Genomic DNA, 72,089 nt, shown 5'->3' with positions numbered 1-72,089 from the left:
TTGCTTTTACTTCTCTTAAAATAAGTAATTTAAGTTATATTTTTAAAATCACCTCTAGACATTTTTTTTATATAAAAAGTTGATTTTCTAGGCACAACATCGCTTGTGATCTTTGAATTTTTTGGCAGTCACATTAAATCATTTGTGGCAGATATAGCATTTCCTTAGGTTTGGTTCACCATATCAGTAATTACTCATTCTTGAATAATATAATTAAAATAGAAAAATTAGGCAAAATCAATATAAATGCTGAAGATTGAATTTAATGTGCTCACATAAATTCTCGCAATAAACAACCCCATTACCCCATGCTTGCATTTTTGGAATTATTAAAAACAAAACAGGGATTATAATCAACATTAATTCAGATTATCAGTAATTAGAGTTCAAAGTTGAACAACCACATTTTCCCATTATGCCAATTAGAGGTACAACTCATGATTAAACAACCCCATGAACCTCATTTAAGCTAATTAGCACATGATTAAATAGCCACATAACTAATATCCCATTTTATTTCACATCGTTTTTTTTTAACTTTCACATCATTTTTTTCATTCCATGAAATCTAAAAGATTATGTTTAATTTGACACTATCAATGTCGATGTGTAAGACGGCTATAAAGTACAGGGGGTTAGATATAAGCGCAAAAATGAAGGATTTTTTTTCAAAATTACACCTTACCTGAAAGGGTGGTTGTAATTTACCATATTCTTATTTTATCTTAAGAATCAAATCTCTGTCGGTCAAAGAAAATTATTAGTATCGGTTTATATAGTCAGACACGGGAACATGAACACGAACACGAACACCAAAGTACAGGAATATTACTAAACTCCGACCAGCACAAGTCATTACTTAATTTTTCACAATTGAAACCCTCTGGTAATTAATAATTACACACCTAATTAAACACAGCGTATAATTAATAATTAACTAAAGTTGCTGAGTCAGCACTGTAGTGGTCGCCCGAGTCAGCTCAGGTAATGGTGGTAGGTTTCGGGGTTCGGGTTTCGAGTTATAATACACATTAATTCAGATTATGAGTAATTAGAGTTCAAAGTTGAACAACCACATTTTCCAATAATGCAAATTAAGGGTACAACTCATGATTAAACAATCCCATGAACCCCATTTAAGCTAATTAGCACATGATTAAACAGCCATATCACTAATATCCCATTTTATTTCACATCGTTTTTTTTTACTTTCACATCATTTTTTTCATTCCATGAAATCTAAAAGATTATGTTTAATTTGACACTGTAAATGTCGATGTGTAAGACGGCTATAAAGTATAGGGGGTTAGATATAAACGCAAAAATGAATGATTTTTTTTTTTTCAAAATTACACCTTACCTGAAAGGGCGGTTGTAATTTACCATATTTTTATTTTATCTTAAGAATCAAATCCCTGTCGGTGAAAGAAAATTATTAGTATCGGTTTATATAGTCAGACACGGGAACATGAACACGAACACGAACACCGAAGCACATGAATATTACTAAACTCCGACCAGCACAAGTCATTACTTAATTTTTCACAATTGAAACCCTCTCGTAATTAATAATTACAGACCTAATTAAACACAAATTACACACCTAATTAAACACTGTATATAATTAATAATTACATATAGATCGAAGCACGCACCTGATATTTCGAGAAATGTAAAGTTGCTGAGTCAGCACTGTAGTGGTCGTCCGAGTCAGCTCAGGTAATGGTGGTAGGTTTCGGGGTTCGGGGTTCGAGTTATAATCAACATTAATACAGATTATGGGTAATTAGAGTTCAAAGTTGAACAACCATATTTTCCCATTATGCAAATTAGGGGTACAACTAATGACTAAACAACCCCATGAACCCCATTTAAGCTAATTAGCACATGATTATACAGCCATATCACTAATATCCCATTTTATTTCACATCGTTTTTTTTTACTTTCACATCATTTTTTTCATTCCATGAAATCTAAAAGATTATGTTCAATTTGACACTGTAAATTTCGATGTGTAAGACGGCTATAAATTATAGGGGGTTAGATATAAACGCAAAAATGAAGGATTTTGTTTCAAAATTACACCTTACCTGAAAGGGCGGTTGTAATTTACCATATTTTTATTTTATCTTAAGAATCAAATCCCTGTCGGTCAAAGAAAATTATTAGTATCGGTTTATATAGTCAGACACGGGAACATGAACACGAGCACGAACACCGAAGCACAAGAATATTACTAAACTCCGACCAGCACAAGTCATTACTTAATTTTTCACAATTGAAATAATTAATAATTACAAACCTAATTAAACACAAATTACACACCTAATTAAACACAGCGTATAATTAATAATTACATATAGATCGAAGCACGCACCTGATTTTTCGAGAAATGTAAAGTTGCTGAGTCAGCACTGTAGTGGTCGCCCGAGTCAGGTAATGGTGGTAGGTTTCGGGGTTCGGGTTTCGAGTTATAATCAACATTTATTCAGATTATGAGTAATTAGAGTTCAAAGTTGAACAACCACATTTTACCAATATGCAAATTAGGGGTACAACTCATTATTAAACAATCCCATGAACCCCATTCAAGCTAATTAGCACATGATTAAACAGCCACATCACTAATATCCCATTTTATTTCACATCGTTTTTTTTTTACTTTCACATCATTTTTTTCATTCCATGAAATCTAAAAGATTATGTTTAACTTGACACTGCAATTGTCGATGTGTAAGACGGCTATAAAGTATAGGGGTTAGTTATAAACGCAAAAATGAAGGATTTTTTTTTTCAAAATTACACCTTACTTGAAAGGGCGGTTGTAATTTACCATATTTTTATTTTATCTTAAGAATCAAATCCCTGTCGGTCAAAGAAAATTATTAGTATCGGTTTTTATAGTCAGACACGAGAACATGAACACGAACACGAACACCGAAGCACGGGAATATTACTAAATTTCGACCAGCACAAGTCATTACTTAATTTTTCACAATTGAAACCTTCTGGTAATTAATAATTACACACCTAATTAAACACAAATGACACACCTAATTAAACACAGCGTATAATTAATAATTACATATAGATCGAATCACGCACCTGATTTTTCGATAAATGTAAAGTTGGTGAGTCAGCACGGTAGTGGTCGCCCGAGTCAGCTCAGGTAATGGTGGTAGGTTTCGGGTTTCGGGTTTCGGGATAATCAACATTAATTCAGATTATGAGTAATTAGAGTTCAAAGTTGAACAACCACATTTCCCATTATGCAAATTAGGGGTACAACTCATGATTAAACAATCCCATGAACCCCATTTAAGCTAATTAGCACATGATTAAACAGCCACATCACTAATATCCCATTTTATTTCACATCGTTTTTGTTTACTTTCACATCATTTTTTTCATTCCATGAAATCTAAAAGATTATGTTTAATTTGACACTGTAAATGGCGATGTGTAAGACGGCTGTAAAGTACTGGGGGTTAGATATAAACGCAAAAATGAAGGATTTTTTTTCAAAATTACACCTTACCTGAAAGGGCGGTTGTAATTTACCATATTTTTATTTTATCTTAAGAATCAAATCCATGTCGGTCAAAGAAAATTATTAGTATCGGTTTATATAGTCAGACACGGGAACATGAACACGAACACGAACACCGAAGCACATGAATATTACTAAACTCCGACCAGCACAAGTCATTACTTAATTTTTCACAATTGAAACCCTCTGGTAATTAATAATTACACACCTAATTAAACACAAATTACACACCTAATTAAACACAGCGTATAATTAATAATTACATATAGATCGAAGCACACACCTGATTTTTTGAGAAATATAAAGTTGCTGAGTCAGCACGATAGTGGTCGCCCGAGTCAGCTCAGGTAATGGTGGTAGGTTTCGGGTTTCGGGTTTTCGGGTTTCGGGTTTTCGGGTTTCAGGTTTCAAGTTTTCGGGTTTCGGGTTTGCATTTTTTTTCGAAGTAAAAATTTAGTTCCAATTTCAAAAGTCTGGTCACGAGCTACCCGAGCACGTTCCCTCACTAGGGGACACGGCCTCGTTTGTGATCTTTGAATCATTTGACAGTCACATTGAACCACTAGTGGCCGATTTTGCATTTCGTTAGGCGTGGTTCACCATGCCATTAATTACTCCTTCCTTAATAATATGATTAACATGGAAAAAATAGGCAAAATCCATATAAAAATGCTGAATATTGAATTTAATGTGCCCACATAAATTCTCAAAATAAACAGCCCCATTTCTCTATGTTTGCATTTTTAGAATTATTAAAAAAAACAGGGATTATAATCAGTATTAATTCAGATTATGAGTAATTATAACTCATGGTTAAACAACCCCATTTCCCCATTATTCAAATTAGGGGTATCGCTTAAAACTAAATACAATGTTTTCAAAGTTTAGTATACAACAAATAAACATCAAAACAAATATAACACACATAATAATAAATTATAGCATACAACCACAAATAAAGAAAAACATACGGTGAACACATTAATCATTTAACGACTACTCATACATTCATTGTACATATCTATAGCAACATCATCTCTCAATTATTCATTGCTTCACAAAGAGCCACACCATAATTTAAGTCTTTATCTGATGAGTTTATCTCATCATCGTCATCCGATGCATTTGTTCGGATACGTTGTTCCTTCTTCACCTTTTCTTCAACCCACCCTTACTCGAAAAGCGAATTTGCATCTTCCTAGAAATGAATTGAGCGGCAACGAGGAGGTCCGGTTCCATAGTGATTTCGTCTGTTTTCGGACCTTCACTTCCTGGTGCAATGAATCTCCTTCAATCTCAAAATCATCATCCGGGGCTTTAGTCATGCAACCTATTACAACTGATTGGGGCTTGATTAATAATCATATCACTCCTTTTCAGCCCAAATCAAAAGAGGCCTCTAGGTTTTGTATTAACTTTTGTACTTATCTGGACAAGGTTATTAGAATCATGTCTCTCAGAGAGACTTAGATTTTCTGACTATTTACACACTATTTATGACTTTTTTTTATAGTTATTTATTTATTCATTTTTCATAATTATTTATGTTCCTTTTATTTTTGTCGATTGTTCTGATTAAAACAATTAGTCAATTACAACATGTTTTACAGGATTTTTTTAACAGTTTGGACTTAGAATTTAACTTTTTTTCAAATTAATAAATTGTATTTTTATTTTATAATGTAATTTAAGACTCCAATAGGAGTTTTACAACAACAACTCAAAATAGTGTAATTTGAAACGATCTTGGTTTGAGAGATATATAAATCAAATAATAATAATGTTTGTGTTCATATGAAATCTGTGTAATTAATTAAAGAGATATGTACCGTAATAATAATAACGATAATATATAAAAGGAATATTTTTTGACTTATAATCCTATATATCTAAATTTAAGTGCAATTTTGTCAATTCCTATTTTAGTAATTTTAAATTTCTTTTTCTGTCAATTTTTTTTAATTCATCTATTTTCGTTTGGTAGTTATAAATTTCTTATTTTTCATTTCATATTTTTTTTTTGTATAAACTAGCAATTCTCCTACTGCGATGCACATAGTAGCATTGCAATTGTTTTTCAAAATATATGATAATTTCGTTGGCTTAAAAAATTATACAATTTTAAAATGATTAGTTGAGAAATTTAAATCACGAAATAACATCATAAATTTTAAAATGATTAGTTGAGAATACATCGTAATAAAAGTACATAATAAAGCACGAATAGTTGAGCACAATCATTGAAACATTGAAGAACGTTTCGAAACGACTTTTCAATATCATTTTAACCATCACTGCCTTGTCTTCGTCATTCTCACTGAAGAAATAATCGACATCTTTTGTCTTTTCACATATAACCGTTGCAATATTAAATTCCTGCTCGGATGATAAAAAAATCACCTTGCCAAGAGCATCAAACATCATTTTTCGAGCCGATGATTGGTCGGACTTGAACCCCATCTTTCTTATAAGCTCACTAAAGTTCGCATCGGTTTTTTCGAAAAAGTCCGACATTGATTCGACCACCGTTGATTCTGCATCAATGTCCGACTTTTTTTTTTTTCTTTTATCCTTTTTCGCTTTCTTGTATGATGTCGTCCCCGACTCACCGTTAAATGTTGACATACCGTCCGTTTCATAATCATTAGTTCCAAAGTTCACAAAGTCGTCTTGATTTTCACCGGTAGATGCACGATTACCATATTTATCGTTGTTTAGAAGGTCTTGCACAACATCGGCAAATGCCACCGCATTTTCTCCCGTCGCCCGATCCTTACTGAATATCTCGGTACAGTCTTTGTAGGATGACCACGATTTGTTGAACATCGCACATGCATTACTATCGGCCAGGATAATTAAACAAGACTAAACATTTAGTAAAATGCATTGAATTAAAAGAAAATATTGAATAATCAAATTACCTTCACAAAATCATTCCATATTTGGTTAGAGTCAACGTCTATAGTATTCGCCAAATCATTCCAATGGAATTCCGATCGGCTAAGCATTGTGCTTAAGGACCCATAGTTTTTTTTCCACAAGTGAATTTTTTAATGCTTTAGTGTGGTGCCGGGAAATGCCTGGATCATTGTCTGTTCAAATATACCCAAAAACCGTGTCTTAAATCCCTTATCACACTTCCATCCGCGTCGAACAACATCTTTCAATGACACAATTAAACAGTGTTCCTCTGTCAATGTCCACGACTTATGGGTGGAGACCGATTTCTTTCCAGTTTGTGATTTTTGCAAAGTAGACATATCTAATTATCACATATTCACATGTGTTATGGTCAAGTTCGAAAACAATAATCAGAAGAGAAAAAAAAAATATTTTATAACATTAGTCTTACAACTAAATACGATGTTTTCAAAGTTTAGTACACAACAAATAAACATCAAAACAAATATCACACACATATTAATAAATTCTAGCATACAACCACAAAAAAAGAAAGACATACGATAAACACATAATCATTTAACGACTACTCATACATTCATTATACATATCTATAGCAACAACATCTCTCCAATTATTAGTCCACGCTTCACTAAGAGCCACACCATCAATTAAGTCTTCATCTGATGAGTTTATCTCATCATCATCATCCAATGAATCATCATCAAAGCTCAGAATCATTATCAAACTCAGGAACATTTGCGTCTTCAGGATCAATGTCAGCGTTTGTAACATATGAAATTGTAAAGGAGACAATGTGCCATTATTATTCGATTTTGGGCCTTAATTGGATTAAACGATGGACTCCTTAGTATTCCCCATCTCGACTTGAGAATGCCAAATTCTCTCTCTATAGCATTATGAGCCTTTGCAATGTTTCATGTTGAAAAATTCTTCGTAATTTTGTGGAGTAAGACGACAATGGCCATATTGTTGAAGGTGGTATCTAACCTTTCGGTAAGGGCCTAAAAATTCATTTTCATTAGTATAGCCGCCATCTACCAAGTAATATTGGTCTGCTATATGCAAGTTCCATATTTTTTTGTTAATGTATCTACATTTCTAGAATATAGACATTATAAATATTATTCTTTTGATGTAATTTGTGACCGTTGTACCGCTTGAAACTTTAAAAGCATTTGGTCTTGCAAGCGCATCATGCAATATTGTGCTATCGGCAGCAGAATCCTCCCAACCGCTCAAAACATATACAAAATTCATGTTATTGTCACATACAGCTAATACATTCACGGAGACATCGTCTTTCCAGTTTCTATACATAGGCTTATCAGTTAGGGCAACCCGAACCTCAATGTAAGTTCCATCTAGTGCTCCTAGACATCCCTATGAATTATTAATGCACACAAAATTCACTTAGAAATCGATTACATCATAAATATATTGAAACAAAATTTGTTCAACATTACCTTGAATGGCTTCCACCGCTCATGGATGCAATCTTATTCTACCGGTTGCGGTGTTACTAATAGAATTGCATGCAACACTGCTTCTAATACAATATTAAAGTATTTGTTAACTGTAACTGAACCTATTAACATCGGTTCGTTGAACAACCAATTTCTTGTGGTGGCCCAATATAGTGCAAAAAATGGCAACTTGTTCAGAGATCTGGACATTTCTAGTAGGTCGCGTAGACCCCCAACCGTTTCCAAAAAAGGTAACACAATCGGGCAAATGTGTCCATATTCTTTCTAAGATTGTCATGGCACTTGCTGTCACTTATTCCAATCAATATGCGCATTTTTTTTTTAATTTGATAGGGAACCCTAGCTTTTAAGCTATACTTAGCATGCCTATTATAATGAGTTGTTGGACGCGTACGTCTACGTTTCATTGAAAAATACAAACGTGTAAATAACAGCAGAAATAGACGTATGTTAGTTATCATCCGATATACAACCACGACACACTCTTCTTGTTCCATGGTTAGGACCATCACATTAACACTGCCACAATATGGATTTAGTTTCAACGGAATGAAAACCAAAATTATGCCAGAAAAATATCGAAAATATGTCATCGCATTAACACAATCACATTAAACAAATTTTCACATTAACATTAATATGATAAATAAAAAAAATATGCCATCACGTTAACACACACAAATATTAAGTTATCAACATAAATAAAGTAACTATATTGTACACACACAAATTACCACAGAACCACCAAACATATTATATGTTTTCAGAAACAAAAAACATGAATAAAAAACTTTTAGCAATTGAGATTGAGTTTGTCTTTACCTCGATAATTTTCTTTGATCCGTACTTTGGGTTCACACTTCATTGATATTCGTTGATTCGTAATCTGAAACGGTGTCCTTTCTTTGATACGTGCTTTACAATCACACTTCTCCATAAATCTTCTTTTATTTCGATTTTTTTTTTCCAGTAAAAATGAGCCAGAGTTCAAACTTGAGAAGAAATGATTTTGATTCAGAATTTTAGTATTTCTACGAAGGCTTTTGGTAAATACCATGATGGATTGAGGATAAATTTGACATTTCCTTTATACACTTTTCTGACCAAAAAGTAGGATTAAACAATCATGTGAGAGAGGGCAGATTGATAATCAATTGAATGGTGGATTTGTGCCTAGGGCCCATTATCCATCCAGATGTTTATTCATGCAAACCTTACATCTCATTGGCGCTTGATTAATAATCATATCACTCCTTTTCATCCAAACCAAAAGAGGTCTCTAGATATTTTATATACTTTTGTACTTATTTGGACAAGGTTGTGAGAATCACGTCTCTTAGAGAGAGACTTGGATTTTCTGACTCATTACACGCAATTTATGGCTTTTTTTTAACTATTTATTTATTTATTTTCATAATTATTTATATTCCTTTTATTTTTTTCGGTTGTTCTAAGTAAAACAATTAGCCAATTACTACATGTTTTACCAAAATTTCCTTTTAAAAGTTAAAACTCTGAATTTATTTTTTGTTCAAATATCTAAATAATATTTTTATCATTCTATTATATAATTTCAAACTCCATTAGGTGTTTTACACCAACAACTCAAAAATGTGTAATTTGAAACCATCTTGGTTTGAAAGATATAAATCAAAGGTCAAATCTCATTGTTAATCTCTTAACTATATATTTTATCCCACTTTCATCCCTATTTTCTACAATATATCGTAATAGTTCTTTATGTATCAAAAGTATATCAAATTAGCCCTTCTCTAACAATCCCGTTAACCCTTTTGACGGGAAAAAATAAAAACAATAATACTATAATTAAGGGTATTATGGTAAAAACAGAAAAATAAAATAAAATTATATATATATATATATATATATATATATATATATATATATATATATATATATATATATATATATATATATATATATATGTATATATGGATTATTTTACATACACCCCTAGCTACCAAATAAACTAGGATGTACCCAAGCCCAAATCATCATTTGACATACCCCTGGAGAAGCAAAAATACTATACTACCCTTATATGTAATTTTCGACCAAACTGCATTCAACATTTCTGGTCCTGCATTTATCGATTTCGCTGATTTATTTATTATTATTCTTATTATTATTAATTTTTCTTTTTGTTTTTTTTATAAACCTGTTTGTTTAATTTATATATTTTTCTATTTTTTTTTTATTTTTATTTATTTATTTTTTTAATTTTTTTTAAATCAATAGGATCAAAAGATGTTGTTCTAGAAAAAAAAAAGGAAAATCAATGAACCCTCGAACCAAGTGGTTCCTAGTGAGAATGCTTCAAATGAATCTGTTGAGCCTGATATCGGAAATGTGATATCAGATCCCGGAAGTACCGAGAATTACATAAGTTATTTCAAAGAAATACAGGATATAAATGAGATTATCATCAATAATATTTTAATTTTTAACATTCTCAATTGATCAATAGATTGTTTACGATGATTATAACATTGGATAATGTTTTGTAATGTTGCAGGTACATCTTGTTGATCTACCAAAATGATGCTGATTATATAGCAAGAGAGGCTGATAAATAAAAGGCAATCATAACAAGCATATATCACAAAATTTCATCCATACACCCTTGCCGACATAAATTGGTATACGACATTAAATGAGAAAAATCGATATGGAGCAAGATTGATAGCTCACCCGAGAAGTTTACACTGCTCATTTAAGTGGGAGCAATGGTGCGCTACACTTTTTTTTTTTTCCATTATAACTTGTTTTGTCCCATTGAATTTTCCGGCAAATGTTTTTAACAAGACAGCTTATGCACACAACTTGGATTCGACTTATGCACTATTTTTCCCTTTTGATCGATTTTGTCTCACTGAGTTTTTCGGCTCAAGGTTTTTAACGAGGCATATCTTGTACTCATCCAATTTACAACCGAGACAAAAATACTTAGTCCAAGAACGAGTATTGTAATATATATATATATATATATATATGAACTAAGTTTTGCATGCTACATGTCTCTCTCTATTGTAAGACTAGCATGACAATGATTTTTATAAATCTTGTATAAATAGCCCCATAAACTAAATGTAAATCATGTACTTTTGTTTTGCAGAAGCTTTCGACCTTCAACATTTTCCCAGAGCTCTCATTCAAATACTTAATTCTCATCTTTCAGCAAGACATATATTATAATTATATATTTTAGGGTAAATTACAATCACACCCCTGAGGTATGGTCAAATTACAAAACCCCCCTCTTGTTTGGGTAATTACAACCACCCCTTCAACTATAAATCTTCTTATACGTCCACCCTTACGGTTTCAAATTTAGTGGAATCTTCGAGATTATATGGAATATTATCACTTTTATACCCATTTTATCCCATTCGAACTCCACATTTTGAATCAAGATAATCATAATATGTGTTCTTTGGCTTGTACATATCAGATTGTGGTGCATCAAAAACTGTATTTTTACACAAAACGAGTATAAACTAGAACATACTTGAGGGGTAGATGTAAGAAAAAAATCACACTTGAGGGGTAGATGTAATTATCCAAACAAGAGCGGTCTTTTCGCAAATTAATCATATCTCAAGGGGTGGTTGTAATTTACCCTATATTTTATCCTATGAGCAGGTGAAAGTCGGATGGATCGGATCGGAATTAGCCTTTTCGGAAAATTTCCAAAAAAAATCGGAAGTACAAAATCAATTCCAATTCCAATTCCAAAAATTTCGGAATCTAAAAATTCATTCCAATTCCAAAAGGCCCGGAAATTTCGGAATTTCGGAAAAAAATCGGAAATCACATAAGCTTTAAAATTTCAAAACGTAGCCGAAATTTTCTAAAATGTTCATAATTTTTCGAAAATAAGAACATCCACGCCGATAAAAGTAAAACTAATAACTACTAAATTTTAGTTTTAAAAATAAATAAAAATAAACTCCAATAAAACTTCTAACAACAATTCATTATGTCAAAATCCTATAACAAGACTTACAGGTGTATTTTTTAGAAAATAAGTATTATATAATATATACTATTTATAGGTGTATTTTTCGGAAAAAAATCGGAATTTTTCGGAATTAATTTCGGAATTAAATCGGATCGGAAATCGGAAATTCCAAATTTATTTTATATAATTCCAATTCCAATCCAAAAAAATCGGAAAATTTCGGAAATCGGAATTTTGGAAGTCGGAATGAAAAAAGTTGTTCCAAAATCGGAACTTTTCGGATCGGAACCGGCGGAAATTGGAAAATCCGTTCCAACTTGCACCCCTATATGAGCTAATAGGATTTATTCTATAACATTTATGTATTTTTTTTTAATTACATTATTATGAAAATTCCGGTAAGGGTAGTTTTTTCATTACAATTAAATCATAACCCAAATCCCACGAAAGGATTGGTGGGCTAAATAAAACATAACATACGGAGGTCGTTGCTATTTTTTTTTAACACGAGGGCTTTTACAGCAATTAGAGATTACAGGAGGTGGTTTGTACTAATAGCTCCCGATAATTGAGTTGTTGGTTAAATCCGCATAGGGAAATAGTTTGGGCGAGAAACAAAATCGCTTATACGATACAACAACGATTTTATCCTCCCCGCCCCGCCCCGCCCCCGTACATGGCGTACTTGTCGCAGAACCACCGTCGTCGTTATTGTGGAGTTGTAGCGTTACCATGGCGGTGCCCCTTTTCAATCTCGCACCTGACATCACCGTCTCACGACTCTGCTTAGGTTTTCGATCTTCATATTCTCTCTCTCTCTCTCTCTCTAAAATTAATTGATTTCCAGTTGTTTATTGTTGATGATGTGTGAATAATTGAATCAGGCACCATGACTTTCGGCGAGCAGAACTCCTTGCCTCAGTCGTTCGAGCTCCTCGACAAAGCCTTCGACTCAGGAATCAATTTCTTCGACTCTGCCGAAATGTAACCCTTCTTTCAACCAACCTTTCTGCTTCTATTCTCTCTCTCTCTATATCTATTTATTTGCTTTTGGGTTTTTGGTGTAGGTATCCTGTTCCACAGCGTTCAGAAACACATGGGAGGAGTGAGGAGTATCTTGGACGTTGGATTCGATCCCGCAATATCCCACGCGATCGCGTTGTACTCGCTACAAAGGTTTCACCAACTTCTTTGTAATTTAATTTATACTTCAGTATACTTTTTAGGGGACATTTTACATAATTAAGTTTCACATGTTGATTTCAACTGATTTTAATGGAGGGTTTTACACTTTAGAATTCTTTTGGTTGTCATGCTATTAATTATCTGCATCAAGTAGAAGCAGTTTCGAACTTAATTTTTTAGTAATCTGTTTTCCTAGAAACTATTTGTCCAGAAATTGATGCCTAACCCTTATTTGAAGATTGAGTTTACCTTAATCTGCAATGGATCATGAATTGGGATTGCCTTAGTTTTTGTGAGTGCGATGATTGTAGCTTGAGGTATTACCGATGAAGCCTTTTCTATCCAAGATAAAGATTGACCCTGTGATTAGTTTAGGTGGGTTTGGTCTGCAATATTCTAGAATTGAACTCAAAACTATGCCCTAAAAGATTACTGTGGTATACTGGGCTCAAGTTTTACTCTTGCTTTTGAAAGCTGCAGGTTCAAAAAACTGTGTTGACTCATTCTGCTATCCCTAAGTACGTTAAAATTCTTGATTTTATTGCTATGAGAAGTGGAAATACAGCTGTTATTTATCCTAATTGGTATACCAATATCAAATTAAACAGAGTCATTGAATAAGGCCCAGACACCCATTAGAACGGGGCCTTGCACAATGATGAGAATGATTACTTGTTCACTAGTTTCTTGGATGAATAGTTCTTTGTTATAGGGTATTATTTCATGATCTATCACTGATTTCTGCTGAAAACCACATTTAATTTGTTGGATATAGGTCAGCGGACCATCAGGGCAAATGACTTGGATCCGGAACGGACCAGAAAGTCTTGATTCCAGGAATATAGCTGAGGCAATTGATAATAGGTCGAGCTGAATATTGCCATTCGTTATATTTAAAGTTCCTTTATCTCTTTGTTCCTGCAACTGATAATATACCCATTGTTATTTGACTCTTGACTGACTTAACTGTAGTCATTGGTTGTGGTTTTCTACCCGATTATCTTATTATGAAAACTAACAGGAGAAGTTCTTTTTTCAGTTTACGGCGCCTACAAAGTGACTACATCGACCTGTATCAAGTTCATTGGCCTGACCGGTATGTATATCATCTCTTTCTTGTAAACCTCCACTCAGTAACAACCAAAATATATATCACTATAAAACTGAGTACTGGATCGCTTTACAACTTGGCAAGGATTCTTTTGCAGCTATGTCCCTATGTTTGGAGAAACAGAGTACGATCAGACGAGGATATATTCTTCCGTCAGTTTTGAGGAACAACTTGCTGCTCTAGACAGAGCTATTGGTGCTGGAAAGGTCTGTGGTCCTGCAAGGTAAGTTTACCTTGATATTTACCAAATTTGATCCTTCTTGTTAATGGGTAAAATATTATCTACAGATAAGATACATCGGCCTAAGTAACGAAACACCATATGGTCTGATGAAGTTCCTACACGTTGCTGAAGGTGACTTTGGGAATGCTAGAACAATCTCTGTGCAGGTGTTGTATGGTCGGACTTTGTTTTAAAAATAGTGAGGCTTCTTTTCCACTCTCTCTCTATCTCTTTGTATAGTTTAATGATAATAAAATGTACATCTATTTCTTTGTTTTCAGAATTGTTACAACCTTCTTTGCCGAAATTTTGATTCCGGGATGGCCGAGTGTTGTCATCATGAGAGGTATCAATTCAGATTTTTGTTTTGCTGATTTAACATAGCATGTGCTTTATTATGCATTACAAGCATGCGAAGTGCAAATACTACTGAATCATGTTGAACTTAACTAAAATAGGCCTTAGAGTTGGCAATAGTCTTCATTTTTTAATGTTGTTTGACTTTCTATGTTCTAGTAAAAAGTAACTGTGTATTTGTGTTGCACCTAAAACAATATAATATACAATAAATCAATTTTAAAGTGAAAATTAGAATAAAAAATATTACTTGACTTTCTAACTTGATGCTTGCTATCATACTTTAGTTTGAAATTCAAATATATTTTCATTTGTTCCAAATAAACATCCTTCATGTGTTGAAGAGTAACTGAAAGCTTTCATTTACTCCAGATAAATATCCTTAAGATATTGATGATTTATTTACAAAAGATATAAGTAAAAAAATGACCTTCCAAAAATTATGCTTATGAAGAAATAAGTAGCCCGTGAAGTTGGTCACAGGAAAGAAAAATGAACATATCACGTGAATAATGTAGATCACTTAGACTGACGGTGTAAAGGTTAAACGTATAGTGAAGAAAGATCTTACAAAATCCACTATACGTTTAGTCTAATACACTTTGGCCTTATTCGGTTGCTGCTATTAAATTCAACTATTGACTAAATAGTAGGAGTTAAATAACATGTTCGGGTGGCAAAATTTAATCTAACTCAGGCAATAACTAGTGAAGCCTACAACTAAATGCTACTATCCAATAAATTAGTAGCTAACATGCCCCTACAATTAATTTTGTAGGTAGTGACCAAAAAGGAGAAAGATGATTATATTTCTACAACACTACAAATTATGATATGATTATTGTTAAATTAGGAATGTTATAGAAAAATCACATGTAATAAGGTTTTAACATTTTTAGTCGTAGATCTGTACAAGGAACCATACATGTTAGTAACTAAAGAAATAATTACCCAATATAAAATTATTTCAATCCAATCTAATCCTATCTAATACGATACATGTCACAGAACGAGGCTGAAGAACTGTTAGAAAATTTACTATACATTTAGTCTATGACACTTGAACTATTAGAAAATTTAACCTACATTTAGTCTAAGACACTTGAACTATTAGAAAATTTATCGTACATTTAGTCTAATACACTTCTCAAATATATATCACTATGTACGTCGTACTTCAATTATCTTACGCACTACCTCACATGCCAATAATTGGTAGCTGCTATTCTCTCTGTTTCAAATAAACTTTTCAAATCAAGTGTCGTTTAGTTCTTGGTCTCTGTCATTAGTTCAAGGTCTCTGTTGTTTAAGGCCTGAGACATTTATTAATAAAGCTAACATGTCTCAGTAAAGCTAATAAATATGAATGATTTTAGGAAAACCCATATAATTTGACTAACATATCCTTTCCACCAACTCTCTCCACTAATTGTTTTCTTTGGTTATGAAGATTAATGTTTGAGAGAATTCTAAAATCACTAGAATAATATAGACCAAATTTCTCCAAAGCGACGAGTAATTGAAACATAAGTATTTTTCAACTATATGTAATGGTGTAACATCATTAGTTAATCAAGAGAAAGTTGAACACAAACGATAAAGATCACATCTAATGAGAGACCTTCATGTAACTAAATTATTTGTTAAACATATCATGAGATTATTTGTCTACTTGAAAATATTTGAAGGATAATTTTGTATGTGCTTAATTATATCTGTTGCTCATTTCCTTCTGTCTCACTCACTCCTCCCCAACAAAGAAATAATTAGAAAATATAATAATATTGAGAATCTATAAATTTCCTTATAACCTTTTCATTTTCTTGATAATCCCGTGAATGTTGTTATTCTAACACTTCAATGTATGATGCATAACTAACTAGGAATCGTAATTTTTAAGAGTGAATCATTTCGGTACATGATTTCTTTTATGAATGTCATATTGTACCTGATTTTCCACAAACTTATGACTGCCGTTTAGTTTTGGTTGTAAATGTTACATACTCAATGACCTTAAATTAGCTTTTCAACATACATGCAGTGTATCGATATAACTATGCCCTTATCTGATATGGTTCCAATTTTTATATAATTTTTTGTTTAGTAAAATTAAATTCGTTAGGTTTTTAATGTAGATTTAGATGCCCTAATTGTGTAGCTCCATATTTTCTTAACATTGTTTTTGGCAACTGAGCATAATTTTAAGGTTTGTTTACTAATTGAGATGAATATCTGATTTAAGTTTCAAATGGAGCGTTGTAATTAGTTATGATTTAAAGGGTTTTATCCATCACTGTAAGAAAATTCGGACAGAATTAAATTGGATCATTTCATTATGTACCAACATTGTAAAAACTCATGTATCACTTTGAGAGTTGTAGATAAACTCGAGTACCAATTTTGTTATAGTTTTAATAACATCTTATTTTTCATTTTAAACATGTCATTTTTGTTTTTTTTTGTTTTTTTGCTGTCAAATCATCTCTGTTTCCTTTTCATCTAGAATTATGATATGAATATGGTAGTCGGTGGAGATATGGAATATAATTCTCTGTTACAAATCCTCTATATGCCTATAAAATATGACTGGAGACCTCTCAAGATCTAGTTTCATGTATAACTCATTGCATTTGAAATTAAGGTACTCAAAGAGTCACGACAAAAAGGCAAAGAAATCACTTTAAACTTTAAAGAAGAGAAAAGGACGCGTCGTTTTATATGTCAACTTCACTATTAAAAACAAAAACTGATGAAGTCCAAATATTCCTCTTTTGTGACAACGTGGTACTTATTAACTAGGATAAAGTATTACAAAAGTTCTGAGAAACTTTTTGAGTTATTCATACTTTCAGAATATTATAGACATAGACAACTACAGAGTGGTGTGAGTATATATATATACACACATATATATGTATATTTCTCTGTAGGTTGAGCTATATGATGTATTAATGTATAGTAACAGAAACAGGCCAAGGGTCGAGATCACGTTAACCAAAACTTCAGAAAGAAAAAAGATCTAGTTAACCAATATTTTGTAAAGATAAGATTTTTAAAGGACTTGGATATAGAAATAACTATGGATTGATTAGGTAGGAAATTCTGTCGGAGTTAAGTGGAACTTCAATTTACTTAAACGCCATTAAGAGCTATCCTTTCATATTTTGAAATTTAGTCCATAATCCAAAGAAAATTCTTGAGCCATTTAGAAGTACAGAATATAGAAATAGATGTACATATAATCTTAGATTTTTATATTCTTACTATATACCATTTCACTAATTATAATGTAAACATGTATTATAAAATCTGAATCAGAGTCCATGCAGTCCCTTAGTTTGTCAGTCCTTATTCGAGTCAACTACTTTGCGCCTTTTGTATACGGTTATACGAGTATGATGCTTACTTTGTCACCAATATTTTTTAGGTTGTATATGTTTCTTGGACTTGTGTGTGAGACATACTCCCTTGATGTTTTACTTCTTGCTGGTCTTGGATCTGATTATCTTTACGCATGAAAATAATTGATTCGGTCATTGTGGCCAGACTCGGAATTTATCACCGACTCTCCATAGAGCCCTCTTATCTTTTTCATGACATTTCTACCCCCCTCGTTCAATTATTTTAACTTCATTGAATTCTTTTTGTGTTCGACAATCCCCTCCTCCTTACACTTTGTTTCAAAAAGTAACTATAAGAGGACAAATTTAGTCCTGTTGAATCAAATGACTTCTAGTGAATTTTAAATTTCTTAGTTGGAGTGTGTGTAATTATTTGCTTTGCCAACCCCGCATAGCCATATTCTTATTCCTCAACTTACGAGGCTTATCTTTTTTTCCTTTTTTTTTTAGTTAAAGGTGAAGTAATCTCTGTTATTTTTAATTTTATAATTTTAAAATAGTTGATCAGTAGTTTAGCCATCAATGGTGACGTTTTTTTGATTTTTGTCCAGGGTTAGCTTATTGGCTTACAGCCCTTTGGCGATGGGCATCCTTACTGGGAAGTATCTGTCAGTTGGTAGAGGTCCAGATAATGCTCGGTTGAATCTCTTCAAAGGTCTTTTATCCATCTTTTTTCTTGGAAATAACAACCGCCACTTGAAAATTCACGGGACTGTTTGGTTGTTTGTCTTTCAGGGAGGTATGCTGAAGGGGAGTCAAGATACAACCTATCAAATGGTATCATTAGAAAAGCCACTGAAGTAAGAATAATCTAATTATTCTTTTCAACATTTTACTTGATTGTACTGCAGAGTGCATCCGGCAATTAAGCTGGATGCCAAAAAAAACATTATAATTAGTAACTGTAAATGGTTCCCTTTTATCGACCGTGTAAAAATGCCACTTGGAATTCACACACACTCAGATTTTGGTCATCTTACTTCATAGATGAACATTAGTGCCACATTGGTAAAGTTTTCTTCAATGGAACTTCTGTTGTATTTTTCTGTAATAATATAACCATTTCGCAATTGTTCTGGAAAAAGTCCAAATGAAATATTAGAGATACTGCATGATTCTATACAGGAGCAATATACTAATCCTCATTCTTGGATGTGCTGCTGAACTGCACGTGACAAGAGTTTAATACATATTCGCTAATTGGTACTTCTAATTATGTGTTGCAGTTATACGTCTCCATCGCAGAAAAACATGGTGTTCATCCTGTATCTCTCGCAATCGGTAAGCAAGTTGTTTAGCTTATTTACATTGTGACAAGGAGTTATCATGCATGTTATATGGTACTTGTATGAGTATTTCTATTGCATGACATCCACTTTAAATATCTGGGCATCAATTATCATTGTAGTCATTTATTGTGTTCCTTAGTGAAACTTGCGTTTTCCCCTTTTTCCTCGATGGAGAATTGACCTTTACCAATTCTGGAGATCATTGAGATTTAATTTGCAACCGACTGAGTTACTTCTTAATTTGATTTCTTGCAATAATTTAGATAGATAAGAAAAACAGTTACATGAACATCACGGTAAACAAGGCAATGGAATGCCCAAGTTTCAACTGGTTCAATACTTATTTAGGTAAACGCAACAGATTATTCAACCCGATAAAATAAAATAAAATCCTAGATTCACTGTGACCCAGAGCCAATCTCTTCCTCCTTTTTTGCGCTGCTTTCTGGCAACAGATTTCGATGACGGTTAGGCATAACCCCCCCACCAGCAATCGTGACACCCTTGAAGAGCTTGTTCAATTCCTCATCCTTTGTCACTGCAGCCGTTATTGCCTTCGGTGTAATTCGAGTCTTGTTCGTCTCCTTTACTTCATTCCCTGCAACCTCTAAAACCTAAACCAAGAAATCAGGAACTTACTAAAAAAAAGAAAAAACCAAATCACAAAATTAGAGCAAAAATTTATGAACTGGACCAAATTTGGAAAAACAGTAATTGTAAATAAAAAAGAATACCTCGGCTGCGAGGTACTCGAGAACCGCTGCTAGGTAAGCAGGGGCTCCAGCACCGATACGGCTAGCATATCTTCCGGCCTTGAGTAACCGGCAAATTCTCCCAACAGGGAATTCAAGGCCAGCCTTTGCAGAGTGAGAAACCTTTGACTTCTTGCCTCTACCATTGTTTGTGTTGGTCTTGGTTGAGGCTGCGGTGTTGGAACTCATTTTTCGATTTGTGTTTAGGGTTTCAAAAATTCAATAAATGTGAGTGCATTGATTTTTAGAGATGAAACGGCTGATTGTGGGGATGGGGTTTATATAGAAACTATTAGTGGGGATTGGTGAATTCTGATTGGTTGACTCGACGTGGCCGAGGGAGGAGTCACCTTTTACCCCTGAGTGGACTCCAGCTCATTCTCGATTTACTTTTTAGTTTTTACACTGTGTGTGTGTGTGTATATATATGTGTGTGTATTTTTTAGTTTGATAGCCCAATTTATATCATTTAATCCACTCAATCATATAGAATTTTCACAAAATGAGAATGTGAAAGGGACAATTATAGTTTACATGGTAAATTGTGAGTAATTTGCAAGTAGTATAAATAATCATATTTTGGATATAACTTTAAAGAATTCAATTTAGGCTATTTTAGTTAAATGTTATAAATATGTATTTATTTTATGTTCTTTTCTGCTAAAAATCCTTTTAAAAAAAATCGGGGGCGCCGACCCCACCCTAATTGGAAATCCTGGCTCTGCTACTGGACGAGTCCTAGACTGCGTGTGAGGCCAATTAATTAAAGGAGGAAAAAGAAAACATTTTGATTCTTAAATTTGGGGAACCATTTCAGTCATTGAGGAATAGAAGGCTGAAAATACTTGCCTGGTCATTTTCCCCCAATTTATTTTTACTCTCTAGAGATGGAAACTTGTCTGTCACTTGCACTTTTGGGATATGGTATTTTTTTCTATCTATCACACTGTTTGAACGATGGATAAATCGCACAGCGCACCTGCCTCTCCTGAATTTAGGTTTAATAACACTTTGATTAGACCTCCTCGAGTTTGTGTAATCATACCTATCTTCCTTGGTGATAAATTTTTACCTTTACGAAAATATTTCTTTTATTTTGCTGTGTGAATTACACCATCCCTCCCTCTAAACTAGATATAATTCAGATCTTTTAAGGACATTGAGAGTCGTTGTATTATATGTTTGATTGCTCTTTGATTAATTTATAGAGACCGATGATTTACTGTTGGCCCTGCTATATAGTCATCAATTTGTTTGATAAGGAATCAGTCCAAGGGGGTTTGATGTGGTATCGACTGTATTGATGCTTCTTATAAATGGAATGATATTTTATTGCATTCATAGAGTGCATCTAGAAATGTGAAAAAAAGAAAAGAAAATAATAACAATTTCCGAGACATGCTAGTGTGCTACTAAATGTATACAAGCATATGCACACATGCAATGCAACCCTATCACATATAATCGCATCCTTCCGAACAAACGGGCCTATATTGATGAGTATGTTTTTATTCTTGTATATGCATTTTGTAGAATAAAGTACGAATTAGTTTGCATTCCAAACTTGTATTTTTCTTTAACTATCACTTTTAAGTTACTTTTTACTAGATGTGCTAACAACTGAAAGATTCTGCGGTAATAAGCTTGAGTTTGGGATGTCTGATATATCGGCACAGTGCTCTTGGCCGTAATTTTATGTTCTATGTACAATCGGAGTTAACATGCTGTTCCAATATGTTGAATTGTAATGATGTTCTGAATAAGGTTGCCAATTAGCAGAAAATTAGCTATTGTACGTATTTTATTATCATGTACTGATTCATTGTGCTGGATGGAACATTCGTCTTGGCGTATATTACTGCACAGCATGCCAATATTTTCTTGCCGACAATTTTGTTGTAGGGTTGTCAAATGATATGCATATCCTTGTTTCTCTATAATCCCGCACTAATTTTTTCAAAGTATTTGGGCAGCTTTTGTTTTGAGGCACCCTCTTGTGGCGAGTGCTGTTTTTGGAGCAACGAAACTATGGCAGCTCGAAGAGGTACTCAATGGTTGCAAGGTCCACCTATCTCCAGAAATAGTTGCAGAAATCGATGAGGTTCATTCTGCATTTCCCAATCCCTGTCCCTAACAAACATTAAACACCTGATCAAGTAAACTGAAGCGTCTTCATTATCTCGTGTGACGAAAATTTTGATTTTAATTTGTCATGCAGAGAATGATTCAGATTGATTGTATAAACTGGATTTTTTCAAGTCTAGACGAGTTTCTATAAAAATCCACATAACTGTAATTGCACGAACATAGTGGATGCTTTAGTCATTGCTGATAGTAAGTCACTTGTGTGTCTATGTCTTTCTGTTACAATCATTCCTATGGATACAACAGCATTTTTCTTTTCGAAATCCATGTGTTTTTATCTATATAGATACGTTGGTGTATATATCATTATATATAACTAGAAGAAGTATTGAAATTCTTGTAGTTGCATATAATTATCCTAATCGAACGTTGTTAGATTTGCATGAGAATCGCTCGTGCATGTTGAGCGAAGCTAGCAGTGTGAACGGTGGATGTTATTCCATAATGGCTGCATCTTCGTTTCGTGGACCACAAAAAAAACACTTGGTAGAGTGATAGTTGCTTGTGATTGCAAGTTGTAAAATCTCTCTCTCCAGTAGCAACCAGCAAGACTACAGTTTTCATGTATTGAATTGAGCTGTATTGGGCCACTAAGAACCAACATGTCTGCTCTTATGAGTTCATTGCATTTCCTTAACAAAAAGTTTATGGCTGCGGTTATATGCAAGACTAATTCCACTTGTGCAAGACCAAATTAATTTTTTAATGTATAAATACTATAATACCCTTACTTGTTAAAAAAATAGAAAATTCCAATTGTGCAATACCAAAAACTCAAAAACAAAAAAAAATCCTATCACAAAACCACAAGACCAACTCTCATCTTTTCCATCAAAACCTTTCTCCTTCCTCATCTACAAACCCACAAAACTTAAACATTCAAAATCATCAAAACTCAACAAATCTTACAAAGATGGTAAGTAGGGAGTCAGAAGACATCAAAATAGAAGAATCTACGGTGGAAAAATCCAAGAAAATATGCATTTATGTGTTTTTTTAGCTAGAATATCGTTTTTTCCAAAAAAAATCCCGAGCAGACGCAGTCGACATGTACATGTCGAATTTTATAGGCAAAAATCGACATTGAGATGTCGATTTGTTTAGTACAAAATCGACACCTTAGTGTCGAAATTTAACTGTTAGCAAAGTAGTCCAAATATACTAAATTTCGACATTAAGGTGTCGAATTTACGGACATATATTCGACACCTTAATGTCGAAATTTAGTTGATTCATATTTAAAAAAAAAAAAAAAAAAATCCCGCGCACACACAGTCGACATGTACATGTCGAATTTTATAGATAAAAATCGACATTGAGATGTCGATTTTGGAGTAAAGTATCGACACCTTAGTGTCGAAATTTAACTATTAACAAATTAGTCCAAATTTACTAAATTTCGACATTAATGTGTCGATTTTATGGACATATATTCGACACCTTAATGTCGAAATTTAGTTGGTTCATATTTTTTTATTATTTGTTATTTGGTCTTGCATGAGCAAACAAAAGCCATTTAATTTATGGGTATATTTGTCATTTCATCTTAATAAAATGGAATCTTTTGGAATGTTTCTTTAATTTGGTCTTGCACAAGTGAAATTAGTATTGCATATAGCCGCAGCCAAAGTTTATATGTTATTTTAAGAAGCCAGCCCCCACCCGAGAAGTAAAAATTAAAGCCAAAAAAAGAAAAGAAAAAAAGATGGCATTCTCGGAAGCTCATCATCATGTAACTCGCTCATGGGTTCTGCGATTTTTTTTTTTTTTAAGTGAAATGACATAAATACCCATTTATGAATAGACGTATATGCATTTTTTTTTTGTTTTTTACAGGTTATTTGACAAAACACCTTCGTTGAACTTCAGCTTCATGATAAATCTATTTTTTAATAGATATAATTTTATAAACCCAATTGACTATAATTATCCAAAATACCCTTATGTAATATTGTTGAAAGTTACAATATTATATTATCATAGAAAATTAATTATTTTTGTTGTAAATATATAAATCCCTCTAATTTCTCCCCATCTCACGCCATATCAATTTCTGTTTTTACTTTTTTTTTTTTTTTTTTTAATGGATTTCTTTATTGGGTTAATCACAAAAAAACCCATGACAAGGGCACTTAATTAAAAGAGAGATATCCAACTTTTTTGTCTTTCAAATAATTCCAGTGCATTCAAACTTATTTGCAAATAAGGAAAATCCTTTTATATATACCAAAATCACCCCCAATTCATTGAAACCCAATTCAACTCCACTTTCATAATTTACACCCTAATTTAGCCCAATTTCATCAATTAACCAATTTTAACCCTAATTTCAATTTTGACCCTCCACCACCGGAGACCGCCGGTCGCCGCCGTTGACCGCCAGTCTCTGGCGTTGACTTTTTTTTTTCTGACGGTCAACTGCCGTTGACCGCCGGGTCTCCGACGTTGACTTTTTTTTTTTTTTATAATTTTTTTTTTCTTAAAAAAATATTTTAATTAATATTACTGTCTTGGCTGCTAAACTACTGTCGCCAACAGTTATTTAACTGTCGGAGACAGTAATTTAACAGTTAATTGACTTTTTTTTTTCTTCAAAAATATTTTAATTAATATTATTGTCTTTGCTGCTAAATTACTGTCTCGAGCAGTTATTTAACTGTCGGAGAAAGTAATTTAACTGTTAATTGATTTTTTTATTCTTAAAAAAAATATTTTTAATTAATATTACTGTATTCGTTGCTAAATTAGTGTCTCCAGCAGTTATTTAACTGTCGGAGACATAATTTAACTATTAATTGACTTTTTTTTTTGAATTTTTTTCTTAAAAAAAATTATTTTAATTAATATTACTGCATTGGCTGCTAAATTACTGTCTCCAACAGTAATTTAACTGTCCTAGACAATAATATTAATAATACTACTGTTCGGGAAAATAATATTCATTACTGTCTGAGACAGTAATTTAGTAGTCAATACAGTAATATTAATTAAAATATTTTTTTCTAAGTAAAAAAAAATCAAAACGCCGGAGACCGGCGGTCAACAGTGGTTGACCGACCGGAAAAACATTTCAGGAAAAAAAAAATTTTAAAAAGAAAAGAAAAAGTCAACGTCGGTTTCTTGCGGTCAACGCCGGAATCTGGCCGGAAAAAAAAATTCAGAAAAAAAAATTATTTTCTGAAAACAAAAATTATTTTGGGGGTTAATGTGATATATTTGTTTAAATTCGAGGTGAATGTATAATATTAAGAAAGTTAAAGCATAATGGATGAAATTGATAATTGAGAGACTGTTTTTTTTTGTGGACCATGTGCATTTAAGTCCCATGTGGTGAGCTTTTTGCCATTCGCCCTTCTTTATTGCAAGTTAAAAGAAAAATTGGTTATTTTTTATTTTTTAATTTTGTTACTTTTTTTATGTTTGGTTTTTTATTTTAATTTTTTTATTCTTATTTATAATTTTCATGTTTTTTATTTTGATTTAAAAAAAATTGTTTTATTTTTATTTTCGTTTTTTTAGTGGTTTTTATTTTTTCTTACTTTTGATTTTTTCTAAATGGTTTTTTTTCGATTTTTTTCCAGTTTTTTTTTTGAATAAAAAAATATTTTGTTTAATTAATGTTTTATTAATTATTTTTTTCAATTAATATTTCATTTTTAATATTTAAAAAAAATCCAGCAGATTTATCAAAGTAAAATCCACTATACACTTTTTGAAATCCACTATAAACTTATCAAAATCCACTAATTTTTTTTTTGAAATCCAGTATAAATTTATCGAAATTCATTATAAATTTGTTGAAATCCACTATAAATTTATCGAAATCCACTATAAATTTATCGAAATTTATTACAAATTTATCAAAATCCATTACAAATTAGTCAAAGACCGTGTATAGTGGGATTCCACTTTGATAAACCTGCTTGATATTTTTTTAATTAGAAAACAAAAAAAAAAAAAAAATTAAACAAAACATTTTTTGTTAAAAGAAAACTAGAAAAGAAAATCAAAAAGACCATTTTAAAAAAATCGAAATTAAGGAAAAAAGACCATTAAAAAACAAAATTAAATTAAGACCATTGTTTTTAATCATAATGAAGAATGGGAAAAATATAAATAATAAAAAATAATTTAAAAAATAAAAAACCGAAAAAATAAAACAAAATTAAAAATTAAAAAATTAATCATTTTTTGTTTTAATCGAAATAAAGAAAACCATTAAAAAATCAAAAAGAAAAGGAAAAACAAAAACTGCGTGAGATAGGGAGAAATTAGAAGGATTTGCATATTTAAAAAAGTAATTGATTTTCCATAATAATTGATATAAGGGTGTAGTTGTGAAACTTAATCAATTTTTTTTGTCAAAAAAAAAAGAAATCTGAATTTTTTTTGGGACTGATTGTAACTACACATATCTAAAGAGGGGATTTGTCAAATTTTCCTTTTTTTTAAATCATAACTTATGACCAAATTGGAATATTTATAATTCCTTCAAAATCATAATCATCATCTTTCCCTCTCTAGTGTCACCAAAATCCGTTTAGCCTCCAACTTTCTTTCTCTAGACTTTCTCCTTTCTAAAAATCCTGATTTTAAGATCATTTGAAGGTTTGAAGGTTCTCTTGAAGATTTGAAGCATGGTCAGTCCCATGTCCAGAGAGGCCTTAGGCGACATAAAAATGAGGCTTGTGTACTTTTTATGTTTCCGTAAAAATATTTTATCCCATTCATCGATCCAAATATTGAACAATAAAATTGGAAATGCATACATATATTCGTAAATTCAACATTTGAAGGTATTCAATTCAAATAGAGCTCTCGTAATCATTAATCAAACTCGTAAATTAAGCTTATCCATATTATTTTTGTCAAAGTGTATAAAATAAATAATCCTCAATTAGCCTTTTAGTTCATACATTCGAAAAATAAGTATATATATTTCTTTCAAATAATCTAATACCCCAACTACATGTTTAGTCTCTATCTCAATTCTCAACATTTTAACTTCCAAAAAAATTATTTTTCCTTAATGTCAAAATATAGTATCTATCTCAATTCTCAACATTCTAAATTCCAAAATATTTCTTCTTTCATAATGTCAGAACCAAATATCATGTTTCAAATCTCACACACAATTCTTCAAAGTTTTATTTGCAACAAGTTTCCACTTCTTCAAATCTCACAAGAAATAAGGGTGTTTTCAAACGTTAAAGAACTTTGAGATCTTATTCCAACGAAATAAGAGTTCACATTGATAATTTTAAGGAGTAATTAACGAGTTATTCAACTGCGAAAATCTATTTTTTTTTTTCAATTGAACTTTTAAGAGACCATTTAATTAAATAATATTTACAAAAAATAATAAAAAAATATCTAAAAATAGGAGGCCCTAAATAATCATCAAAGTTCGAAGCCCCAGACGGGTTGCTTCTCACGCCTATAGCTAGGGCCGACCATAATATGGAGTGTCGGCCCTGGCCAAGGGCGCGTTTGGCCTATGCCTATGTGCCCATGGTCTATTTCTCTAGTGGACATAAAAAAAGAAATACTATATTTATGTACGTATGTATTTTTTTTTAGATGTATTTATGTATGTATTTCAGTTTTGCTTTTTCTTGTGCAATTACTTCAACAACAACTTGGGCAATGACTTCAAAATTGGTGATATATTCTCTGCTTTTGGGCCCCAAAATTTTCTCTCCAAAGTAAATCTTCAATTTCCAAGATTGGCTGTTCTTGGAAATAATTGGCTGCTCTCATCAATCTTTTATTCCACTTTCGACTTCAAAGCATGCAATTGAATTGAAGAGAAAATATCCGATCTTTTCGACATAGAAAAATAAGGGTTTTTGGGCAAAAGATTTCGCATAGATATATAAGTGTTTTTGAGAATTTATTCGAATTTTGCATATAAACAAAAGGGTTTTTGTGCAAAAAAATCGAGCTTCTACGCTTGCGATACTTCTTGAAATGTTTTGGTCATCTGTCTTGACTAATTTTATTGGTAATTCATTATTTATCAAAAAATTATGTTGATTTTGATAATTTGATGATTGGATGATGAAACTATATATAGTTTCTCATTTATGGACTTCAAAAATATTAATATGATGATAAAATGTGTTTATTTGTCGAGATGATGTCGAATTTGTCATTGAATTTCTATTGTATGTCTTTTTTTTAGTTTCGTTATTTTTTGGGTTAGAATACTCATTTTTCTTTCTTTGGGGTTTTGTCCTTAAGAAAATTTTAACGAGGCACAACGAATAATCGCCCATTTTTTGAAAAATCTTTAATAGCGAAATTATATATTAGATATAAAATTTTACGTTTCATTATTCTTATACATGTTTAAAGCATATGAATTAAATACCGTAAGAAAAAGAAAGGAGCACATTTTTTTTAGGCGAAAAAAAAATCGGCGTTACAACGCGTATTTTGACTTGTAAAGTCGACGTTGTGTCTCCGATTTGGTTAACAAAAAGCGGCATTATGACGCCGATTTTCGTGTACAAAATCGGTCTGAGTAAACTGATTTGGGAAACCAACGAAAATACACAAAAAAATCAATTTCAATCTCATTTTTTTTTTCAAAATCGGCTAAAGCATTGCAACCCAACAAGAAGTAAGCATAGATTAATGTTCATCCGCGCATATTTATCAAGAATCGATGATCGATTAATGTTTTCGAATTTACAAACAAAAGTTAAATAAAATTGACTTATTTGTTGGTGGTGGTGCGGTGGGTGGGTCGCTGGTCATCGCCGGCGCGGTGGAAGTCTTGCTGGTCGGCGTCGCGGCGGTCTGACGGCGGCAGTCGTGAGTTTTTTTTTTTTTTTTTTTTTTTTTTTTTTGTTTTTCTTTTTGGTCTTAACAAATTAAAAATAGGGTTTGTTTGTATTTGGGTATTATTTATTGATAAGGGCATATTCGTCCTCTTTAGTTTTGATTTAATAAAATTAGATTAATATACGGGCTTGAACTAATAAACCCTTTTATGTGGGTTTGAACTAATACAAAAATAGGTTTGTATATATCCGCCGCCTTTTTTTTTTTTATTTTCGCCCTAGGCCTCCAAACAATCGGGACCCGCCCTGATGATATGAAGATACCGGAGGTAGTTGTTGGAGTCTAGCGGCAGTCCACGAAAAAGATACACAATGTCCGATGTTTTACAGTGAAGCTCCACCGACATTTTTTGGCAAGTCTTTTCGTAGGATCTTTCCGACGACCCTAGATCCTTTTTGAAAAAAATATAATTATGGCAATTAGGGATTTTTTCTGCGGCTTAAAAAATATAAGGCCCTTAATCAGCTTTAACTAGTTACAATTAGGAAACATACTGATTATTGATTCATATGTTGGTTCAGTTGGTTGTTTTAATATTACCTGTTGATCTTGAACGATTTATTATGCCACAACCCCAATCCATCAAGTACCGGCTCGAGTTGTTGCCACTCGGATCGCCCGCATTGGTGCCTCATGTTGAGTGGAGATTTTACACTTATATTCTCGTACGAGGATTTTTGTTGATTTTATTGATTATATGGTGATTAAAGACTTGATTATTGTGTTTTAGGTACAAATTTGAAGAATCAAACTTTTGGAGGTCAAAACGATAAAAAAAAAACGGATAAAGAATGGGCCGAAGTACACCAAGAAGGCTTCGGATGACTGTCTGGAAAAATAATTGGAATCTTCAGACGGCCGTTCGGATTGAGAAGAAATCAACGGTGATGCACGCATTTTGAGACGACCGTCTCAATTATGCCTTGAAAGGGGAGACTGCCGTCCGAGGCGTTGAAGAGGAGAATCTATGTACGCCATTTGAGACGGCCGTTCGAACCTACGTTCTACAATGGAAGGAAAATTTATCCACATAAGGAATCTCCTGCCCTTTTACCCAGTCTTGACCACTATATAAGAAGAATTGATCTGCACGAAAATAACGATCCAATTACACAATCTCAGAGCAACGAGCAAAGCGCGGAGACTAAAAAAATTAAATCAAACATAGTTTTAATTTCTTCGGTTATGAATTATATTTTTCGTTCCATAATAAAAATGAGTAGCTAAACTCCTTAATTCTACGATTTTATTCGAACCCTATGTGGAATTTGTGAACCATTTTTCATGATTTTATGGAAGTATTAGTTCTGGATTACTTCTTCTACTCGTTCTATTAAGTGCATAAAACTGGCCACTCTAAGTGTTTTATTGTTATTGTTGAATTTGAATCGGAAGGTCGGTTTAATAATTAAAATTATGGTAAAAGACACTTTGTTATGTTATCATAGGAATATAGTTACACTCTTAGTTAGTTGTTACCCCCTTAGTCGGTGACATCGACTATGGCCGAGAAACGGTGCCAAGCAAGGGTTGGCACAAGACAGCCACACAATCGGCCAATGAGTGGTTGAATGTTGGGCAAGCATTTGGGGTGTTTGTCCGAGAAAGTAAGAAATGACTTGATTCAAGGGTGAACGGTGATCGTAAGTACTTGTGGCTGGCACGGGCGTTGCTCGACAGCCAATGCGGACAAGCGTGGGCAGTAATCGGCATGCGACCGAGTACTTAGGAAAACGAGCGTTAGGAGGAAATCGACCATGACTTGATAAGTGTGGGCAAATTGGCACGACGGGTTGGCAAGTCAAGGAAGACAGCCCGATAAGCGGGGTGCTCTAATGACCGTGTGGGCAAAGAATTGGCTAGTGATTGGCAAGTCAAGCAAAGTGTGCGGGTAAGGCAAGGCAGATGAGCTGCCTAGCAATCGACCGGGCTATTTTGGCTGTTTGGTGCGCGCGCGCGTGCTCAAGCAAGGCAGATCACGACAAGCGACTATGAGGACGGTTTTGAGGGAAGTTGCGGAGCGGTTGAGGCCTGGAAAGCATACAGAATTGCCCCTTATTACTTGTAATAGTTAGCCAAATGTCAAGTATGTGTGCCGCAAAGTATCCTGGTAGTTTAATGTGTAAACTACTATCTTCCTTGTATTTATTTGGCAATGAGTGCATAAATCCGCCCCATGTGCATTAAAGAGTTTAGATTGCAATTGTGGGCATTCTGAGTGAGTATTTTGTGTGTGCACCTTAGTCTTCTTTGTATTCTTTGTGGGAAATATAAAGGTTGGGCAGTGCCCGTAAACGTACTTGTGTGTTGTTTTCCGCTGCATACTTTTGTTCGTGTTTACATTGGCTTAAAAGACATTGTATTTGTGCATTTGTGCGAAGAGAATTCGAGAGGAAGGCTGACTGATTTGGTGGGAATGAGGCCGCACAAGCGAAAATTTCTTGAGGAAAGAAACCCATGTGACAATAGCCATGATTGAGACTTGTGCTTATTGTTTTGTTCTAGATTGAATTGCTTAGGAATACATCGATTTAGTCATGAATAATAGAATTATAATACACGCGGCAGTGGGTTATGATTAATTTAACATCTGAGGTTAGTAATTCAAATTATTTGCTTGTAGAATTGAAGAAATTTTAGGGTCAATAATCACATAAGGGGAAAATAAAATTCTATGATTTTTTAATCTGATTAATCTTCGTTGCTTACTTGCTCTTGCTTTCTTTTTAATCTGCTTTCTATAATTTAGTCATAATTTAGTTAAATCAACTCAAAAGTCGATCGTGTGGGCTGGGCTTAAATATAGTTGCGATAATCTAGCGCTTAGAATTAGATAATTGAATATTCCTCATGGGAACGCTACTTGGATTTAATTATCCACTATATTACTTGTCTGTTATGTGCACTTGCGTGGAGGTATTACAACCAACACTTCTCACACTGACGTCCAGATCCTAGTCATTCGCAAACTTGCACTCGCTCGTTCGGTCACCACCCTCCAGGACCAATGGTCCATCACGTCCTCGTGCCCCGCCTCCAAACAACAACACCTTGGATTTGCTCAAACGACTCACTCGAGCCCCCCCAGCTCCACATGTTTAGCTTCCCACGACACTAGTCGACGTCGTATGAGCTTTTGAGCCCGCAAAACAAAATTTAAAGCACACTAGAGTCAAATTTTGAAACAATATAAAACCAACAATATCAACTACTCTCGGCCGATTCTTGCTACAAGAGCATCAATTGAATGTGATGTGCAATGATGTGCCTAGTTGAGTTTTGAACAGGATGCTCAATTAGCGCATTAAAGAAAAACACCTCAAATGCCCTTATTCAAAAGCCTTCTAAAAGGTCCATGGGAAAAGTAAAATCCCTTGTGCCATATCAATTCTCATAAGAATTCCACCTCGAGTCTCACCTATAAACTAGTAGAGTTTATTCACATATCGAGGTACGTGCTATTTTACGAGTTAAATGCATTTGTGCGTATACTTTGCACTGTTTTCTAACTTGAGCATTCGAAGACTATTACTGGACCCGATCAACATGTCACCTAGTGTTTGTCATTTGTTTTGCTGCTCAATCGACATTCTAGCAATATCACTCACAAACTATACGAGAAATGTAAAACTGTATAATTTTTGTGTGTGTGAATAATGAATAATGCCGTTAGTAAAATAACAATTTTAAAAAAAATCAAATATATAATCATCTATATAAAAAGAACCAATAAATAATAATAAATATGGAACTCAAAAGTCTCACAACAACCAAACGAAAGCAATATTTTGGACCAAGTACTTGTTGCTCTAAGACCGTTTCTTATTCTTGGTGTAAAAGTTCTCATTCATCTTATTAACATAAGAAGAACACATGACCTTGTCAACTTCTAACAAAGAGAAACAACTGGTCACACTACTTTTCCAAGTCGAAGAATTTGATAAAAAATAATCAACTTCAAATATAATAAAGCTCACAATTACTTAACACCCTCTACACAATTCAAACAATTATCAAAGTCCTATAAAAAGTCGAATGTTGAATTGACTTCATGTTTTTTTTTTAAATACTAATGATCAAAGAGAAAAAAACAATAAAATTTTAATGAAGACCATTCAAAAAATTTCATTGTTTTGTTCTAGCTTTCCTTTCCTTTTACTATTTTGTTTTTAAATAGTCTGATTAATTCTAGTCTTAACAACAAAGCCATCTCTTGCTTAAGGCAAAAGCTATGATCATAATATTGAAAAACATATAATGGTATTTTAGTAATTTTGTTATAGTTCAGTTAAATACTTATTTTATTGTAAAAGCTTGAAGATTCTCTTTTAACATAAATGTAATTTTAATATTTATGTTGTATAATAAAAGAAATAAGTGAAGAAAATAATCCCAATTATTTGTTGATTTATGCCAAAAAGTCGAGACAATCTTACTTAACCAGATAATATCATCAATATTTCATAATATGAATAAGGTTTTCTGATATAATCCCTCGATACTTTTTTTAAATAGGGAGACGTTCAAATTATTTTGCACTTGAAAAAAAAACTCACTTCTAATTTCAGCCAGTCATTTTCTAATTATACTACCGCCATTCATCAGCACTATCATCTATTATGAGGCTACCTCATCAACTGTTTTTTTTATTTTTTTTTCTTTTTTTAATTTTTTTTTTCTCTATCAGATGTATTAATCGACTATGAAACATATTAATCGACTGTGATGAAGGATAGTCGATTAAGGAACTGACTACCAAAAATAAAAAAAAAAACAAAATTACATAAAAACGTAAATCAACATTTTTTTAACAAAACAAATAATATACATAAATTGTAACTGATTTATACAAACCGAAATCAATACACAAAAATTCAAAAATGAATTAAAAAATGAGTCGAGTAACTTAATCGACTACCAGAACATTCAATTAGCACTTTAGTCGGCTACCAGAGCATAGTCGATTAACTTAATCTACTACGAAAACACGTAGTCCATTAAGGGTTACACGAATTTCTCTACCCGTGCCGTCCTCCGCCGATCCACCCAAAAACCCTAGATATGCCTCCCCCTCATAATCACACCGCCGCCACACCACTGACAATTTTTATTACAAATCAAGTAAATCACAAACCGCACCACCAACCAAAGCAGAAACCACCATCCATCAAAATTCAATTTCGGCAACAAATCGACGAAAAAATCATCTTCCTCGAACTCGTTCCAGCAATACTCAATGAAAAAAGCCATCTCCAAGAGAAGGAGAAGGAGCGTCGTTCTTGCGGCTCCGATAACTCTTGTTCTTCGCCTCCGGATCGAGAGAGAAAAAAAACAGAGATTTGGGTGAGAAATCGAAAAAAGAAACAAAATATCATAAAATAAGAGAGAGAAGAGGCGTGAAAAGAAGAAGAGAACAATGATAAATGAGATTAGTGTTCTTTAAGGGTATATTAGACAATTAAGATTTGATAGAAGGATTAGTTTAAAGGGGAATGAATTTGCTCTAATTAATTGGAATGAGGATTTTACTTGCTATATTTCTTAGATGATGGGGGTCTTGCTAATTTTCCCATAATAATATAACATTGCAATGGTTTAATAGGAAAAATATTTGGCGCACACTATATGCATGGGTAAACAACATGACCCCACTTGTTAAGAAAAATATGCATCAAATGGCCATGCCTTCTTTTTATTGCAAAATACTTTTCTTATAATTTATTTGTATTTAAAATCTTTTTTTTTTTCCATTAATAGTCAAACACCGTTAACTATAGAGAAGAGTTTATACAAGTTTTTTTCGTAATAAAGCGGAATTTGGTGTATGTATTCAATTCTACAACACAAGGCAATTTTATACGAAATTTATTTAACTGTTTAGGACTCAAAAATATATTCTTAAATTAAATCGAACACATTTATTCTGTAAAAAAAAATAAAAATTGACTAGACTTTTGTTAGCACATGGGAGTTTTATCATTTATGCTAACGGAGATGCATACCCAATTTTTTCCTATTAATATGGAGCATATTTTACTCGTTGTCCCTTTTAGGAAATTACAGATCCACCCCTCTAAAAGGGAAAAAAATATTTGCACTAAAACATCATAAATTCGTATTTCACTTACAAAAAAAAATTCAAATTCCCAACCTTTTCTATTAATGGAGTTACCTTTGTAAACCTTTTGGACTCATAACTTTAAAATAGGGTTTATGATATTAATTAAAGAAAAAAAAAAAAGGGAAAATTTGAACAGCGTGTAAAAATAGTTGACTCTGAAGCAGTGGGGTTTCTTCTATTTTTGTTTGCCCAATTATCAGTTAGTTCTGAATCTTAACTTCATCTCTCTCTACCTTTTCACTTCACTCCATATATATATATCACTAACAGTAATTATATATACATACATATAGAATATATATATATAATTATATATATATATAGAGGTTCATGAAAAGAAACAATTGTTGGTGTTTTATATTCAAATTATCTGGCAACCACTCCCAGTAAAGGGTCCAGTTTCCGGTGGCACCCACCGCCGCTGCTTTGGATCCCTCTTCTACTTTAATCCGTCTAGGGTTTCGTTTTTGTGGATTTCCTTTTTTCGGTTTGATTTTGTTTCAATTCTCCGGTGGTTCAGCATTTTTGCGGCTGGATTAACTGCTCTGATTAGCTTTGGTATAATTTGTGGATGGGATCGAAGCCGTGGCTGTATCCGGCGCCGGCCTACCGAAATTTGGAAAGCTTCTGGGACACTGATGACGACGCGCCGGGGCCGCGCTGTGGTCATACCCTCACCGCCGTCGCCGCCACTAAAACCCAGGGACCCCGCCTCATTCTGTTCGGCGGCGCTACCGCAATTGAGAGCGGCAGCGGAGGCGCTCCTGGCATTCGTAATCCCCCCACTTCTCCCTTCCTTTTCTTCTGCTTTTTATAAACTCGGTTGTTTAATTGTTTTTAGCTTTCTCCTTTTCTAGGGCTAGCTGGAGTGACGAATTGTATTCATTCGTACGATGTTCTTACTAGAAAATGGACCAGGTTTTCTCTACTTGCTTCAATTTTTGTTTTTTATTTATTTGTTTCAGCCGAAATTTGCTTGAATTTCTGGTTTTTAGTTTGAATTTGGTAAGATGTCGAATAACTGCTTATTACTTTTACTAATGATTTGATTAGACTTCGACCAGCGGGTGAGCCACCATCACCTAGGGCTGCACACGCGGCAGCAGCTGTTGGCAGCATGGTGGTGTTTCAGGTGATTAGAGCACTTAAAACGGCCGTATCATTTTACGAATCTCTGAAATGAATATGTTTTGATCTAAATATAGACCGACGGCAATTGTTTTTTGCCAGGGTGGCATAGGTCCTGCAGGGCATTCAACAGACGACCTGTATGTGCTCGATCTGACAAACGACAAGTTTAAGTGGCATCGGTGAGTTTTCAGAGATCTGTGTTTTGCATATTCTCAATTCTCACAACTTTTTTAATCACAGTAAACTTAATTTTGGTTGATCTTTAACTTAGTTGTTACTCTTTTTGGAGTTCAGAGTAGTAGTTCAAGGACAGGGCCCGGGGCCTAGATACGGCCATGTCATGGATTTGGTTGCACAGCGATATCTTGTTACTGTTAGTGGCAATGATGGTGAGTTTCAACCTTTTCTGTAATATTTTTCAGTAATCCTTCAAAAGTAAAAGATACACCGGCAGTTATATGGCTTAATTATAAGTGGGAGATATCACCGGAATAACTAAAAATTTATTAGTGCATCACAGGAATCTCATTTGTGCAATAGTGAAGGGTGTTATTTGGTTGTTATTGCAATCTTAAATTGAGTCCTCGATTGGCTATGGGAGCTTTTACGGAATAACTAGAAATTAACTAGTGCATCACCGAAATCTCATTTCTGTAATAGCTAAAAAGTGATAATTGGTTGTTTATTGCAAAGCTTCAATTGAGTCCTCGATTGGTAGTGGGGGGCTCTTATGTGTAATTTTGTTACGTAAGTATAAGATTCTTCAATTTATAAGTGCTGGAGGCATTGGGAATTACGGCGGTGAATTTCAAATTGTCCAAATTCACTTAATTTCTGGACCAGAGTGGAAATCTGATTGGATTCTGTATGTAAGATTGTGAGGATGGACATAATCCCATTTATCTTTCTACGTTGGGCTATGTCCATTTATAAATGTGGACATTTCTGGAAGTTAATGCTATTGGTTAATATGCAAAATTTACTTATCCGAAGGTTTTTGCAGTCAATACCTTTTCATGGTCAATTTAGTTTCGGATTCTTCTTGGTGGTGGGATGAGTGGAAGAGCAATCTAAAAGTCAACAAAGTTTAGAGGTGCCTTGGTCAAATTTGGTTGATGATTGCATCCTTCGAAGGGTAAAAGTATTTGGATAGTGAAATTTGAACTGAATTAAAGAATCCAAAGATAAGTGTTCCCACTGGGGAACCATCTCCGACAATGTTTCCAGAACCTGACTGTCACATGAATTTTATGATACTGGTTTGACTTGGATACATTTCTTAGTGATGGTGTTCGATACTCTACGTTTTAAAAAAAAATTATATTGAGTGCATCTGGTTTTTTAGCTGAAACTAACCTAAAAGAGATCTTTTGATCTTTACAGGTAAAAGAGTGCTATCAGATGCTTGGGTTTTGGACACTGCACAGAAACCGTATGTGTGGCAGCGGCTTAATCCAGAAGGGGATAGACCTTCTGCTAGAATGTAAGTTTTATCTAATTGAATTTAGTGTTATTGACTTCTAAGAGGCTTCAATGGCTTAATATCTTACTTTCTTGAACTCCAAAACAAAAAAAAGAGTTCTTGGTTGGATTTTGCTTCCAAAAACTCGGAAAATAGTATAAGGATGGTTTTACAATAAATTTTGCATGCTATTCTGTGAGTAGACTTATATATCTGAACTAAAGTCATTAGGTGGTCAGTGGAGTTGTTTATTAAATGATGGTTCTTTAGTTCTTACTTATAAGTAGACCTGCCTGTTTAGTATTCAGTCTCTTTGATCGTGATTGGATTTGGTTAATGTATGTAGGTATGCAACGGCTAGTGCCAGGTCAGACGGAATGTTTCTGCTTTGTGGTGGAAGAGATGCATCTGGCACGGTATGACTTGTTTTCTCATGTATCTTTGTATGCTATTCATTCATAAGCTACTAAACTTCAGAAGGAAAGACGAAAGAGACTTGCTTTCTAAAAATGAATACTGTTTGCTGGTGGATACCCTAATTTGTTGTCTATGTAAATTTCTTTTGGAAGTCAGAGTGAAAAATACTAACTGCTTTGTTAATTAAAACAGAAAATAAGTCTGTTATATTAAGGTTGTGCCGTGTAGACATTCATATTGCTGGTCGTACTGTCAGTCATATATTGATTAAAATCTGTGATTTGGTTGTTTGATCTGCTACCTTCATAGCTTGCTATCATGTAGAATATTTAGATTTTATAATTTTACGTTTACTTAATTAACTGTGCTTGACTGAGCTGTGGTTGTATGTGGGCATATGCAGCCATTAGCAGATGCTTATGGCTTACTCATGCATCGGAATGGCCTTTGGGAATGGACTCTGGCCCCAGGAGTATCACCTTCCCCAAGGTATCAGCATGCTGCGGTAAGTAATAGATTCAAATAGTGACAGTTGGATTATTTGATAATTGAGCCTTTTCTGCTTGCTAATTCCTTTTTAATAATTTGAATTTTTTCCTTGATCAGGTATTTGTAGGTGCTAGATTGCATGTTACTGGGGGTGCCCTTAGAGGTGGACGAGCAGTGGAAGGCGATGCTGCAATTGCAGGTAACTGTGGTGAGTTGTTTTCTGGCATATTGATCGGATTATTCAGATTTTATTTAATTGAAAAATATCCTTGTCTTTCTTTTTTTTTTTTTTTTTTTTTTTTTGTTTGAAGTGCTGGATACCGCCGCTGGAGTTTGGCTGGACAGAAATGGGCTCGTGACTTCACGGGTAAACAAAGTACCAAGTGATGATCCCTCTTTGGAGTCTATGCGTCGATGTCGCCATGCAGCTGCATCTGTTGGTGTTAGAATATATGTTCACGGTGGTTTGAAAGGAGGTAAATGTCTTTCTTTCTTCTCTTTTTTTTGTTTTTCTCTTCCAATTTCATCAAGACTTTGTTGATGAGTACACAATTTATTTGCTGAAAGCAACTATTTTTTGTGCTTTTGGAATGTGAGAGAGTCATTGGCTCGTTTTCGTAATTGTAATGTTCTCTTTTTGCTCAGGTTTATCTAGTTCTGGTAATTATAATATGCCCTTTTTGCTCTTGGATCATTATCTTCGTTGCATAAGCTAACAAAAGTGGAAGTTTGCATGATAATCAAAATGAGTACTTTAAAGTAAAATGAGTACTAACTAGTGTGGCCAACTTTAAGGCAAAATTGTCAAACTTACTGAAGTAATATCGTTCATTTGCGAACATAAAAAATATGATTTTCATTAACAAAACTGGGAACGGTGAAAATGTTCTCGTGTTTTTCTTTTGATCAAGTCCTCCCTGTGCTTTGCAAAAAAAATATGAATCTGTATCCAAACAGCTTACAGAGTGCATAGAGATTCCTGTCTATATGTCCCCTACTTCCTTTCTTTGTCAACTGCTGTAATAAATTTAGCTTTTTGTGCTGCAGATATTCTGTTAGACGATTTTCTAGTTGCGGAAAACTCTCAATTTCAAACTGACGTCAATCCATCAGCCTTGATGAGTGGTAGCCCTAGATCGAACAGCCCTAATTTATCTCCATTTTCCTCCACATCAACTCCAGACGACAGATCTGAAACACCCGCATCTGGATTTCTGGGGTCTGATTTTAAATTCTTTACGGTACTTCTTTGTATGGTTTATGTGATGTGACTGCAATAATAACATAAGTTTTTAATATTGTGTTCCTATAGTATGGACAAAGACTCCATGGAGAAACTAGCAGAAGCATCTGCCGCTGAAGCTAAGGTTGCTAATGCCGTGTGGCAATCAGCACAGGCAGCATCAGCTTCACCTGAAGAAACATCTCTATCAGATGGCAATTCACAATCTGCAGAAACAACTTCTGAGGGTAGCGATACAGAGGCTGATGTTCGACTTCACCCAAGAGCAGTATGATCTTTTACTCCTTGTTCGTTTTACACAAAGAAATTGTATAAAATATAATTAGAGATGTATTGTTGAAAATAAGAGATTGATGTTGAAAGGATTCTACACGGTTTGGTTTGAATTTGAACTTGTTTATAATTAGAAAATTAGTAGCAAAAATAAAATTAAAAAAATAATAGTTATGAAAATGCCATTAGGGTTGCTTAGGTTGCACTAGCGTTTCTTTCTTTTATCTATAAGATAAGATACTGCATTTTACTTTTGAGTGAAGAAAGCTTATTTTTTTGTCATATTGCAGGTTGTAGTTGCAAAAGAAACTGTTGGGAACTTGGGAGGTATGGTCAGACAGTTATCCTTGGATCAATTTGAAAATGAGAGCAGACGAATGATTCCATCGCATAATGACCTTTCGAATCCTACTAAAAAGTTTGCAAGGCAGAGATCTCCTCAAGGCTTGCATAAAAAGGCAAGTTTTACTAGATTACCTTTTTTCTAAATTTTTCAGCTCAGTGCTCAAAAGAGGATATTTGATTATGATTTATGTGCTACAGATTATATCAACTTTACTGAGGCCTCGGAATTGGAAGCCACCTGTCAACAGAAAGTTCTTTCTGGACTCTTACGAAGTTGGTGAGCTTTGTTATGCTGCTGAGCAGATTTTCATGCATGAATCCACTGTTCTTCAGTTGAAAGCTCCTATCAAAGTGTTTGGTGATCTTCATGGACAGTTTGGTGATCTGATGAGGCTGTTTGATGAATATGGTTTTCCTTCTACTGCTGGTGACATTACGTGAGTTGTACAGATTTCCGTAGTCAATATATTGAATGTTCAATTGGCATTATTCTATTTTGTTTGCAAAATTCATGTTTGTTATGATTAATTATCTGAATGTTGAAATTAGATTCTTTTGTTACCCTGTGAAGACAAAAAAATTGAAGAGTCAGAATCTGCCGAGAGTTAATACCGTAAACTTATGATTTTTACCCTGTGGAGTTTATGTTCTATTTTCCTTCTGTTTCAGTTATATTGACTATTTATTTCTGGGAGACTATGTTGATCGTGGTCAGCACAGCTTGGAAACCATAACTTTGCTCCTTGCTCTTAAGGCAAGCTTCTGCATTAACTAGCTTGAGTGCTTAATTGTTATTGCATTGAAGTCCTTCACCCTAACTGTTACTTTTTATGGACCACAGATCGAGTACCCTGATAATGTTCATCTAATTCGTGGCAACCATGAAGCTGCTGACATCAATGCACTTTTTGGTTTTCGCATAGAATGTATTGAAAGAATGGTAGGTTTTCTCATATGTGCAAAATATAAACATATGTATATATATATATATATATATATATATATATATATATATATATATATATATATATATATTGCTTGTATATTTACTGATGGTTGATTTGATACACATGCAGGGAGAAAGTGATGGGATCTGGGCTTGGACGCGTTTTAATCAGCTGTTTAATTACCTTCCCCTTGCTGCGTTGATAGAGAAAAAAATCATTTGCATGCATGGTGGCATAGGGAGGTCTATTAATTCAGTAGAACAGATTGAGAAACTGGAGAGGCCCATAACCATGGATGCTGGCTCAATCGTCCTCATGGATTTGTTATGGTATATATATATATATATATATATATATATATATATATATATATATATATATGTAGATAGAGGGAGGGAGGGAGGGAGGGAGGGAGGGCTTTACATGCTCCAATTTAGCTCTTATTTAAGTCCTTATTCTTTTTGCGTTTCTCTTCAGGTCGGATCCCACTGAAAATGATAGTATAGAGGGTTTGAGACCAAATGCAAGAGGACCTGGTCTCGTAACATTTGGGGTATGCGCACCTTATTAATGCCAATTGTTACAGTGGTTTACACCTGATATCATTTGGTTTTTTTATTTGATGAGTCAACATTAATTAATGGAGGATCAGGCTTTATGTACAATCTTTATATGATAAGAAGGATAGCTTTTTATACGAATAACTCTATGCATGAAAAAGTCTTGATTGTATCTATATATGATGACCGTAAAATACACTGCATTGGTACTTGTTTTGCTGGTTATTCACTCTTATTATATTTGGTGCAGCCTGATCGGGTAACAGATTTCTGCAAGAGGAACAAGTTGCAACTTATCATAAGAGCTCACGAGTGTGTTATGGATGGTTTCGAACGTTTTGCACAGGGGCAATTAATCACCCTTTTCTCAGCAACCAACTATTGTGGTATTTATCCACTTTAAAATCTACTCATTCTCCACTTTCTCATAATAGAGTTAATAAATTCTCATAATAATTAAATAAAATGCATTTTCAGGAACGGCAAACAATGCTGGGGCAATTCTGGTTGTTGGCAGAGAATTGGTCATTGTCCCTAAATTAATTCATCCTTTGCCACCTCCTTTTCAGTCTCCCGAGACTTCTCCAGAACGTGTCACCGATGAGACATGGATGCAGGTATATATTATATAGTTTTTTTCATGTATATATAATTATATATTATTGAAAATTGCAATTTTTTCCTTTGTGCATTTTATTTGTTAAGTAGAAGATTTACAATTTTACACCGGCTCATAAATGTATTGGATTAATATGGTTTTGTTTAGGAGCTTAATATTCAAAGACCTCCAACTCCTACAAGAGGTCGCCCACAGCCAGAACTCGACCGGAGTTCACTCGCTTATATATGATACATATATATATTTGTACATGAAGATGTTGTTTGAAATAATATCCTCAAGGAAGAAAGATGACTGTAGTTGGTCCAAAGTGAAGCAAGTGGAACCGGTTTACACAACACCATTACAGTCGAGCGATTGTTGTATTCAAACAAATGTAATTTTTGAAGACACTGTTGTTTTAGTATAGTAATTTATTAACGAGAGAGTATAAGGTGAGATCGGAATTTGATAGAAGATGGATTTTCTGGTGTATAGTGGATAACGCATGATAAGAGAAGGTTGTCCACCCCTCTCTTTGTTGTGTATTTATAAGAATTGGAAATGACATATTTTTATGTAGCCAGCCAGGTGTGTGTTGTTGGTTTTAATATTGGAAAAGAAAATTATTAAAAATAAGACTGTGTATCAACATTATAATTTTATAATGGAATTGCATTTTCTTTTGGGGTGTCTATTTTATGTGTACACACAATAGAATGTTGTAAGGGTCCATTTGAATTGAGGGATTTGAAGGGGATTTCAAATGACTCTAATTTGGAGTCATTTGAAATCCATCATTATTGCTCTAAAATCGACTACAAAAGAGGGTGGGGATTTGAAATCTATCTCCAAATCCCTCAATCTGAACAAGTTTAAGGGATTTGTTATTATGAATTTGAAATTCCTCCATCTAAATGCACCCTTATATTTCTTGGGCCCTTCGTCCAACTACTCGCCTTGGCCCACCTAATTCGTTCATCCTTATAATCAAGCCCATTTATGCGAGTTCAACCTATACTTGCTGAATTGACCCCTGCCATCTACTTCCCCTATTCTACAATGAACTAAAAAGTTATTCAAATCAAGATTAATGGCATAGATTACTAAGGCTCTACAACGGCCACCTGGAACCCTAATTTGAATTCTCTTGAACTTCGATCTGATAAGGAAGATGAAGAAGCAGCTTGCGAGGTGGAAGCTTATCGTGTTATTGACGATGAAATAAGAAGTTTGGAGTGCTCGCCGTCCCCAAACAATGACTCCCCCGAATTAAAAATTTTAATTTGGTTAAATGTGTATTACACTATCTTTGTGGGAAATTTGGTAAATCTAAAATGAATTATGTATTTACTTGCGATGATGCTACTATATATCATGATGCTCGATGAGGCAACCATAAACAGCCACTTCTTCACATTATTATGAAATCTCAGTGTGAAAGTTGGTGGAATTGGCTATTTTAAAGATGGCGGAATATTACTGAAGTCTTTCTAGATTATCAACCCAAAATGTAAAGACGATATTGACATTTATGTGCTACCATCAAATAACAAGTTCGCAAATTCATATATTCGAACTTTGTCATCTACATCATTCAAAAGACAATTTAATTCAAAAATCTCATGCCGAAATTAAGGGGAGGGTGACAATTCTAATAATGTATTTTTTTTTTATTTTTTTTTAATAATGTCTCAATCACGAATTCATAACACTACTAAAATTTATTCTTATTCACAAATACAATATAATTAAAATATAGTTTAGAAAAATAGATATGTTAAAGCATTTATAGTTACAAAAAAAATAATGAATCATGTTTTGTTCTCTATAGTTTATAGAATTTTTTAAAGGGTGTAAATTAGGGTTGGACGCCCCATTTTTTTGAGAAAAATGGATGCCATACACCTAGTGATACGTGGAAATTTATTTAATTTTAAGCAAATAGATAATTTATCTCTCCTAAACGTGACAGTAGAAAGAACCAAATTATGAGTATTACTTATATTTTTCTCCATGTTATTTGTTTACATTAGTTCTTTGCATATTTTTTTTCTTTTTTTTATTATATAATACATTGACTTAAATGTACATGTGATTTAGCAAATAATATTATATTTTGCAGTCAATGAATTCTTTAACTTATTTGGAAAAATAAAGTAAAATGTTTTTTTTTAATCATAAGTAATTTCATATTAAGTACATAAATAATAGGGGTAATATGCATGACACCCCTCAAATCAAACCTAATTAAATGTGAATTGACAACCTCAAATAGAATATTTTAACTAAATTCTTAATTTTAAACCAATTTTGACATACACCCTTTTATTTTATTTTAATCCAAAAATACCCTTAAACCTAATTAAATATCACGTGATTCTCTCTCTCTCTCTCTCTCCTTCCTGTTGCGCCGCCCAACTCCTCCCCTTCTCTTTCTTTCTTTTCTTTTCATTCTATATTATTTTTGTGCCACCCAACATCTCCCATTCACTCCCTTTTTTTTCTTTTAGTGTAGTAGATCTGAATTTTTGATGATATGAGGCGGAGAACAACAGATCTGTAACCAGCGACGGCTATTCCGAAAGAGCTTTGCGTGGCGGCTTTGCAGTACCCGACTCGCCTAAGGCCGGTGGGAAGGGGAGATTGCATCACCCTTTGTGCACGGGGTGGTTGGGGGCAGCAGGGAAGGGTTGGCGATGTGTTTCAACGATGTTGGTTTGCTTGTTGCACGTTTTCAGGGGCGACAAGGGCTGGGTGAATCCATGGTAGGTGAGTGTTTAATTGCTTACGAGGTGAGGACGGCTCAATGGTGGTTGGTCTTCGTGTGCTGGCGGCTCTCGGGTTCAAAAGAGTGATATTAGAATTTTCAGAATGACTACAGTAGTTTACGGTTCTGACGGCGTTGTGAATCGGAGGGTCGGCGCGGTTCAAGAGTGCGGATCTAGGGTTTCAGAGTGACTATAGTTGCCTATGGATTACTACAAGTGACTATGGATTACTATATATATATATATATATATATATATATATATATATATATATATATATATATATATATATATATATATATTCAGACTTGTCTATGGATTACTACACGTAACTATGGGTTACTATAGTTGTCTACGTGTTCCTGCTATAGTGACAATGGGTAGTATGCTGTGAAATTGGATATATGATTTGGATGACTATAAATAACTATGAATGACTATATTGTGATTCATATTCTGCATTTATCGATAAAAAATAAATAAATAATAGTTGAAAATGTATAAAGCAAATTAAAAAGATATGCAATATTAATTTTCAAATCAGACAAAGAAAAAATACGAAAAAGAAAAAAAAATGAGAAACACTTTCTACGTAAAAAAAATTTATAACAAAAATGTTAGATGCAAAAATGAAAAGGTTAAATTCAGAATAGAAACCGATAAAAGCAGTTTAAATACTTGGTGCAAATTTCATTTTTTTATATATGGAGGACATTTTTGGAATGAAATTTGTAAATGATGTAAATCAAATGTTTAGTTGGACTTGTCATTTAATTCTAATAAGCTTTATCACTAGAAACCTATATCTTAAGGGTGTGAATTTGTGACGGACGCTCCGTTAATAGGTGAGAGACAAACTCCACTTAAATTGCTATACGTGTCCACATTTAGCATAAAATGGAGTAGCCAGTAGCCACAGCCCACTAGCCCATTTGTAACCATGACCCCAATTTACAATAGAATAGTTAAATTGTCGGTTGAAAATAAGTTTAATTTGGTTATTTTAATAATTATATTATTTTTTTTACTTCAATTTGTGCCTTTTCTATTGTCATTTATTTTCAAATCCTGTTTGTCCATTATTTTTAGTAACACTTCAAATAATTTTATTTAAGTAACAAAATAATTCAAAAAAAAAAGTAGTTGAATATAGCCATGTACATGTGTTCGTCAAACTATGGAGCTCGCTAATCTCTACTTAGCCGAGCATCCTTTTTCAATTTTATCTCATAAACAAAAGGGCAAAACATACATTTCAATATAAAATTGTTTTAGCAATTTATTTTTCCTTACTTAAACTATTTGTAATTTATATTTTTGAACCACTATGTCCCGGACTTGCTCGATGATCTTCGCCCATTTCAAGTATGCTAAGTCAACCTCATTCGAAAGTGCACAAGAGTGTGCGCAAGTTTTTATAAAAGAGCATAATTGTTGGAGAAAGCTAAGAAATGCTCTCAAGCTTTAGACTCTTCAATTAATGAATTGTGGGATGAATATAAATGAATGAGCATACCCCTATTTATAAAACTTCACCTCCTCAATAGCTGGTGGTGGTCATCTTGATCTAAAGGCTACGATTAACTCCTATGATCTCCTAGCACGTACATACAAAGGGAGATCAATGATCTATACATTAATAGGAGGATTCTAGAAGATCTTCTAGAATCATCTACTCTTGTGATTAATTGGACTTCCTTGATCTTGAGCTGGCTTGATGGGTCGACTATACCCCTTGGTTCTAAGGTAAAATGGACAGCCCGTGACAGTTAAATTGAGGGGTAACTATTAATCTGCTAACAAGGGTGAATTTTCTAATTTAAACATGTAATTTTCCTTATATTATATCATAATGATCAATTAAATGTTATTAAATAGAAAATGTTAACATGGTATATAAAGTATAAACTAAGAATTTATTTTAGAAAAACACTATTCAATAAATTTAATAATATAATTAATTTACTTAATCTTTATAATTTAAAATATTTTCTTGAAATACTACCAAGTACCAACATACTTTTAAAATTTATTTTTATTTACAAATATCGTATTAATAAAAGGGGGTTTTGTGCATAAGTGACCAACCATCTTTATTATTCTAGGTTTATGGGCTATATCTCTTCGCCAATAAGTTCACCTTTAATATTTATTATAAAAAAATAAAAAAATAAATGTATATGACAAAATTATCCCAACCATTTACACTCAATTCTTAATTGTAACCCAAATTTAATCAATTTTGACCACAAAAATTCCATTTTGACTTTTTTTTTTTTAACTTTTGTTTTTCAAAATATATTTTTTTGCCGCCGATTTCCGGCGGTCAACGCCAATCTCCGGCATTGACTTTTTGATTCTTTTTTTTTTCTCATAAAATTTTTATTATTTTTTTACGCCGCTAAACGTTGATTGTAATTGTACTGTCATTAACACTAATTATACTGTCACTGACAGTACATTAATGTAATTGTACTGTCGTTGACAGTACATTTATGTAATTGTATTGTCGTAGATAGTACAATTAGAGTCAACGACAATATTATTATTTGTTTGGGTTCTTTTGTTTTGTTTGAGTTGTTGGCGAAGTAACGTAATAATATAACTAACTGTCTACTATTGTAATATTACTGTAAACACAATAATATTATTGTAGTTGACAGTAATATTATTGTTGTTACAGTAATATTACTGTCAATCACAACAATATTAATTCTTTTGGCTTTTTATTATGTTTACATTTGTTGAACGGTCAACATATTAAAATTTCTCTATTACAAAATAATAATGACTTGTTGTATTAATATTACTGTGCTAGAGATTAATATAGCATAGTTAATATTACTGTCAACCACAAAAATATTGTTGTTTAAACGCGAGAGGGTGGGGCAAAAAGATGTTAAAGAAGCAACGGACGAAATTGTCCATAAAATTGTGTTTTAGGTTAAAATTGAATAATATGTGAAATTTGGGCTAAATTGAGGTTAGATTAAATTAAAGGATAAAATTTGAGCATATTAAAATGTGAGAGGCTATTTTAGTCTTTTACAAACCTCTGGACCATGTGTGGACTTTTTTCTCTGGACCCCTTTATGAATAAATACTCATTGATGGACTTATTTGTAAAGTGCCGTTAATAAAATGGGATTATTTTGTAGACCCCCTCATTTCCAAATTATATTGAACTAACTACCAAGTGGATTACACTCTAGGGGAAACCCCCCTCATTTCGAAAATATTTTGACATACCCCCCTGGGCCACCCTGAAGTCCCTATAATACCCTTTTAAAATCAGTTTTAAACCCTAGCCACTACAATGGTCTCTCTTTTCCTCTCTCAGATTCAAAATCCCGTCTCCACAATCCTCCCACCGGCGAAATTGCTTCCCGAAGTCATAACTCACTCTCCGGTGGTCGGAATTCGATGGTTTAACTACCGTTGAATTCCTCTCGTTCAGCTCTTCGTTTTGGTGGTGATTTCATTCAGTTTGGAGCGCTGATCTGTTTCTGCAATTTTTTTTCATTCGACGACGGTGGTCTTGCCGGAGGTGTATTTTATGTTCCACCAGTTTAAATTTGACGGGCTACCCACCGTTGGATTCCTCTCGTCGAGATCTATATTTTGATGGTAATTTTGTTTATTTTTATGTTTTCAGATTTATTTCTATATTTTTTTGCATTTGTGGCCGCACGGAACAGTGGGTGGTTATTAGTAGCGACTAGGGTTTTGGTAGGAGACGAGGGGGTGAGGAGTCACTGTCTGTTTGATTTAAAATCTGTAGCATTTCCCAACAATAACCTCTCTCTCTATCTCTCGATCTCTTAGTCTCTGTTGATTTTTGAACGTTTTGATGTTTCTTCAAATTTTGTTCATTTGCACTAAAGTATTTTTTTTTGTTTTGATTTTGCAATTGCAGCGTAATGGAGCCATTGATCCTCTCCTTGAAGGTGTAAAAAAATTTGGTTGAAGTTATATATGCTTCAAAGATACAGTTTTTTGCAGACTGTATACAATTACTATACATTACTATACATATAGTAACATGTAGTTACATATGCATATATTTGTGTATTTTCGATTTGTATTTTATTGGTTCTTAGGTGATTTATAATAAAAATATTGACATCTGTAAATTTTTGTTGATGTTTATGAATTTCTTTTGTATAAGCCAACATTCGTGTATGTATACAATTGATCGACTAAAAATATGGGGTAAAAAAACGAACATAACTATGAATTACTATAGATACTATAGTTACATGTAGTTATATATATATATATATATACATAAATTTAACAAACAGGTTTATTATTAAAAAAAATAATAAATAAATCAGTGAAAATGATATATACAGGACCATAAATGTTGAATGCAGTTTGGGCGAAAATTGCATATAAGGGTAATATAGTAATTTCGCTTTTTCAGGGGGTATGTCAAAGGATGATTTGGGCTTGGGTTTATCCCTAGTTTATTTAGTGGCCAGGGGTATGTAAAATAACCCCATAAATTTAACAAACATGTTTATTATTAAAAAAAATAATAATAATAAATAAATCAGCGAAAATGATATGCAGGACCAGAAATGTTGAATGCAGTTTGGCCGAAAATTATATATAAGGGTAGTAGAGTACTTTCGCTTCTTCAGGGGTATGTCAAATGATGATTTGGGCTTGGGTTTATCCCTAATTTATTTGGTGGCTAGGGGGCATGTAAAATAACCCCTAATAAAATACGCTAGAAAAATAGATACGATAAAACATTTATAATTACAAATTGATGAATTATGTTTTTTCTTTTCATAATTTTTTAAACAATAAATAGCTTATTTAATAAATTTTAAAAGATAAAATTTTAATAAATGTTTGTGTTTGTGGGCGGTTGGATAGGGGTGGTTGTGGCGGCAGATTTGCAGAAGGTGGTGTTGCGGCGTTTGGAGTGTCGGACGAAGGACATGTCTTGAAGTGAGAAAAAAATCCCCTATTTGTTGAAGGTGAACGAAGTGGAGGCACTGGCGGCAGAGCAGAAGTGGCTGAGGGATAGAAATGGTGGAGGAAGAACTCTGAATTTTGGTGGTGGTGGGGGGAATGACTTCTCTTTTTTTTTTTTTTTTTAATATTAATATATGTAATAATATTTTGTGTATTTTATTTGTTTCAAATAGAAATAAAAATTAAGATTTTATTAAATATAATGAAAAAATTTCCAACGTGTAATATTAGATTTGGGTATTTTGGTCTTTTCACAACTGGTCAAGGGGAAAAAGGTAAATGGGTCGAATGTGCATTCTAAAAATAAGCAGGGGATATTTACTAATTTTTTTATGACATGAGGGAATCGTGCAGTTGCGAATTTCACAGGGGTAGTAAATGCAATTCACTTTTCAAAGGCACTTTCCCCCTAAGCTCGTGTTCGTGTTGTGCACTCGCGGCTTGTGCGGCTAGTGAAGGAAATTTTATTGTAAAAAAACCAGTGTTCTAAAAATTGAATAAGGCGATTCCAAACATTTACGATTTTAGTGTAAATTTTAAAAATCGGGTTTTTGCCTGTGAGGCGGTCTGATGCGGGTCAAACTTCGATGGTAAAAATCGATCAAAAAAGACGATTTATTAATGGTGTTTCGAAATTGAAGGTACTAAAAAGATATGAATAATGTTTTCTAAAAATGATGAAATAAAAGATTATGAGGTTCAGGGCAATGCCCCCGAGATATTGTTTAAAGTGCATGAATATAAAATAATTAAAAATATGAAAAAAAAAAATCAAAATTAACAATATGATTTACTGGTTCGCACGTATATAATTTTTATAGGAAATAGACTTCATAAATATTTATAAACTTGAATATACTAATGAATAATATTTATGGGTCTCAAGGTTAAGAAAATTGCATAAAGATCTATTGATCATTTAGTTTAAATTATTTTTGAATTGATGTTCCAAAATATTATATATAATAAATTTTTAAAAATAAGCTAAGTACGATATATAAAGTGTATATAAAATAACTTGGGGCCCCAAATTTTTGAAAAAAAATTCCGGACCCTAGGCGACCGCCTACTTTGCCTCCCCTCAGAATCGGTCCTGGCTGTGGCGAAGGTTGGGCATATCGCAGAAGAAGATGATGATTTTTTTAAATCGGGAAGAGGCGGTGGCTGCGGTGGGGTTGATGGGAAGAAGATAGATGCCTGATTCATCTACTTATTTCCCTTTTTTTTTTTTAAATTAATTTATTTATATTTACTATATATTTTTCACATTGTTTTTTTTTTTTTTTTTTTTGAGAATGTATATTTTTCACATTGTTATTTTAAAACTAAAATAGAAAAACTGTAAAGTATAAATGAGAAAATTATAAAACAAATATTGAAAACGTCAAATGTTACAATTATATATTAAAATATTTTTATATATTTTTCATTTTTAATAATTGCAAAATAAAGGATACATAATATTAATAAAATTTAAAACAAATGTTTTATACATTTTTCGCATTTAATCAAATTAGTTGTATATTATCAAAAAATCCAAAATAAAGAAATACATAATATTTATAAATTAAATATAAATTTATTAATTGCTAAAACCCTATAGTTGTATTAAAAATATAACATAAGTATTAAATAATAGTTAAAAACCTATATATGTTTCTAATTCCAAAAAAACCAGGGTATTCCTGTCTTTTCAGAAGTGGTCAACGGGTAAACTGGAAAGTGGGTCGACTGCGTTATTTAATTTTTTTTATAGGGGGTTCCAATGATATTTATAACACAGGGACTTTTCCTGCAATTGTAAATTTCACAGGGGTACTTTTTGCAAACAAACTCTTAAAAAGACTGTAATATATTACGGTCAAATTCCCTGTCTTCGAAAAACCTCCAAAACCCTAAAACATAAATAAACTCTAACCTAGCTTTTCTCTCCTTCAACAATGGCGGAATCATTTCCTGTAAAACCAAAACTAAAACCCACCGCCAGCAAGAACACTCTTACCCCTGAATCTAAGTACTGGAAATCTTTCAAAGTTCCTAAAGAAATCGATGCCCTATCAAAATCTTCCGTTATCCCGATAACTTCACTCTCCTTTTCTCCGGTTGCCCCTCACGATTTGGCCGCCACCCAGTCCACCAACGTTTTTAGGTTTCCGGGTAAAACCCTAATTCCCAAATCCAAAATCGCCTCCTTCCCCGACACCGCCGCCTCCGCCTCCTTCCGATGCGACGGCCAGCTTCTAGCCGCCGGAGATTTGAGAGGCGGCGTTCACGTGTTCGAAGCGAAGCCCACCAGCCTCAGCAAATTAAAGGATCTCCGTCGCTTGAAGGGCCACGCTGCCGCCGCCCGCCTCGTCCGTTACCCACGCGCTTCAGACAAGTTCCACCTCTTCTCCGGCGGGGATGACTCTGTTGTCAAGTACTGGGACATCGCAGAGGAGAAATGCCTCTTCAGTCTTTTCGGGCACAAGGATTACGTCAGATGCGGCGATGCTTCTCCGGTAAGCGACGAGATGTTCGTTTCCGGTTCTTACGATCACAAGATTAAGCTTTGGGATGTCAGAGTGTCCAGTGTGGGTTCGGTTATGGAACTCAACCACGAGAAACCCGTGGAGAGTGTGATCTACTTGCCCTCCGGTGGGTTGATTGCAACCGCAGGTGGCAATTTCGTAAAAATATGGGATGTGATCGGAGGCGGGAGGCTGTTGTATTCAATGGAGAGCCATAACAAGACAGTGACATCACTTTGTATGGGCAAGGTTGTTAGAGGAAACGGAGACGATGCCGAGCAGAACAGGATACTTAGTGTTTCTTTGGATGGGTACATGAAAGTTTTCGACTATTCGAAGTTCAAGATTACTCATTCAATGAAGTTCCCCGAGCCACTTATGTCGGTGGCATTTTCACCCGATTGTTCGACACGAGTTATAGGTACCGCGAAAGGGACTATGTACATCGCGAGAAGGAAATCGAAGGTGGAAACTGAAAAAAATTCGTTGGGAGATCAATTTGGGTTCGGGGCTGTGGTGGACGAGCCTCAGAGGAAGGTTCTAAGGCCGTCGCATTTTAGGTACTTCCATCGCGGGCAAAATCAGAAGCCGTTGGAAGGCGATTACTTGATAAAGAGGCAGAAGAAAGTGAAGTTGGCTGTTTACGACAAGCTGTTGAATAAGTTCAGGCACAAGGAGGCATTGGTTGCCGCTTTGAATGGGAAGAATCCGTCGAATGTTGTGGCAGTTATGGAGGAGCTGGTTGCGAGAAAGAAGTTGCTAAAATGTGTGAGCAATTTGGATGGAGTGGAGTTGGGTTTGTTGATGGGGTTCTTGCAGAAGTGTTCGACGATGCCGAGGTATGCAGGGCTACTTACGAAGTTGGCGAAGAAGGTTGTGGAAATGCGGGCGGATGATATAAGGTCTTCGGTTGAACAGAGGAATCATATTAGGAATCTGAAGAGAGATGTCGAGGAGGAGCTTAGAGTGCAACAGTCTTTGCTGGAAGTACAGGGGATAATATCTCCAATGCTGAGGATTGCTGGCAAAAGATGAAGATGAAGATATTCCAGTTCTGTGTTACTTATCTGGTACTGCTTTAATTTTGATCAACTGTGATTTTGTTGGAATAGTTTGGTTGTTAGTTTTTTTTAATTTATGTTGTGTTTTTACTTGTTGATGCAATTTTTGCCTGGTGGAATTTAGTTGAAGTTTGCTCATTTTTGGTCGTGTTTAGACGATACTCGGATAATCAAAAAACATGTGGTCAATTTAAAATTCATAATTTTAAGATATGCGTATTCAATATTAGGGTGGGAAGAAAGGGCAAAAGTCCTATGTGGTCAAGTATAAGAGTAAGGTTGCAACTGCATAGGATGATAATGGGAATGTTGAAGTTGTTGATTCCCTGCAATTAGAAAGCACTTTGCGGCCGAGGATATATTTGTACCTCATCAAGATTATCTTGTTTTGTTTGTTGACTTCAAGTTGTTAGTTTCATTCTTCTCTGTTTTTTTTTTTTGGTTGCGAATTTTGTAATACATTTAATAATTGGTTTTTATTTAGTACTTATGATGTGATTCATGTGGATTTGACTGGAATGAGTATAAAAGTATCTGTTTTTAATTGCCGCGACCTAAAAATTTGTAGTAATTTGATTATGTGAAAATTTGACTGTGACTTATTTGCTTGCCTCATATTTGTGCCCTTGTATGTATGTATGTATGTATGTTTTGCGCGAAATTGAGGTGTTTGTATTCTGTCTTTCACAACATTTGTTAGTGTACTTGATACTTCTAGTTGAGGTGTTTCTGATTATTTCCTACTTACTTGAGGAAAGCGAGACGACAACGGTTAGTGTCTCAGTTCTCTCCAGTGAAGTTGTTTGGCATAGTAATTGGATTCATTCTTGAAATTGTTGTTTGGGTTTCTTCTTGTAGACATTTTTGTTTTCATTTGGTCCAAGCTATGGCGTGACAACTTGCCTCTTTTTTTTTTCCGGTTTCTATCCAATTAACCGATTTGTGTCCGATGTGATTTTGTTATCCATACATAAATATGTTTCTTCCCAAAAAAATTTACCTCATTTAACATTGAAGAACACTGAACTATAAGTGAAGAAAGATTTTTGTGGAGTCCTTGCGTAGGGCGATATTGTACTGCTTAACTTTTTTCGGTTTCCATTGTCTTTTTGAAGGTTGATTTTATTTTATGGTTGTGAATATTATGCCATAAGATAGATGTACTCGTATGAATTGTCTTCTCTTTTAAATATTATGTTCAAAGGCTGCTTATTTGGTTTCTAATTCATCTTCTTCCAATCAAAGAAACTGATTCAGTTGGTCCCAATGTAGATACAAAATATTGAGTACCCACTTTGCCCACCTTTCTCGACAATCTGGTTGATAACAAAAAGAAGTGAAATCACACCAAAACATGGGCCGGTTCTAACTATAGGTGAGATAGATGGTTGCCTTGGCCCCCTGATTTTTTGAAAAATTAGGGACCCCAAATAATGTTATGTACTCTCTATATATTCTAGTCATAGTCATAGAATTAATTATTAAATGATATTTAAAATATATAAATAGTTCAACAATTTGAATAACTATAACTATATTATTTTACATAGTTTAAGTATTTGTTGGAAATGGCTTAGATCAATTATAATTAGTTAGATATTGAATTCTTCAATCAATTTTTTTTTTCTTTTTTTCTATTTCAAGAGTTTAAACTTTTTTTCCAGCAATCTTTTCATTTTTAATAATCTACATTGTCTATCTCTAACTTCAAAGAGTTTTGGCAATTTGAAATACGCTATATTTTAGTTTATTATATTTTTAGACAAATGTTACATATATTTATTTATTGAATAATATTTCTATGATTATTTTCAAAATGATCATATTTTAGTCATATTTTCTACGATTATATTTTTGTCATATTTTCTTTAAACTTCTTAACTGCTAATCAAAAAATTCTTCTCTAGTCGTGCTCGATAGAATGAATATGTACATTATACAATTCGCCTACGGCCCCCTATTTCTCAAGAACGATACTGAAAAGAACAGAGGCTCACCATATAAATGTGAACTTCCTCTTTGCTTTAGTACTTGTTACATTTTTTATTTTATTTTTGAGTAATTCAAGTCATTACAAGGGGAAGTAGGGGAGGGGGACTCGAACCCTAGACCTTTTACCCTATTGGTAAGGCTATGTACCAACTCTCCTAGTGATGGTTGGTAGTACTTGTTACATTTAAAACCAGAAAACGATGGCAACGGTAGCATTTTGGTGGCCTTGAAACCCAAAACACACACCTCAATCGTAAGGATAGTTTCAATTCAATCATGTTAAAAGAATTAATGTGTGACGAAAATCAAATCAAGAAAACCATACTAATTTAAAAAAAAATGCAATTAACGATTTTGAACCTCTTCATCCCCTAATACCTATCATTATCTTAACTTTTTTTTGAGCTCTAAAAAAAAAAAAAAAAAAAAAAAAAAAAAGTTAAGATATAAAAGAGAAAAACAAAATTATTAAAATTTTGATATGCTGAGTATACATATATTAAATAGTTACGAACACATCACACCATAAAAAGTCAGTAAATAGATTGATAAATAATATTGAAAACGTGGTCAATATAACTAACAATAATTTTCACGATTGAGCAATCAAACTTGAGGTGTCATAGCTTGTCGATTCCAACATGTCATCTTGAGATCTCATGCTCAATTATTTCTCAACATCATCAAGATTGGCATATGGGGAAGTCGTAACAAAGTGTACATAATGATGTAGTAGATTTGAGAAAAGTTGGAAAGACCATCTATACATAATAAATCAGTTTTAGCAAAATTCATATTTTTAAAAAGAAATAAATAATAAAATTATATATGAATAGAGAAATAAAAGGGTCCTCAAGTAGCTATACTAATTAATGGAATACAATCAAGAATTGTTGGTTTCTACGCCCAACCAAGACGAATCATCACTGCGCTATTTTTCCATTAAATCACAAAATAACTTTTAAATGTGAATGATTTTCTAGAAACATGTTATATGGTGGATGTGGGAAGTTATTCATGGGGAATTATTGGAAGTGAGGAGTTATTAGGAAAATTATAGATAGATTAATATAATCAAAATAGGAAATGACGAAATTGTCTATTCCTATTGTTGTATCAGCACAAAATATTCTAAGGTCTCGTTTGGTTGTCAATATAAGATTAATTAAGATAAGATTAAACAGTCTGATGAGAAACCATTTATCTTATCAGATTTTGGGACGTCCGACCAAAAAAAACTCTTTAAAATGCAAGATAAACCATGATAACATCATATTTGCGAATCGACCCAAAAAGTTATTGACAATATCAAAAATGAAATAAGCTCCAATTATTTAATTAATAATGGTTAATCTCCCTCAAGCAAACAAGACCTAAAGACCGATAATAAATCATAGCATAAAGTGTGTCAGTGTGTCATGTAAATTCTCAAGTGAAATATCGCTAGTAGAAAGGTGATTATGTGTTTATAACTGAGAAATATGTACATTTTGTTTTTTGGAAAATCGATGTGGGGAATGCTTCATCTATTGAATCTGGTAGCTTTAGTTGGACCATAACCATTGGCCTAATGTGGAAAAAATAATATTTATTTATACACATAGTAATTTGAGATATTGTGGGCATTTTATTTAGAGAGTGCAGTCCATCCGATGGATTTTGGGGACAACAATCACATTTTCACACTTTATTTCGTAAGTTTTAAAAAGATATATTGAAGGGGGGCCCACTCTTCATCCGGATTCATGGAGAATGCTAAAACATAGTCCCCTTGTTGGAGACCAAGTTTTACTGTTTTAGGGCTCAATGTTGATTCCTTCCACTATCCCAAGGGGAACTACAATTGTCTAATTTACCCCTCAATTTTTATTCGAAATTGTATATGTATTATTCCAATCATATCCACCCCTTACTTTCCCATATCTAATAATAGAACTTAATTTTTTTTAGCTAAAAAAAAGGGAACAAATAGGTATTTATCCATTTCAAAATGACTGACTTGAGATTGGAAATACTAATGTCATGAATCATGTGCAAACTCATCTTAATTAAATATCGGTTATGTTATATGCATGGTAGTTAATCTCGCGATATACCGCGATATATATCACGATACGGTACGGTTCCAATCAAAACGATACAACTCGGGTTATGTATCGCTTATTGATAAATACCGTCAAATATCGCGAGATATCGTATCGTATCGCCGTATCACGATACGATACGATATTTACGATATTAGTCGACAATTAAAAAAAAAATTAAAAATTAAAAAACAGGAAGAAATGCAATCAACTGCTCTGAAAAACGGTTTTGAATAAATTTTTTCAATATCCCAATCCTATTTCACACTTTTCTCTTCAAATTTCTTCACCAATCTTCATAATATCGCAACCCTACTTCAATATATATATGGATAGTTAAGGCCTTTTTAAGGCCTTTTTACTGAGTTTTGCGATTGATGATGATGAATCGTTTAAAATTGGTAGATGAGGATGACTTAAGTGACATTGATCTTCAAAATTATGAGAGATCGAATATTTTAGAAATTAGTTATTTGAATTTGTACTTGGGCCCATTTGGCGAAGCTTCTTTTGAACAACTGATAAGATGTTTTAAGAGTTGATAAGTTGTTACATCTTACTTTTGAAAATATTTTTTTTCAAGTGTTTGGATAGTGATCTTACAAATTATTTTTACTCATTATAAGATCTTAGATAAATAGGCGGGGTAAATATACTTAAAAAAAAATTATTTGCTCTCCTCCAGCAGCTTATAATATTTTGAATTTTTAAGATCTTTAAAAAAAATTACCTAATACACTAGAATCGCTTATAACCTCTTAAACATTATATAAGTTATTGTTAACATCTTATAAGCCTAGCCAAACACCCTTTTAGATGATGTTATTTTATAAATAATTATGATTTATGTCATATTTTATAATATGATGTTGAAACTTGAGTTTATATTTATTTCGAAATAAATAGTTGTATTAAATTTTACATGTTTATAATATTTTTATAATATAGATATATATTTTTTACTATTTAAATAGTTGGTTAAATATCTTACGATACGATACGATAACGATACGGTACGAGATGTGGAGCAAAACGATACGAGATATTTTTACGATCCGATAACCATGGTTATATGTTGAATTTGGATGAGAGATACGAGTTTGAGGTTGAATTTGCAACAAGAATTTCTAATTATATATGATGCTGATGAAAATCTGACTTACTAATTTAAGATTTTTTTGGAACCCAAGTGGATAGGGAATGCCGAAATTCAATGTCATGTGTTCCAGACTATAGGAGAAGGGTGACTAGTAAGGGTGAGCAACAAACCGAAAAATTCTGCCGTTTCAAATCACCGAATAGCAAATTGTATGTACGGTTTTTTATTTTTAAAATAAAATACTGAATTATTATGTTCGGTATGGTGGAAAGGGTAAATCATCGAACCGAACTGAAACTATAAAATGACTTCATTTTATGTAATATATGTATTATTTTACCCTAATTTTTACTTTCTATCTTTCAATTACTTGTTTCATTCTAAACATTTGTTCATAAATTGAGACATTATATTTATTTATTTAGTAACTAAAATTTTACTTGAGTTCATGGTTTTAATAATGTGGTTTATGAATGTATGAAAAAAAATGAAGCATAATACATCATCTAAATTACGTTAAGTTCTATGTGTTCAAAAATTTTATATTTGAACTTTATTAGTTAGTTGTGAAAGTATTTGTAATTGAATTCTTTTGTTTGTATAACTTGAATATGTAGTTATCCTTGAACCCGAAAAAAATGAAATCGAACCGAAAAAACCCGAAACTGAACCGAAACCGAAAGAACCGAACATATGAAAAACCGACATATATAGTTTTTTATTTAGAAAAACCGATATATTTAGTTCATATTGGGTTTTAGCCAAAAACTGAACCGAACCGAGTGATGCACACCCCTAGTGACTAGTTGTTTTCTTAGACAATTGCGATCCAATAACATCAAAGTTAGAGTCGCGAATCAAACTAGAGCAGAAAAAAATGTAGAAAACCAAAATAACAGCACGTGCATAATTTGAATGATGAATGAACTCTCTATTTCTAGTTGATAATTATACGCTATTTTTTAATGGACCATTTGATGGCTCATCAAACTTAAGAGTTTCCTTTAAAAACAAAAAAGAAAAGAATAGTTAGGCCACAACATCTAGGGGTCGGTTTGGTAGGGCAACCGTATCAAAACCCCTTGAATCACTATCATTATCGAAATTTCTGTATTATGAAATTCATTACCATTGTCCTACTAAAAACAAAAACTTTGGTATACCAAATTTTGGTATATCAAAAGTTCAGTACGGTAGGGTATGATATCTACTATTTAAGTCTAAATTGAATATTATTTTTTCAAAGCAATTAAGGTATATATATAGATGTTTAAAATTTACAAAATTACTATTTAAAATATAAGAATTCTTAATATATGTTCTTAATTACATAATATAAAATATTTCTTAAATAAAATTATAATATAAAAACTTTTAACATCAATTAATGAATGCAATTTAAAATATTTTTGACATACCTACGGAGTATAATAAATTTTAGACAAAATGAGTTTTTTAGTCTTGTAAATTTGCTAGTTGGGAATTTTAGTCCGCCATATTTCAAAATCAGAATTTTAGTCCCAGTTATAAAAGTTAAAGAAAATAAATCCGAAAAATCTGGTGACCAACTAACTAATAACCACTTGGACAGAAATAGCTCAACAGCTGAGTGGGGCAGTGGCAAAATAGAAATATGACCCCACTGACAATACCCATATGGTCAAACCAATGAAAACATATGGGCCATTGCCAAATCAAAATGGGATAAACAATTTAATATTTTTGAAATTAGTGGCCGTTTGAATGAATACACACACAAGTATTATTTTAGTATATATAATATAATATTATATATATAGGATGAATTCAAGCTTCAACTGCACCAGTATTGAATGCAACACAGAAAGAGTAAAAAAGAAATTTTAATTTTCTTCCGTTTAAAGTCTCTCCCACTCACTCAAAAGTTGATCTAGAGAGAGAAACGCACTAAGAGTTTTCTAGAGAGAGAGTAGTGATGAGTGGCATGTTTATGGTGACAAAGGGTGGTGGGTGTGCAGGGAAGAATAAGAAGAAGAATAAGAATAAGAAGAATAAGTCAAAATGTTGTGATGATGATGAGGAACAAAAGCAGATATCTTCTTTGGTGGAAGTATGTGTATCTGCATTCAGAAAATCAACATGCCGTCAAGATCAAGTGGTGATCTCCACCGTCAATCTCAATCACATCGATATGGAAATCGGATGGCCCACAAATGTCCAGCACCTCACTCATGTCACCTTTGACAGATTCCATGGCTTTTTGGGTCTTCCTCTTGAGTTTCAGCTTCAGATTCCTTGCAAACCTCCCAGTGCCAGGTATATATATATATATATATGCCTTTTTTTTTTAATTTATATTTTCAGATTTTTGTAACTTTTTCCCCCATAGTTTTAATTTCTTTTTTGGGCGTTTTTGGTTTAGATCTGATGTATATATATATTGCTGCGTCAAAGTTTGTATGTGTCCTTTTACACGAGAACATTCAATTGGTTGCTAAAATAATTAAAACAAAATAAATGGTTGCTAAAATAGATGTTAATTTAAAAATATTAATTAACCTTACAAGTATTCGATTTCGTCGCAATGATTGTGCTTGTTAGTGTATTAGATGAATATGGCTTGTCAATTTGAAGATCAGAACTGCAAATACTTGATATATGCTATCTGTTACATTTAGTCAATGTAATTTTGACATTTAGATAAAGTACATTGACTACATGTAACACCCCAAGAAATGTCAAAATGTAACACTATGATATCATATCTTATTGTCAAAAGTACATTGATCGGTACACTTTCGCCTCTGAGGGATTTAAGGAGCAGATACATGTTCATTCCAACGGGAGCTTAATCGAAATTCCTGATAAATATTTCTTATGATGCATTTTTTGGTGTCGAAGTCTAATGATGCATTTCTTATAACCGAATGTCTAATGAATTTATGCAGTGTCAGTGTATGCGGCGTCTCTGCGGAATCAATGCAGTGGTCTTACGACACAAGAAGCAACAGCGTTCCAACTATTCTGTTACTAATGCAGCAAAAATTATACGCACTAGGCGGCCTAATGGTAAACATTTTTTTATTTTTTTTCTTTCTTTTCATATTTAATAACAAATAAATAAATATTGTTTCTTATGTTATATTATTGTAGACGGAAGGAATATTTCGGATAAATCCGGAGAATAGTCGAGAGGAGCATGTGCGAGACCAGCTCAACCGAGGCGTTGTGCCTGAAGATATAGATATCCATTGTTTGGCAGGTTTGATCAAAGCATGGTTTCGAGAGCTACCGTGCGGTGTGCTCGATGGTCTTTCAAAGGAACAGGTTTTGCAGTGTAATAATGAAGACGAATTTGTTGAGCTCGTTAAGCAGCTTAAACCGACTGACAGTTGTCTGCTCGAATGGGCTGTTGATCTAATGGCCGACGTCGTTGAGCAAGAAGAGCACAATAAAATGAATGCAAGAAACATTGCTATGGTTTTCGCCCCAAACATGACTCAGGTAATCGATTCATTCATTACAAGAACAATTAAGTCATGATTAATTATATGAATTATGTCTTATTTGATGTTTGGGTTAGTGCGATAACTTTTCGGGCCGGCCCGCAACTATTAAAACATGATTATTATTTCTGTTTTTTTGTTTGGGGCAGATGTTGGATCCATTGACAGCTCTGATGCACGCTGTTCAAGTGATGAACTTGTTAAAGGCACTCATCTCGAAGAAATTACGAGAACGTGAGGAATCAGCCGAAGGAGTATCCTCACCCACAGTGTCCTCTCGTTTCTCGTTTAGGCAGAAAGAATATTACGGTCAACACGACATAGATGATGATGATGCCAGCTGTGAATCGAGAGGTACTGCCTCGGATGATGAAGATGTTGAGTCGTTGAGTGAAGTCGAAGAGTGCTTCTTAAGGCAAATGGATGAGAGTGAAAATGCAAAACAAGACGGATTTCGGAGACAAATGGAGAGAATATTGTGCAGAGACAACGAGAGCCCCGTAATTTATAGTTATAATAATATCTTTGAAGATTCCGAGAGTAGAAAAATACAGTGTTCGATCGGGGAAAAGGAGTAGCCGGTTTACAAGCACTTACCGTGATGAGTACCAGATCACTAGCGCGCTGCTACATAGTTTTAATTCTGTATCTCGTAGATTGTTCGATTTGATGGCTTAAATAGTGTTTGTCTTTGATCCACCACCAAAAAATTATTATCTAACTATTCACCAACTTTAGCTTCAAATTTATTATTGTTAGCTTCAATTTAATATTGAAGGTTTGGTTCAACTATGTTGCTATTCCAAATGCAAACTTGTGTTTTACTTGTCCGGTTTTTTTCGTCCCTAATTGTTTTTGAAAATAAACACATAAAATGGTTTTCTTCCAACGGTCTGGAATTGATTATGGTGAGACACGTATTCACTAGTATTCGACCTAAAAACCACGATGAAGAAATTTTGGGCCCAGAAGTGCCCTATCTCAATGCCATAAGAGCATTGTAATATCTAGCACAATGTACTAGACCAATTTATCTCTTTTGCAGTAAATGTACTTGCTCCATATAGTTCCGATTCAACTCGAAGATACTGAAATGGTGTCAAATAATCCCTTTAATTAAAAATCACCATAACATCATCATAAGCATTATCTAGTTTCACCCTCTTATACATTAACAAAGTGAAAAAAACAGTAAATCCTTTTACATAAATAACCAAATTTCACCAACAAATTGGTCTGAATGTATATGTTCTGTGGTCTGAATAAACCGAGTGAGGAAAAAGTTTGTTTGGAGTACTCCAACAATGTGAAAGAGATAATAATAATAATAATAATAATAATAATAATAATAATAATAATAATAATAATAATAATAATAATAATAATAATAATAATAATAATAATAATAATAATAATAATAATAATAATAATAATAATAATAATAATAATAATAATAATAATAATAATAATAATAATAATAATAATAATAATAATAATAATAATAATAATAATAATAATAATAATAATAATAATAATAATAATAATAATAATAATAATAATAATAATAATAATAATAATAATAATAATAATAATAATAATAATAATAATAATAATAATTTATACAGTCACTGGCAGTAAATTATACAGTCATTAACATGTAACAATACTGTCACTGACAGTAAATTAATGTAACAATACTGTAGTGACAGTACAATTAGAGTTAACGACAATATTTTTTTTTGGTTGTAATTTTGTTTGATTTGTTGACAAGTCGACGTAATTATATTACTGTCGTTGACAGTAAAATAACTGTAAACACAATAATATTACTGTCAACCAAAACAATATTGCTCTTTAAACGGGGACAAAAGATGTTAAAAAAAAAAAATCAAAAAAGTAAACTCCAAAAACTGGTCGCGGAAAAATCAGGAAGAAAAAAAAAGGAAAAAGAAAAATAAAAAAATCAACGGCGGAGACTTTTGTTGACCGTCGGTTAACGTCGGAAACCGCAGGAAAAAAAAAAAGTCAACGCCGGAGACCGGCGGTGACGGACGAAATTATCCACAAAATTGTGTTTTGGGTCAAAATTGAATAATTAGTAAATTTTGGGGTCAAATTGAGGTTAGATTAAATTAAATGATGAAATTGGAGCATATTAAAATATAAGGGGCTATTTTAGTCTTTTACAAACCTCTGGACCATGTGTGGACTTTTTCGTAAAAGAGTTTATTGTCTGAACCTCCTTACGAATAAGTACCCATTGATGACCTTATTTATAAAATACCCATATTTTTTTTATGAAAATCTTAAAATAAATATCCAAAATACCCTTAAACAATAAAATTATATTGTTCCACCACCGCAGTCCATATTATTTCTCTCACGGTCCACACCTATTCTTCTGTTACGTATGTGTTCTTCCTAAACATAATTTTTTGAAACCCTAGCTAGCTCTTCAATCTTCTCAAATATATTAAAATATAATGGAGAAAGAGAATGATAACACGGAGGAAGATGTTGAAAATATATCCAAAGAGGTAAACTTATCAAATATTTTGTCAATTTATTCAATTTATGTAACAATATTCATATATGTAGATTCAGTAGATGACAACCGAAAATATCTATCAAATTTGGCCAATATCAACCGAAATGTGAAAGAAACTTCAATATGTATCATATAAAATTGGGTTAAACATTCGACAAATATTGGTTCAGTTTGACAACGTTTCTTCTTTCTTCCATAGTGACAATAGTAGCAAAGCTTCCAATAAAGAAATACTAATAGATTACTCAATTATATTTACAAACTATAATACATTTGTTACGAGGGATGCATTGATTACAGGGGCATGATTACATGGGCAAGTGATGCTGGTAGACAAAATGGCATGGTTCTGACAATTAAAGTTTCTGATAACAGGAACAATCGGCGTCGACGACCATATATTGTACTTGCATGTGAGCGTGCTGGAAATTATCGAAGACGTATTATACGTGAAGGAGGAGGAAAATGCAAACATGATACATGTTCAAAAAAATGGATGTCAATTTCGATTGAAAAGGCAAAAGTTAGGTATGATTGTGAACAAGTGGGGTGGGAGTTGATGTTATATATGGAGTTCATTATCATGGGGATTTCGAGGATAAGGGAGGACATTCTTTTGCAGGGAGACAATCCACTCATGAGATGGCTTTAATTGAAGATATGTCGAAGGGGTTGTAAAGCCTAAGGAGATCCTGGCAACATTGAAACAAAGGGATAAATAACTATCTTGAAGACATTGTATAATGTTCGTCATAGGATGAAGTATAATGAAAAACCTAGATCACAAATGCAATTTTTAATGGGAAAATTAGTTGAAAACAATTATATTCAGTGGCATAGGTCATGTAAGAAGACAGATGAAGTCACTGACATGTTATGGGCACACCCCACTAGTATTAATCTTGTACGTAACATTCCATATGTGTTGGTAATGGATTGTACCTACAAAACAAACCGCTATCGTCTTCCATTACTTGAGATTGTGGATATTACATCAACTCATAAGACATTTTATGTGGCATTCACATACTTGAAATCACAGAGGGCAGAGAACTATGAGTGGGCATTAACAAGACTTCAGACGATCATGAAAGGTTGTCCTATGCCCAATGCTACTGTCATCGATCAAGACTTGGGATTGATGAAGGCTATAGCGATCATATATCCTACTAACGTCATATGATATGTCGTTGGCACAGCAACAAGAACTTAATAGCAAATTGTAAGAAATTATTTGACGACGATGAAATGTGGGTGGGATTCATTTGAGTCGGAGTGGAACATTCTTGTTAAACAATAGAGCGATGTGTTGTTTAAATCCAAGTTGGGTACATTAGAAATTAAATTTTCTAACTATCCTGGTGTCTTATCTTACATTAAACATACAATGTTAAACCTTTATAATGATAGGTTCTTATCGACGTATACTGACACGTTCATTCACCTGGGAGTGTACACATCAAATAGGTATGTTATGTATGAATTACTTGAGTGGTGATAAATGTAAACTTTGTTTAAATATCTCACGTTATTATATATGTTTATAATAGGGCTGAGAATTCGCATGCTAGCCTTAAAATTCAGTTGGTATCTTCTTTAGGAACGTTTTCTGATAATTGGTCTAAAATCGACAAATTGTTGTTACTGCAACAAACTGAGATTAAGGCCTCGTTCCAGAAAAGCAAATACCACTACCAACATTTTTTCAAGTTCAATATCTATAAAGAGCTTCGAGGCTTTGTTTCATTGTTTTCTCTTTATAAGATTAAGGGAGAGTTGAACAAAACACGTGGTCTTTTGTCAGGCTCATTTGAAATACCTTGCAAATGCACTATACGGGTAACACATGGATTACCTTGCTCGCACGAGTTGTATGATTTTCAGATGAGCAACGTACCTATTGCACTAGATTGTATTGACTCACATTGGAGAATGTTATGTATGGAGCCAAGCTCAAGACCTAATTTGTGTAAACATGTAGTAAATACTTATGACGACGATATTGATGAAATCTGTAAGCTGTTGAAAGAAAAAGATAAAGAACAAAAACGAATTCTCATTGCTAAAGTGAGGGAGATTCTAAAGTCTGAGGTAAATGGCCTTGTGGAACCATCTAAGAAGGTAGTGACAAAAGGTCGACCGTCAAAAAAATTGATAAATCCACTCGTCGCGATCCTTCTGCATTTGAGTATGAAGAATCAATTAGAGGGAGTTGCTCACAAAAGGTATGTAAGTAATTTAATTATGTTTTATGAAGTTATAAATATGTTGTAATTTTTGTTATATTTCACATACATGACTTGATGCCTCACAAACAAGTAAAAAATACACCAAGTTCGTCAATGTGGTCTCTAAATATCTTCTATTCACAACCTAGTATTCAAAAGTTGCCGGTAATTACATTAAATTAATATTCACCTTGCAATATTATATGTATCTGATTACTTTATGTATATATGTAGGTTTGCAAGCCGCGCTTAAATATCAAAATGAAGTATATTGAACAACATCAATGCTAGGGTTGGGACAAGAGAATTGGCCAAAGATTCGAGGTGAGTTATTAGAGGAGTTGCGCAAGAATTATGATATATACATGAAGATGCACAAAAATCAGGATCATGTTGAACAATTGGCTAAGTCTCTTCAAAACTTAGAGTCACCTATTGGCAACGAATATTGAATGACTCTTCCGGACATGGGTCATTTTATTGCCTCTCGGTACAATATTGTACTTCACCTCTTTTCACTAACCCAATATCTTACATTTCTTCCACTTAAAAGCAAGCCTGTTGTTATGGAGTTGAGGTCAGAGGTGGCTATGGCACTTGTTAATATAAATCATTTTGCACATATTATCCTAAAGAAAAATTCTCTAGTCCCATTAGTTGGAGATTATTGGAAGAGATATCATGATGAGTTGGCAAATGACTGGGATAGTGCTTACACTTCTAGAATGGACACAATTAAGTTACTGGTCGGCCCTAATATATTGATTACAGAGTGTTTAGATTTAGCAGATGACTAGATTAACAATAGTTAACTATAGCATTTTTTTTAAGAGACTTTTAGTTTTTCTTCTCATATACTATGTTGCTTCTATGACATTATGATTTTTATAATATTATATATTATTCTTAAATAAGAAACAAAACAACATATTATACTGCAAAGTGCAAAACACAATCATTCTTATATATAATGCTCGTGAATACAAAAATTTCGGAAACATAAACACCTAATTTTTAGTTTTCTTCCTCTTTTTATGTGATATAGTGAAATAAAAGCAGGTGCTGAGATAGTATCATTCTCAAGGCAAGCATCAGGTCCCACTGGTTTTGAGTGAATGATAAACCCGCTGCCGAAGCCCGGGGAGCTTGTGGTCGATGATTGGCATCATTAGCATTACTAAGTCTAATTATTGCACGCTCGCGTAATCAGCCCGTTGTGTATGGACGGTCAATTGTAGGTCTATGAGAATCAACGGTCGCTTTCTTGTACGTTAAAAATAAAAAACGAAATGTTACTCCAAAAATGTTTCACAATACATTCAGATTATATCATAAGTTTTCAAACAATCAAACCAAGAATACAAAGTAATAATCGAAAAAAAACTCTCAATGAACAAAAATGAGAGATTGTCACGAATGAAAAGAACATGAGTTTCTGGACATATGTCCACAACAATTATCCAATTCCTATTGACATGTGTTATCAAACTAATTTTCCTATATTAAAGTCACGTTACCTCTTTGATTTTACACATACCCTAATTCCATATATGACATTTTGGCAGGAAGCCACCGAACTTTGTCTCCTGGAACATCAAAACTCCACCAGAAGTTTTGATTTATGTCATTTGCTATTGACATTATTCTTGAATCTATATCTACCGAAAATTCATGCTAACTTTCAATCGGCACCCACAAAAAATTATGCTATTTATCAATCCATATCTTCAAGAAAACGTAACAAGTATAACCTAAACCCCGGCCCATGCCTCCATTCATCTATCCTCTCACTCCGTGTCACAACCAAATTTCATTCATCCTCCTTTCTCTCTCTACACTCCTATTCTCCATCTTCCTCCTCCCCATCGCCCACACACAATCAAAGCTGCTCCGACCGAAAATAACCGTAAGTGGTGGACCGAAGAAATCGAAGGAAGAGGAAACAAAAGTAACTTTTCTTGCTTACTTTATGAGATTTTTGTTCCAAATTTTTGATTGGGTTGAAAATTGGAAGTATGAGGAGCCTTGTTGTACATAAATTCTCTGTCTTTGAGGTGTAAAATTGGGAAACATGGAAAATAAAAGAACAAGGAGAAGATAGACGAATTGTATGCTGGTGGTAAATGGAGAGTTTCAATTGTACATATTTTGACATTATTTTTAGGATAAGGGTAAAATAGTAACTTAAGAGGTAAAATAAGTTTTTTTTTAATTTATAAATTAAAGCAGGTGGTGGCACAGAGATAAAAAGGCAGTGGAAACATCATGTCTCTTATTATAGATTCAGATATTATATTTCTTTCGTCAATAAAGTCATCTATTTAATACATTTTATAAGTAAAGGTAAACTCATCTATTTCTTTCGTCAGTAAACTCATCTATTTAATGTTTATCACAAAATTACTCCCAATCCTTTAAACTCAATTCCTAATTATAACCCTAATTAAAGTTCAATTTCATCAATTGTGACAAAACAAATAATAATCCAATTTTGACATTTTCTTTTGAAACTTTTTTTTTTCTGCCGCCGATTTTCAAGGTTGACTTTTCTTTTATTTTTCAGATTTTTTTTTCAGTCCATTCTGACTTTTAACTTATTTTCATTCCTATCCAAACCAAAATCAGTCTTACATAGAAGCTGATCATCTCGTCTCTTGCCCAAAATGCTCATCCCAACAAATGTTTTTAAGTCCCATATTCACAATTATTTTTTAAGATTTTTTTTTTCTCTGAACATTTTTTTCGCGGTCAATGACAAATATTGACTTTTTTTTTTAAATATTTTTTTTTTCAATTTTTTTTACGCTACCAACGTTGATCGCAGTGGCATTGATTTATTTTATTTTATTTTATTTTAATTTTTACGCCGTTGACTGGTTAACACAGTAAGATTACTGTGCATACAATACAATAATCTTATTGTCTTAAATAATAATTCTAATGTCTTCACAATAAGATTAAGAGCCTGTTTAGCTAAGATTATAAGCTCCTCAAACATCTTATAAAACGCTTTAACTTAGAAGCTGTTAAAAAGCGTTTGGCAAAAAAATTCCAAAAGATCTTTTTTTTTTCTTTCAAAAAGTAAGTTGTTAGGGAATATATGAGACGTTTTTTAAAAAGTACCTACACCCCCCATTTTTTCTGTAAGATCGTATTTGCTTCTTTACTAAAACACTCAAAATACAAAATTACCCTCAGATACTTTATAATATTACATGAATACAAATAATATATATATATATATATATATATATATATATATATATATATATATATATATATATATATATATATATATATATATATATATATAAGGATAATTATGTAATATGATCTTATTATTATTAAAATTTTATTATGTTATTAGCATATATACATGATGGACATATAACTATGTTTAATATATTTTTATATATGTTTTGATTATTTATAAATAACATCTAGAAATATATTATAATGAATTTTAAAACCGATTTGTTTCCAATTTCTCATCGATTAATCACGCCACACCGATTAATCGTGAGTCGGTGCCGCCTGACTGCCTCCGACCCGATTACCGATTTTTACAACCTTTATATATATATATATATATATATATATATATATATATATATATATATATATATATATATATATATATATATATATATATATATATATTATCAAAATAATGTATTATTGTAATCAAGATTAATAATTAATTAAAATATAATTATCCGTAAAAAAAATTAGTCCCTATTTATACTTTATTGTATATAAAAATATCCGAATATTCTTATTATCTCAATAGTAAATTACATTTCTTTTATCCATAAAAAAAATTATATTTCTTATACAAATAAGAACCTTTATTTTATATTAATATATTAATGAGACAAAAAAAAAATAAAACTTTCACAAACTTTTTTTATTAAAATATTTTATTACACATCATTTAATTTTAAAAAATAGTCAAATATCATATCAACATAAAAAAAAGTATTTAGTTTATTTAACTTATAATTTTATATTATTATTGTTTATTTGAAAATTAAGTTTGTAAATATTATAATAATATTTTAGGAACAAAAGTAATGGAGTCAAATAAGTTTAATTAGTATAATAGCGTCATGTGTTTTCATGTCATTATAGCAATAAACAGACATTTTATTTTCAAACACCCAAACAACTTATAAGAACTAAAAGTAACTTATAAGATACATATCCAAACACCATAAAAATAATTTTTAAAATAAAATCTAACAACTTATCAACTCCTAAAACATCTTATCAGATGTAGGAGCTTATAAGATGTTTTAAATAAGCTTAGCCAAACATGCTCTAAATATTTTTATCTTTTTTTTTTTTGCAATTTTTATTTTGAAAACAATCAACATTGTAATATTATAGTGCAAATAGTAATATTACAGTCTAAGATAGTAATACTGCATACCAAGACAATAATTATAATATTACACAGTAAAATACTGTGTTAACAACAAT

General features: G+C 32.9%; 5 protein-coding genes across 6 annotated transcripts; 4 read left to right on the top strand and 1 right to left on the bottom strand.

Annotated features, from left to right (window-relative positions):
• The first annotated feature begins 12,517 nt into the window (after window positions 1-12,517).
• LOC105957245 (uncharacterized) lies at window positions 12,518-22,668 on the top strand. The gene is made up of 12 exons (XM_012981175.2): window positions 12,518-12,732; window positions 12,827-12,926; window positions 13,010-13,118; window positions 13,903-13,991; window positions 14,167-14,223; window positions 14,336-14,444; window positions 14,527-14,628; window positions 14,743-14,807; window positions 18,771-18,874; window positions 18,955-19,019; window positions 19,446-19,500; window positions 22,234-22,668. The coding sequence occupies exons 1-12, from the start codon at window positions 12,675-12,677 to the stop codon at window positions 22,392-22,394; spliced, it is 1,074 nt and encodes a 357-aa protein (XP_012836629.2). The 5' UTR covers window positions 12,518-12,674; the 3' UTR covers window positions 22,395-22,668.
• Window positions 19,806-20,621, bottom strand: LOC148765366 (uncharacterized). Its single transcript, XM_088812999.1, has 2 exons — window positions 20,243-20,621; window positions 19,806-20,122 (listed from the first exon to the last, which is right to left on the bottom strand). Exons 1-2 carry the CDS (start codon window positions 20,447-20,449, stop codon window positions 19,907-19,909), a joined length of 423 nt encoding a protein of 140 aa, XP_088669125.1. The 5' UTR covers window positions 20,450-20,621; the 3' UTR covers window positions 19,806-19,906.
• A 13,007-nt stretch (window positions 22,669-35,675) lies between the features above and the next one.
• Window positions 35,676-43,476, top strand: BSL1 (BRI1 suppressor 1 (BSU1)-like 1). Of its 2 annotated transcripts, none has more exons than XM_012981148.2 (21): window positions 35,676-36,148; window positions 36,233-36,293; window positions 36,429-36,507; window positions 36,606-36,685; window positions 36,801-36,895; window positions 37,890-37,989; window positions 38,315-38,384; window positions 38,789-38,890; window positions 38,992-39,073; window positions 39,186-39,350; window positions 39,922-40,093; window positions 40,187-40,385; window positions 40,681-40,848; window positions 40,934-41,172; window positions 41,405-41,489; window positions 41,577-41,675; window positions 41,812-42,011; window positions 42,160-42,235; window positions 42,493-42,628; window positions 42,720-42,859; window positions 43,009-43,476. In XM_012981148.2, exons 1-21 carry the CDS (start codon window positions 35,947-35,949, stop codon window positions 43,090-43,092), a joined length of 2,634 nt encoding a protein of 877 aa, XP_012836602.2. In that variant the 5' UTR covers window positions 35,676-35,946; the 3' UTR covers window positions 43,093-43,476. The 2 variants fall into 2 exon arrangements, with proteins under 2 accessions (XP_012836602.2, XP_088669669.1); XM_088813543.1 differs by having other exon boundaries at window positions 35,685-36,148; window positions 38,992-39,082.
• Window positions 43,477-52,474: 8,998 nt separating this feature from the next.
• On the top strand, window positions 52,475-54,715 carry SWA1 (transducin family protein / WD-40 repeat family protein). The gene is made up of 2 exons (XM_088813692.1): window positions 52,475-54,180; window positions 54,402-54,715. Exon 1 carries the CDS (start codon window positions 52,541-52,543, stop codon window positions 54,143-54,145), a length of 1,605 nt encoding a protein of 534 aa, XP_088669818.1. The 5' UTR covers window positions 52,475-52,540; the 3' UTR covers window positions 54,146-54,180; window positions 54,402-54,715.
• A 6,433-nt stretch (window positions 54,716-61,148) lies between these two features.
• Window positions 61,149-63,620, top strand: LOC105957242 (rho GTPase-activating protein 2). The gene is made up of 4 exons (XM_012981172.2): window positions 61,149-61,641; window positions 62,274-62,394; window positions 62,479-62,829; window positions 62,981-63,620. The coding sequence occupies exons 1-4, from the start codon at window positions 61,301-61,303 to the stop codon at window positions 63,407-63,409; spliced, it is 1,242 nt and encodes a 413-aa protein (XP_012836626.2). The 5' UTR covers window positions 61,149-61,300; the 3' UTR covers window positions 63,410-63,620.
• The last annotated feature ends 8,469 nt before the right edge of the window (window positions 63,621-72,089 follow it).

Source organism: Erythranthe guttata, chromosome 14 (assembly GCF_056151865.1).
Source record: "Erythranthe guttata isolate IM_541 chromosome 14, IM_541, whole genome shotgun sequence".
Taxonomy (NCBI): domain Eukaryota; kingdom Viridiplantae; phylum Streptophyta; class Magnoliopsida; order Lamiales; family Phrymaceae; genus Erythranthe; species Erythranthe guttata.
Note: the sequence above shows the minus strand (reverse complement) of the source record. Positions and strands in the feature narration are given on the sequence as shown.

Excerpts from the sequence above, each read along its gene's own strand:
- LOC105957245 (XM_012981175.2), top strand. The coding sequence starts at position 12,675 with ATGGCGGTGCCCCTTTTCAATCTCGCACCTGACATCACCGTCTCACGA. Across the intron at positions 14,629-14,742 it reads CTAGAACAATCTCTGTGCAG|AATTGTTACAACCTTCTTTG; the intron begins GTGTTGTATGGT and ends CTTTGTTTTCAG. Across the intron at positions 19,020-19,445 it reads TCATTAGAAAAGCCACTGAA|TTATACGTCTCCATCGCAGA; the intron begins GTAAGAATAATC and ends TATGTGTTGCAG.
- LOC148765366 (XM_088812999.1), bottom strand. The coding sequence starts at position 20,449 with ATGAGTTCCAACACCGCAGCCTCAACCAAGACCAACACAAACAATGGT. Across the intron at positions 20,123-20,242 it reads TCGAGTACCTCGCAGCCGAG|GTTTTAGAGGTTGCAGGGAA; the intron begins GTATTCTTTTTT and ends TTCTTGGTTTAG.
- BSL1 (XM_088813543.1), top strand. The coding sequence starts at position 35,947 with ATGGGATCGAAGCCGTGGCTGTATCCGGCGCCGGCCTACCGAAATTTG. Across the intron at positions 42,012-42,159 it reads GTCCTCATGGATTTGTTATG|GTCGGATCCCACTGAAAATG; the intron begins GTATATATATAT and ends GTTTCTCTTCAG. Across the intron at positions 42,236-42,492 it reads CTGGTCTCGTAACATTTGGG|CCTGATCGGGTAACAGATTT; the intron begins GTATGCGCACCT and ends TATTTGGTGCAG.
- SWA1 (XM_088813692.1), top strand. The coding sequence starts at position 52,541 with ATGGCGGAATCATTTCCTGTAAAACCAAAACTAAAACCCACCGCCAGC.
- LOC105957242 (XM_012981172.2), top strand. The coding sequence starts at position 61,301 with ATGAGTGGCATGTTTATGGTGACAAAGGGTGGTGGGTGTGCAGGGAAG. Across the intron at positions 62,395-62,478 it reads ACGCACTAGGCGGCCTAATG|ACGGAAGGAATATTTCGGAT; the intron begins GTAAACATTTTT and ends ATATTATTGTAG. Across the intron at positions 62,830-62,980 it reads TCGCCCCAAACATGACTCAG|ATGTTGGATCCATTGACAGC; the intron begins GTAATCGATTCA and ends TGTTTGGGGCAG.